Below are 72,089 nucleotides of genomic sequence, written 5' to 3' on the forward strand. Positions count from 1 at the left end.
CTTTGATGTTTGGTTAAACCTAGGTGACATGCAGTACCCTAGGTACAAAGGAGGCAGGATGAAGTGGGACTTTAAAGTCTTCCGTATTATAGGGCAGGAGGGTGTCCTTGCCCCTCAGAATATGGAGCCCGAGACAAGGGCTTGAATGTAAGTATTATATTTTGGGACATGATCCTTAGGAATAGAAATGAATTGCGGGGAGGGAGGGAACTTTAATCAGAAATGATGGCATTAGTTTTATTTATATATTTGTTTATTATTTTGGGGTCATTGGAGGGTCATACCTAGCAGTGCTCAGGGGTTGCTTCTGACTCTCTGCTCAGGCAGACTATATGCAGTATGGGGATAGCCTGCAAGACAAGCATTTTAACCCCAGCACTATCTCTCAGGCCTAATTAATCCAATCAAAACAGATTTTAAATAGAAACTTGGGAGAAGGAGTTTAGTCAAGCCCTGGTGGTGCTCAGGGCTTATACCTGACTCTCTGTTTAGGGATTACTCCTGGTAGAGCTCAGGGGACCAGACGCAATGTTGGGGTATCAAACCAGGGTAGGCTACATGCAAGACCTCAATCCCTGTAACTATCTCTCCAGTCCTAACTACTTTCCATCATTAATGGAAATAAATATTCAGAAGTTCATTAGAGTTCATATATTTAGGGTCCAGAGCAATAGTACAATGGGTAGGAGGTTTGTCTAGCATGAGCCAGCCCATATGGAATACCTGGAATAGCATATGGTCCTCTTAATACTGCCAGAAGTAATCCCTGAGCATTGCTGTGCATGGCCCCCAAACAAACAACAACAACAAACCCCAAAACAAAATCATAGCTGAGGTGAATCTATTTTATTTTTTTGTTTGTTTGTGAAAAGATGGACAATAAATAAAGTTTATTGTGAAAAGATGGACAATAAATAAAATTCATTGTACAATTTCTAGGATTCATTGTAAACATCACATCTGCCACAGTTGGAGAGAAGCATTGCACTTAAGTGTTCATCCTGTTTCCAGGAAGCATGAAAACAGACTGGGCTCTGACTGCTGTCTTGGGGGGCTTGTGTGTCAACACTGGGTGCCTATGAGATTCTCCATGTGCTCCACCAAGATCAAGAATAATGCTTAGGGGCTGGAGTGACAGTACAGTCACTTGCAGGCAACTTGCCTTGCATGCAGTAGGCCTAGATTTGATCTTTAGTGCCATATATGATGCCCTGAGCCTCACCTGAAATGACCCTTGAGTACAAAGCCAGGAGTAAGGCTTGAACGTGGCTGGATGTGACCTCTAAACCAAAAAACCCCAAAACCTCAAAAAAAAAAAAAACCCAACCCAAACAAACCAAACAAAGAAGAGTATTCTTTGGACAGATTTGGGATAGGAAGGTGATGGGTTCCTTTTGCATCTGATGCGCTCCTGGGCCTGTGGTGGTGTATATGAGATGGAGATATTCAGGAATGTGGACCTGGAGCCTGGGTGAGGATGTGGTAGGGAGAAGGATTTAAGCATCTTTAAGCCTAAAGGGGAAAAGAGAGGGGGGAAAAAACTTTCCAAGGAGACGGAAAAGCCCGCACCATCCTGCCAGATCCAACTGATGGTTCATCCTCTCTGCTCCCCATAGCAGCTCTCAGACACCCCTTCTCTCCCCTAGTATCGCCAATTCTGCCCCTTGGACTTGAGGGGTGTCTTGTCTTTAGCTCCTCCCGATTACTCTATATCCCTGAAGACAAGCTACCACATCTCTTTATTTACTCATCTATTTGCCTGAGAAATAAATTTTACTCCTGGTTGCTGTCTAATAAAAGGGAAATAAATAACATGCACAAATCTATACCACTTAGAGAATCTTGAAATCAATGTTCCTCTCCCTTGCTGGTACTTGGAAGTTCCTTGGATCCCAGCTCTCTGCATTCATGCCTGAGGGAATCCGTTTGAGTAGGGGAAGGATAAGACTCCACAAAAACCTGCTTTCAGGTTCAGGCCAATGAATACAATCTGGGAAAACAAAAACAAAAACAAACAAACAAAAAAACCAACCAAACAAACAAACAAAAAACCCAAAACAAAAACAAAACAAGAAACCCTGTTTCCTTGTGGGTGATCTGCTGGCTCAAGAACCTCCAAATTCAGTGCCACCCTTGTTATCTGGCCTACTGTCCTGTGTAGAAATAGGAGGCTTTACAATGGTGTCTCCCAAGCCAAGCATCAGAGGACTTCAAGAATGTGCTAGTTGTCAATGGTGTCAGATGCCGACTGGAGATTATAAAGATGAGTGCTGAGAAAAGGCTGTCACAACTGGCAGTCATGAAGGAACTGGTGGTCCCTGCTGACTGATTGCTATTGATTCATCATGCAGTTTACATTTAGGCAAGTTCACAGCAATAACCTAAATCATTCAAGAGCTGCCTCTGCCCAAGATTCAGTTGATAGTAAACCTCTAGTAAGGAAAGATCTGTTTCTATGAGCATATTTAATGTCTACAGGGGAAAATGTGTGCTTGGAGGGTTGAAAAGATAGTACTGGGGTTAAGATATATACCTGGTGTGTAGCCCATCACAGTTTGTTCCCTGGTACCATTCAATCTCCTGAGCATTGTAAACACTGCCTGAAGGCACTCAAGCACAGTAGGGGTGGCTGGGGGTGATCCTGGGCACTGCAGGCGGTTCTGGCTCAGACCTTGAACTCCCTGCCTGGTAGGCCAAGAATTGCTGGGAGGGGTACTTCAGTCTTTTAAACAATGGCTTGGGAGAATCCCTCATCCTTCACTCCAAATATGCACATTGAAATGATAATGATCCTTATGCAGGCATATCTAGATACTTAAAGTGCCTTTCCCCTTCTTTTACTTGTACCTGGTGAAGCTTCTCTTTGTTCTCCTAAATTTCAGTTTTGAAAGGTTCAGCTCCATTGTACTTGCTGCCTGCTCAAAGAATCACAGAAGCTACTATACTAACTTGACCTAAATCCATTTCCCAAATCTCAGATAAGTGGCATTGGCGTTTTCCGTGCCTTCCTGAGTGGACATTGGTACACTTTAAAAAGAAAATTTCCGATATATTCAAATATTATGAAAATGTTTGAAGTTTGAAAAAAAAGTAATGCTTCTTTACAAAATTGTTTTAAGGCAGTTGAAGATTTATTGGTCTGTTTAAGGAGAAATTCTAACAAATTTGGGACTGGAGAGATAGTTCAGTGGGTAAGGTGTTTGCTTTGCACTCGGCTGACCTGGGTTCAATAACTGGCATCCCATATGGTCCTTTAAGCACCACCAGGAGTGATTCCTGATTGCAGGAGTAACCCCTGAGCACCACTGCGCCCCGAAACAAAAACAAACAAAAAATTTCAATATGGCATCATTGTATTATCAAAGGTCAGAAGATGGCCTGTGAGGTGCCCCAAGACGTAGCTGCAGTCCAGAGAACTGAAGTTCCTGGGACACTTCACCCTCACTAGCTTTCATGTTTTATGTTTGTCCAGTTAGTTATATTTTTCCCTATGAAGATGCAAAAAGCCAAGAACTCACAATCAAAATCGGAAGCTTCAGAGGCCAATACAACTTGAAGGAATTCAGCATGGTGCCTCAAAGGGAAAGTTAGACTAGGAATGTATTTAGGGTAAAGGAAAAAGCATTGATGAGAGCAACACCAGGAGAATTACTCCATAACTTAGAGGCCAGCCGGGTATTCTAGGGGAAAGGACAATTCAGATAGAAAGGGGAACACCAAGTGGAGGGTGTTTGGAGGATCCTCCCAGGAGGGGAGATGCAGGTTGAAAGTAGACTGGACTAAACATGTTAGCCACTCAATGCCTCTTTTGCTGATCACAACACTCAAAAGGAGAGAGAGAACAAAAGGGAATGCCCTGCCACAGTGGCAGGGGGGGATGGGGGGATGGGGGGATGGGGGCAGGGAGGGATATTATCCTGGTGGTGGAAAATGGGCACTGGTGGAGGGATGGGTATTTGATCGTGGTATGACCGAGATCCAAGCACAAAAATTTGTAAATCTACAACTGTACCTCATGGTGTTTCACTAATAAAAAAAAAAAAGGAAAAAGCATTGAAAGCATCGGTTACACATGACTAATTTTTGGATTTCACATAGCTTGGAGGCCCCACCCCTCAGAGCATACTGACACAGACACAAGATTCAGAGTCTTTGACACTTTCAGTGGCAGTTCATAACTAGTCATTAAGAGAACAAGTTATGAGACTGATGATTGACTTTGATTTCTGCCTCTCCTCTCTCCCTCCTTCTCTTGCTTCCTTTCCCTCTTTGTATCAGATGCTTATGAACACTTTTTAGATGTCAGGACTTTGAGACCCTGAAAGTACAGACAGGCATGTTTTAGGTTCACAGTTACTCTCCAAAGCATGGTAGTTCCCCCAAAGAGAGAAGACAGATGGCCATAGTGCCTCATGGTGAGCTCCCTGACTCTTGAAATCACCTGGTGCAGGGACTGACTCAATCTGGGGGTCTGAGTTCTAAGTGGTTGCAGGTTTGACGAAGAGAACATGCTATTTAGAAGGTAGAAGTACGTGAAGGATTAGAAAGGCCTCAAATACCTCCCAGGTTCTTGGTTTATACATCTGATTGGATGGTGAGTACAACAGAAGGAATAGTGTTTGGGGCAAAAAGTTGGTATCAGGAATATTGAATTTAAGGTATAGTAAGACATTTTAGTCCTTATATGTTACCTAATTTATATTCTTTTTGAATAAGTCTAGTGGAGGTGAAAGATATAAATGTCTCCTATTACTTACACCTTGATTGATGATGATTGATGATGATGATGATGATGATTTGGTAGAATAAAGCTCTCTATCCCCTTAACCCTATTTGTGCCTTCCAACTGTCATTCCAGATGCAGGGATAATCTTGTAGCACGAAAACCCATCAAACACAAGGTCTGCACCTGTGGAGGGATTGGAGGAAGTACTACCTAGAAGAGAGCCAGCAGTGATCTAGAGAAATATCCTGTGTATCAAAGAACTATGTCAAAGGCTGATGCTATTTGCACTGAGCAGAGAGTGAAGAGAAAAAGAATACATTACTCATCTTTGGGACTTAGAAATTAGCAAGTAGTGAGACTTCATCTTTGAGTTTAATGCAAGATAATAATAATAATAGGGAGACAGAAAGAAAGCAAGAGTGAGAGAGAGAAGGGGAAAGGGACAGTGAGAGAGAGAGAGAAGGGGAGGGGGAGAGGGAGAGAGAGAAAGAGAAAGAGGAGAGAGAAAGAGAGAGAGAGAGAGAGAGAGAGAGAGAGAGAGAGAGAGAGAGAGAGAGAGAGAGAGCTTTAAATGTCAAACCTCTAGGCTATGAGTTTCTGGGAGCCCAGGGAGTAGAGTCCATATTCTGTCCACATGATGCACGGGTACCTTTCTGCTTCACCCTTCTGTATCCTTCAAAGAGCCTCCTTTGGTACTTGAATTGGAAACAGGACATGTACTTTCTACCACTGCTTAAGATTTATGTAATGATTTTATGATGAAAATTTCTTCTCATGCCTCTGTTTTCTTTTAATCAAGAAAAAAAAACCTGTTCTCAACATTTAGAAGTGGTTTTATTTTAATATTTAAAAAATTTTTATTAGTTAAACACCATGAAGTACAGTTGTAGACTTACAAATTTTTGTGCTTGGTTTTCAGTTATACAATGATCGAGTACCCATCCCTCCACCAGTGCCCATTCTCCACCACCACTAATCCCAGTATCCCTCCTACCCCCTATTCCCCCAAAAGTGGTTTTATTTTTTTAAATCAAATGTGTGACAATTATAGCCTTTATGCCCACAGTTCATATCTGTGGAGTTTGGATGCAGTTTCCTTTTCCTTGCTCCTACTATGCTTCTTGGCAATTTCTGTTTTAACTTCTGAGACTTCTATTTTAAGGTTACACGTTTCTTTGTAAGTTTCCATAATGTATCATTTATCATAATTCATTACCGTAATTTTCCTTTCCCTTCAATGATTGACATTCTTTGAGCATCTGAGCAGATGAAGTAGCCATTTCATTGTTGTTAAGAGTGAGATGAGATTAAACCTAATGGACTTGCTTACTTGAGTGCTTTATGTCATTACCCATTCCATAACCAGTTTTACTGAACATTGTACATTGTGAATACAAGAAAGTATTTGAATTATTTCCTCTGGGGTTGTGTGATTTATAGTAGGTTCCTGACCTTTATTTATCTTTTCTTAGAGTGTGAATCAGCCATTAATATTTAAAAGTTCTGCAAGGAGAGAGAGAGAGAGAGAGAGAGAGAGAGAGAGAGAGAGAGAGAGAGAGAGAGAGAGATAATGCCTGCCATAGAGGCAGGCAGGAGGCGGTGTGTGGCAGGACGGAAACTGGGCACATTGGTGGTGGGAAATGTACACTGGTGAAGGGATGGGTGTAGGGACATTGTATGACTGAAACCCAATTGTGAACAACTTTGTAACTGTGTTATCTCATGGTGATTAAAAAAAGTTCTGCAAAGTTCTAGCACTTGAAAATCTTTTAAGTTGTCCCTCTTGTATTATCTAATCAATGCTTGACAAATAATTATAGAACAAACCTCCACACTTAGAAAACATATTAGGTGCCAAGGAATCTAGTCTTTGAGGCTGGAACAATAGCACAGAGGGTAGGGTGTTTGCCTTGCACGTGGCAGACCCGGGTTCAATTCCCAGCATCCCATATGGTCCCCTGAGCACTGCCAGGGGTAATTCCTGAGGGCAGAGCCAGGAGTAACCCCTGTGCACTGCTGGCTGTGTCCCAAAAAGAAAAAAAAAAAAGGAAACTCGTTTTTGAGACAAATAAGAAAAGGTTCTTGACCAGGAGCTGCTAAAAATTTGTTGAGGAAGGCAAATGCAGCTTAACTACTGTATTAGTGCTAATTCCATTGAAGGTGTTTTCCCAGGCTTCATTATAGACTGGTATTTTAGTATGTCAATTATGATCAGATGCCTAGGACTTCTTGAGCAATATAGAGAATTGCATTTTTAGTATTGGTAAGATGTGTTCATTCTATAAAACAAAACCTTGTACTGTTTCCCAATTGATTTCTTAAAATGTAAACATTTGATTGGTAGAGTCAGATTGAAACATGTGACAGCTTATTATATTATCTGTATATGCAGAGTATATTAAAACTCCATTCTCTGATTACTGTTGGGCTTCAGCCCTTGGGTCCTGGGGTCACCTGTATTTTGCCCTGGAGCTCTGAGTACTGTTGATGGAAATAATACTGTAGATGATCAAGTTAGCAGGCAGAAATTTTCCCTGACTCTGACCACATAGATTACTTTAAAAACAACTGCTGGGTTAAATTAGCAGCCCAAATCCTACCATAGAGAATTAAGTTTGAGGAGAATGGGAAAGTGTTAATTTTATTGCATATAATTGAAACTTCATTAAAACTAATTTGAAAATGACTGTGTGAGAGCCTGATTGGACTGTCTTCTGCCACGAAAAGGGCAAAGTAGAAAAATCTGGTTTGCAGAGGGTAGAGGATGAATAAAAAGCTGAAGCAGGAGGGGGGCTGGGGCGGGGGAAGAGCTTTCAAAATCTTCATGAAAGTTCTAAAATTTAGAATTTCCTAAAGCTGCATAAAGCTTACCCCAGGGGTCCAGTTGTATTTCTCCCCTAGGGTTCAAACCTGCTCTGAGTTCACTGAATCCCTTAGAATAAAGTTTCTTCTTTTGGCCTAAGCTATCACAAAGGGTTCCTGTACTGGCAGTGAAGGGGACCCTAATTCACAGGGAGCGGGGCACCTGTGCAGAACATCCGAAACACCCATTTCCCATGAATGTAATCTTCAAGGGCAGAGAATTCCTTGGCACTTTCCCTCAGGAAACGATTTCTGTAAGATGTTTCCGAAGAGAACAGTAGAAAGAACTCAGGCTGGCCTGGGACCCAAGTCTTGGCCTGTCTCTACTGTGCCCTGACTCTGTGGTCTTGTCTCTCCTCTCACACCAAGCTTAGGCTTTTTCAATGCAAGGACAAAATTAAAGGAAATTCATCATCTGTAAATATCTTGTCCAAATGAGAATAATTGCCCTATGAGTGGAACTACTCCCTCTGCTATGGAGTGAGGCCCCAGTCTACCTATCTGGATCTGGGGGCATGCTGCAGAAGTACAGTTTATGAATGTTCAACTGTAATGTTCTAATATTCATCCCCACTTCCCCAGGCATCTTTATATGGAGTCTAAATATAGAAGCCAAGAAGGTAAGCGTGTCTCTAATAGGTTGTCAGAAGGAGCCAGCTTGAAAATCAATGTTTGGAGCAAAGTGTTAACTAGGAGGTTGAGTGAGTGCCCAGCACAGGTGTATCTGCAATTCTGCCCCTACAGAGCATTTGGTGTGCATCTCCTAATAAAGCAGAGGCATATGCTCATGCCTGGCCTCTTCACCCATCCCTTCAACCCTCTCTACCCTTTGTCTACTCTCTAAGTTCCAAGTGCACCTTCCTGGCTGCTCTGGTTCATTGAAGCAGCACCTCCAAGCTGCAGAGCTCTAGTCTGAGTGAGGAAAGAGAAACCATGATGCTGTCTAGAGGGTCGTACAGGTGTGGTCTCTGTCAATCTCAGGTGACCGTGAAGCTGCTGGGCAGATTGGAAGGCATCTTCATGTCTCCCTGGTAGAGATGATCCACTGTCCACTAAAACCTTCTCTTCTGTGACTGAAAAGCAGTTGCCCAGCCAAGGACAACTTTCCTCAGTACCTATTATCTCTCATCAGGTCCTGTAACTGCAGCTGGAGTGAAAGAGGGTTGGTTCACTGTAGGATAACATTGGTTTGTCCTTTCTCCCTTGCCACGAGGAGCTTAGTTTTATCGGGTTACACCCATCACAATCACTCCCATTCCTCTGTTTATCTGTAAACTCTTCTCTGTGCTCTCCTCCCCAGCCAGTTAATCACCTTTTCTCCCTAATCAGATTCTGTTAACTTGTAAGATCAGATCCTTCTAAGAACACTGAACTTGTATTGTAAATTGTATCTTTTGCATAGTTTACCTTAAAGCAATGTCCTTTCTATATGGACACAGGAAGACATCTAATATTATGCTTTGTAACTTGGGAGTTGATTGACTCTGAATAATATTTACTCCTGGGCATCTGCTTTCTTGACTCAGTTGCCCTTAGTTCCTAGCACCCCAAAAGCAGTGTCCCAACGAGGGACTGAATGGACCCAGGGCAAGTTGTGAGCTACACTGGCATTGAAATGGGCCAGGCCAAAGAGTCACGATACTATAAGTTGAGGGTATGGTCATAGACAAATGCTGTCATGATCCAAAGGTAATGAGAGAATAGGACCCTACTGGGGATAGGAAGACTAACGTGGCCTGAGGGCTTCAGAATATATAGTGAGATGGCCTCAGGAAGAACCAAACTGTAGGTTTATATCTCTTACTGTGTTCATACAGAATGTCATTGCTAGAAATACTAGAAGTAGATTTACTACAACTATTTAAGTAGATTACTAGCTGAGGAAAGAACACACCCTTGTTGATCTCCCTTGAGCAGATCTCCTAGTATTCTGGAGTAATCTCTTTAGATGAGATTTTATCCTTGAGTTAATCTCCTGGAGGAGTGGTCTTACCTCTCTTTGTTGATTTGTTAATGTTCAACCCACCTTTGTGTCACCACCCTACGTGATTGCTATATAAACTAAGACTGTAAGGTCTGAGGCTCAGACTGAGTCTCAGGCGTGCAGAGTCAGAGGTGAGAGGGGCTCAGGCTTTAGAGAGAAGCAGAAGGGGAGTGAAGATTGGAATAAACTACAATTGATACTGACCAGCCTGGTCCTGGTTCGTTCCTTTTCCTACCTTGCTGTTGACCTCCGAGGGGGTGTGTGTGGGGGGGGGGAGCGACGTGAGACTACTGAACGCGGGCAGCAGGAGAGATAGAGCGCCGCCAGAATTTTGAAAACACACAGTTTATCTATGCATGGTGCCTGTCACTCGTCCTTTCCCCCCATCCCCCCAGAGGTACTTGCTGGCTCCTGGCTCTGCTCTTTGCACAGAAGACTGGTTCCTGCAGAAATCCCATTTCCCAAGCTTGTTACCCAAGCCCTGGCAGCCAAAGGGCCACTGCCCCAGCTGAGATGGAGAGAGGAAAGAGGGTTTCAGCGCTACTCTTTTTTTTGCTTCAGGTGACATTTCTGTGGCCTCATCACTGACAGGCCCTCTTCCACACCTCAGTGAGGCAGGGAACTGGTTTTCTCTAGTCCTGGGAGAGCAAGTGGCTTCCTGCTCAGGGAAATCTCTAGGTTGTCCAATGTTCTCTGGGAGACTTTTCAGCTCTTAAAGTTTTTCACAGTAAGTTGTCTCTGTTGGATCACCTTAACTGGATCCTGGTTTGTTTTTGTTTCCCCATTGAGACCTTGGACTCTCTTCATGTCAAGGTAGAGAGAAAGATCTGTCCTCTGTGCTCTGTCTCCCAACTGAGACCCTTGAGGATCAGGGAAACACAAGCCTGAGAGTCTGTGTCCCTATGGAGGAGAGCTGCTGCAGGCTGCAAATGCCTCAGGTGAACTGTTACAGGAAAAAAAAAAGATGTTGCTAAGCCTCTAAAATGTTGGGATTTATTTATAATAGACCTAGCTCTTTTAATAACTAAAAACAGGAATGGAGATCTCAGAGTTCTTTCCCCTCAAGCCTCCAATTTGTCCCCTTACATGGCCTCTAGGACATTGCTGTAGGCAATAATAATTAAAAAGGAATCAGTGTGTGTAATGATTAGTTCCCTGGCATCTCTGTGATTGTGCAACTCTGTTCACTTTGGAAAAGCTCTGAATTAGGTGCTGGAGAATTATAAAAAGAGAAATGACTCAATGTTAATTAAAAAATTAGGTACCACTGACATGGGTTGGAGTGATTGCACAGTGGGTAGGTCATTTGCCTTCCATGTGGCTGACAGGGTTTGATTCCTCTGTCCCTCTCGGAGAGCTTGGCAAGCTACTGAGAGTATCCCGCCCTCATGGCAGAGCCTGGCAAGCTCCCCATGGCATATTTGATATGCCCAAAACAGTAAAAACAAGTCTCACGATAGAGACGTTATGCTGCCTGCTCAAATAAATTGATGAACAATGGGAGGACAGTGCTACAGTGGTACAGGTACCATTGACACATCAGTTTCAGGTTATACAATGTAAAAATGATTCAGTCTTTGAATATATTGGGAAAAGAAGACCACAGTAAGTTTAATCAACATTCCTCATCATACATTACTAGAAAAATATTTTTTTCTTGTGATAAAAAATTTAACATCTCTCACATCAGCTTTCAGATGTATGAAATGTATGATACTGTTTTGTGGACCACAGTCTCTGTGTGAGGCATATCCCCATGACTACTTCAGAGTTGGGAGTTTGCACCTTTCAAGCTTCTTCCATTTAGTGGTTCCTGCTCTCTGCTTTTGGTAATGACAATCTGTTTTCTGTATTGGTTTGTTTGTTGATTGGGTTGGTTGGATGGTTTTAGATTCCACACACAAATGAGGTCATGTTGATAGAGGCAGGTAGACAGGAAAGGTCCCACGGCAATGGAATTCCTAGGAAATAATAAAACCAATAGCACCAAGGTTGCAAAAAGCAAACACAGGAACGAAGGCCGGATAAGTCTTCACTTCATGCCAAGAGACCCAGAGTAGGCTGGACCCTGCCTTTGAGAGAAGCTCCGGCAGGAATAAAGACCAGGAAAGGGAGAACGTGTGCTTTTCCAGAGATGGAGAGAGTCCCAGTACACATCTCAAGAGGGAAGATAGGAACGATACATGTGCTCCGTATGCACTCACTTCCTTTATTCAAGGTAGCTTTTATAGGGTTTCTATTTTATAGGAGAACTTTACTATTTCTCCCTTTATTCTCCCTCCTTCCCCTTCCTAAATCCTCCAAATAAAATCTGGTTTTACTTTGCTGCTTGTCTACACCTGAAATTCTGTTCTATGAGATAGGACAAAGTCCTGGAAGCTCTGGGTATAAGGCCCAGGGCTGTCTTTCCTTTCCTGCAAAGAGCAATTCCTTGCTCCAGCATGGGTCCAAGGAAATAGGGTGGTGGGGATTGATGCCCATGCCAAGAAGATGAAGCAGATGTCAGGTGTCGCTTGAAGGTCACCTGGTGGAGCTGGTGGGGCTCTGGCTGTGCCGTACAGGAGCTCATCCACAGACTTTATCAGTCCTTGCCTTCCCAGCTTGTCCCAGGATGTCAGAAATGGATAAAGGAAAAGGGGCATCTCTCTCCTCTCTGTCTCACATAAACCACCTGTGGGGGCCCACCAACTTCATCTTCATATTTATCTTGGATCTATTTCACTTAGCACAATGATTTCAAGGACTATCCATATTGTTATAAATGGCAAGATTTTCTTTTCTTATGGTCTCCTTCCCTTGTGCCTGACTCTCCCCACCATGGCCCCTTGGAGTGGGGCGGGTTGAGTTTCCTTCCTCGCCCCAAGCAGATCCCTGACAGCTGAAGACCTCCAAAACCCAGCCATAGACATGCTTAAGACCTTTCTCCACATGCTCAGATGAGCCTCCAGCATGAAGGAACTGGCAGAGGAACCCAGGTGTGTGGGAGATCTCCAAGCCTGCTTGGTTCAGGACTGGGCCTCCTTCACCCAGATCCCTCATCTTCCAGTAGCTAGGCAGTTACACTCACCAACTGCCCCAGTGCCGTGTAATCCCATCAAAGGCCAAGATCCAGAGACTATAAAACCAAGCTCCCAGAAGTGCGTGGCTGCATTCACAGCCATGTGACCTCTTATTGTCTAGTTCTCACTTTTGGAGAACTCAGCAAGCTACTGAGAGTGTCCTGCCCGCATGGCAGAGTCAGGCAAGCTCTCTGTGGCATATTTGATATGCCAAAACCCAGGAACAATGATGGGTCTCATTCCCCTAACCCTGAAAGAGCCTCTACTGTGGCACTTGCTAAAATCTCAAGGCTAGGGCAAATGGAGACGTTACTGGTGCCTGCTTAAGGAAATCGATGAACAATGGGATGACAGTGATACACAGTAATGGTTTGACAAAATCTCTTGTATAAACACATTTTCTATATCCATTCATCCATTGGTAGATGTGTGGGTTGTTTCCACATCTTCGGTATAATAAATAATGCTGCATAGAACATGAGGTACATGTATCATATTTGAGTGTTTACCTTTCCTTTGGACAAATACTCAGAAGTGGAATAACTAAATCATATTGTAATCTTAACCCTAGTTTTAGTTTTTTTTTTTTGAGGAACCAACATACTATTTTTCATAGGGGAAGCTAAATTGCAATATTATTGAATTAAAAGCTATTTTACCTCTGAAATCATCAATGAACTCTTTAGCGAACCCATTTCTTGGGGCATTTACATTTCTTGGGGCATTTAAAAAGTACCTGTTGTTTGTAAAAACCTTTGCTGGCATGGAGTTTTGCCATGCACAGCTTCTATAAGGCCATCTTAGAGGAGGAGTTTGATGGAGTCTGGGCTTTGGGGAGGAGAGAATGAAAATTAAACATGTAAATAGAAATCACAGATTTCTCAGATACTGACTCTCTGGGACTTTTAAAGCCACATTAGTCAAGTTAATCATTCTGGGACTTAGTGAAGTGCCAAGGAAACAAGGCAGACCATTTCTGGCTTTTTACAAAGTGTAGGGCATTATGTAAGTTTCAACTTTTTGTTGGGAGGAGTAGGAGTCTGCTGAGTTCTCTCTCTCTCTCTCTTTCTCTCTCTCTCTCTCTCTCTCTCTCTCTTCTCTCTCTCTCTCTTTCTGTATGCGCACGCGCGTGCGTATAAAAAAAAGGCTGATGTGATGGACAAAATTAGCTGTGTTTTTCTTTTGCCTTTTCCTCCTTCTGATTTATGTAAATGAATTGTTGCCAATCAGACCCTGAACAAAAGCTCCATGTGGAATCTTTCCAGGTGTCTGTTCTAATTCAGAAGTCTTTCCTGGTGACGGGTGTTCTGGGGTGCATGCTTGACATTGATCATTGGCTGCCCTGCTCTGTTGGCAGGACTGTAGCAGTACAGAAAATGTACAGGGAACACCATCTCTGTCCAGGCCCCGAGAATGGTCCAGAGATGGAGGGGAGCTGCCAGAGGAGCCTGTGAGAATTCTCTGGAATTTGCCCAAGGGGAGTGTGGGTCCCAACACATCTGTCATGTCTGGGAAAAGCACGTCAAACGTCAATTGTCCAGAAACCTCAGGGCCGTGCTGTTCTGGATAATTTCTTCTCCTAGATGGCTAAGCGTTTATTTATCCCGCCCTCACTCCCGCTCCTCCACTCCCTACTCTTGCTGCCCTGTTTCCTGTAACCACAACAAATGAGCTATTTTTTTTTGACATATGGCATAGACAGACCCCCTCTCAGCCCCTTCTCTTCTTAACCCCAACTTGACAGTCTTTGAAAAGACTTCAGAGAGTGTTTAGAAATCTAGTAGAAGAGGTTGGTTCCTCAGGCTTAGACAGTCTACATTTCTATATGATAACCCACAATAGCGATCTCAAGAAGGGTAAATTTGGGCTTTATTTATATTCAACCTTTCATTATGAAAATATGGGGGGAAGGGGGCTCCCAGAAGAGAGGGTGAACCTGGGAGGTGACAGTGAGGAGACAAAGGCTGTGGGGGAAATCATTCTTCATAACTCAAAGCTAGAAATACTCTGAACTCTTTGCTTTGCCAGAGGGACCAATGAATCCATGCTATCATTTATCCTTTTTTTTTTTTTAATCTCTGCTTAGGAATGACCCTGTTGTTTTTTCTAGCATCCCTTTCATTACATTGACCCATTTTAGACAAGTCACCCATTTAAAGAGTATATTTCAATGGGATTTAGTGTGCTCAGAGGACTGAGCAATCATCATGGTAGTCAATGTTAGAATGTTTGTATCACCTGACTGTCTTCCATAAGAAATCCTTCTTTTGAATATTTTAGTTATCACCTCTCAATTCTGTCATCACTCCCTTCAAGCCCTGGGGAACCGCTGGCCTATATCATGTCTCTGTGTTTACTTCAGCTCTTTTCAAGGTTCATCAGAGTTGTAGCATGGATCAAGACTTTATTCCTTTCTATTGCCAAATAATATGCCAAAGTATAATAGATATAACATCTCTAATTTTTTCCACAAATATCCATTACAAAGTTTTATGCAGACAAAAATGTTTTTATTTATGCATTGTTTTCGACAACTCTAAGGAGAAGAATGGCTGGGTCATATGTGAAGGGTCATAAGTGTCTATATTTAACAGAGTGCCAAAGCAAAAGTTTTAGTAAAGATCTTTGGTGTAGAGATACTCATGCTTCAACCTTTCTTGTCTCCCTTTTACTCTTAGAAACTTGAATCAGCGATACCGTGCCTATTGATTTTTGTTGAGTTCTTTACTTGATTTCATTAGTGGTCAAGCACTGGGTCAAGCCAGTGCAGGTAAAAGTTCATTCTGTTGTTGCATGTTAGTCTACATCCCTCTTCCTTTTCCCCCTTAGGGGGAAAGGACTAAGTGTACCTCCTGCTTAGCCTCTCTTTTTGGGACTGTGGTTTGTTTTCATTTTGTGAACTGCATAAACAGCCAAGTACGAAAATGTGATTCCTTAGGATACTAAAGACTGGAAGCGGGGGGGGGGGGGGGGGGGGGGAGTAGCAAAGTGTGAAAGGAGTTGAATTTCTGGAATGCAGGGGATGGGGGGATGGGGGCGGGGGGGGGACTTGCTTCCGCCCACCTCTTGATCCCTGGGCTTCTCTTCCAGGTGCTGTGCTCACGTCCAGTGCTCCCGGTGTCACTGCTCTACGTGCTGCTTTGCACTTGGAAGAAACACCTGCATACATCCATTGCCAAGGGCTGAGAGGTTCTTTGAGAGTCCATATCCTGTCTGGGAATTGTTTCAAATGCAATGAGCAACTCTTCCCCACATTATAAAACATTTTTTTTTTAAAAGGAGAGCAGCCAAGTGTCTCTTCAGAGAGGTCCGTAGGTGGCCCTGACCCCACCCGCGGCAGCCTGCTCTGGGCTGCTGTGGCAAGGAGCTCTGGACAGCCACTGCTTCTCCCTCTTTTGGTTATTTCCATTCTTCCTTCATTTTTTCTAATATCCCTTAAATTTCTTTGAAACTTGTTTTTCTTTTTTGTACTTCAATGCAAAGGCCTGAAGGTGCCATGCTGCCCTGGCCCTGTGGTGCCAAGGACCACCTTGGTGGTACCACAATCGGAGGTGGGGTGGGGGACATGTGTTGTCAGTACAACTCTCAGGTGTATGGCCTGACCTATGAGCTATATCTCCCTTGCTCCTCTTCACTCTTCATTTTCTCGATTCGGGGGAAGTAACTCAGGGGTAGAGTTCTTGCCTCACCTGTGAGACACCCTGGTTTCCATCCCCAGAACTGCAAAAACAACATCAACAACAAATATATATTATATGTATGAACAAAGGAACATTTATCGAGCACTCTTATGTGCCCACACTGTGCCAGTTCCTGGGGCTCAGAGATGGATTTTGTCCTTGAGTTCATAACTTTTTAATTACTCCTTCCTCTCCTTTCATTTCTTCTGATGCTGCACATGTTCCTTCCTTCTGGTCTCTGTCTACAGTTTGAGTCTGGCAAAGGAACATCAGTTTGGTGGTGAATCTCCCAGTGAGTTCTCAAGAGGCCCTGGAGCTCTTCCCAGTGATACTTCACCAATGAAGCTGGCGATTCAAAACTTGGCTGAGGATTCAGTGCTCCTCAGGTTCTGTGCTGCCAGGGCTTACTCGAGTTAGCCCAGAAAGGCTCAGGGCTATACCTGGAAATGCCTGGAAGGCCTCCAGAGCTATTCCCGTTGATGCTTGGGGTATCATGTGGTGCCGTAGATCAAACTTGGATCAGGTGCATGCTAGACATGTGCCCTAACAGCGGTATTATCTCTTGGCCTCAAGGATACCACTTTTTTTTTTTAATGTAGGAATACTGCTATTTATTCAGCCACTGATTAGGCTGATTGAATTGGGCATGAACTCCATGTTACTTTATTTTTTTCATTTTTTATAATTTTATTGATTGAATCTTGTGAGAGCAGTTACAAAGCTTTTGGGTTTAAGGCTTGGTCATACAATGAAACACCCATACCTTCACCAGTCCACAACCAAAAACCCCAGTATACCCCCATCCCACACCCTTCCGCTACCTGTGGGGCAGATGATTTCCGCATTACTCTCTCTTTCTACTTTGATTACATTCAATATTTTGACACCAGATCCGCCATTATTATTTGGGATTTTACCCCAGCACTCAGATCTGCTGAAAAGGCAACAGTAGACAATTTGTTTTCTATTGCTGGTTATGAATATCATATGATGTTGCATGGCTGCAGTAGTGGCCATGTGATTTTGAAACTCTGAAATTTTAACAATTAAATCTGGAGGGATTTCTGCCCAAACCTGCTGGGTTCTAAGATTTGTTCCTGCATCTCTGGGATCATGGCCATTAAGCAGCTTGATGACGAGCCAGAGAGGCCATTTGTGGACAGCGATCTGGGGTCTTGTTGGGACAGGGAGGAAAGGGCCGGCTCCACCTCCATCCCGTGAGGCCTTGCGTATCTCGTCACTGCAGGCCCAGACCTGACTGTAGTCTCTGGAGGATGATGGTCACCGGGTCACCAGGGGGAACAGGCCAAGGCACAAAACCTATTCCCACCTGGGGTGGCCTGGCTCCGGTAACCTACTGCAGGGACCAAATGCATTTCTGCCAAAAGCCATTGGGTTTCAAGATTTGTTTCTGAGTCTCTGGGATCAGGGACATTAAGCAGTCTGATCAGGAACCAGAGAGGCCATGCCTTCAATTATATAACTGAGCTGGAGGTGGTTTGTGGGTGTGTCTCCTACATACCTTTTGGCCGTTTGCTTTCTTGGTAAACTTTGCCCCAAGTATTTGGGGTCTGGTCAAAGGCACAGCAGCAATTTTGGGGTATCTGTAAGTCTGAAGGTGCCATCAGGCTGTTGATGCACTTGCCTCATAGATTGACCAGCTAGGTGGCACCACACCCCCTTCAAGGATACCACTTTGAAAACCATATTTTCGTGGCCTCATTTCAATTTTTTAAAATATTATTTATTATTATTATTATTTTGCTTTTTTTGGGTCACACCTAGAGATGCTCAGGGGTTACTCCTGGCTCTGCAGTCAGGAATTACTCCTGGCGGTGCTTGAGGGACCATATGGGATGCTGAGAATCGAACCCGGATCTGCCACATGCAAAGCAAATGCCCTACCTGCTGTGCTATCTCTATCACTCCAGCCCCTCATTTCAATTTCTTGACCTGTTTTAGATAATTTATCGTCAAGAGAACTCCACCCTCTGTACCTAGTGGCCTCCTCTCTTCCTTGGAGAAGATAATGGCTGATTTTATCCAAGGATACAAGGATATATGGCATTTAAGCTCCCTCCTTGTCTATGCTCTGTGTGTGTGTGTGTGTGTGTGTGTGTGTGTGTGCGGGGTGTGTGTGTGTGTGTGTGTGTGGGTATTGGGGTGTCACCTGGGGCGATGGCACAGGTAGCACTGACTAAGGTATTGGAAGTCCCAGAAGTCTATTTGGACCACTCCATTCTTATCTGGATACAGTCCCAGAATTTGCTCTTGAGAGAAATCCTGTTCCTCTTGAAAGGCTTTGTGGACCCTCCCTGAAGATGTTGGGTTAAGAGGGGGGTAGACTAGGAGTTCATGGCAGAGAGCTGGAGGCCCTGCCATGTCCATCTGACCCAAGGACAGCCCTCCTCACAGGTGGGGACAGCAGGCTGTGCCCTGATACCAGTCATTCCTTTCCCCCAGAGAGGGCACAACTGCATTTCTGGTTTTTAGAATTGAGTCTTTGCCAGCTCAGTGGCCAAGGGTTATGGACCAGACATGGGGGCGATTTATTTATTTATTTTTATGGGGGTGATTTATAACAGTGTTCTTCAACTTATTCGCTGGAGACCCTGTGGGTTTTTCTTTTAATTAGATTGATTTGTGAACAAATTTTCATTGTAAAAATAGAATTAAAAAGGTACTAGAAAAGTGAGTAAAAAGGGTCAGAATATGAATTCTAATTGAAAAATTTAAGTAAGTAAGTAAGTAAAGGCCCTCCCGTTGATCATCGATTTGCTCGAGCGGGCCCAGTAACGTAGAGTTGAAAAATAATAAATAACTCTGAATATTTGTTATAAAAGTTCTAAACACATGCTCTCAGATTCTGCATACTTCTGATTGGAAGCTGTCTTCAGCCCACACTGTGGTCCTCAATGATGCCTTGGCCCCTGTCTGTGGACGTAACCAGTGCCTGGTAGGCAGAAGTTTTGAGATGGTGCTTATTGTGGAGGTTTCTAGACTAGTGTGGAGATGGGAGCATAAGTCTAACACCATCCTGATGTGCATCTTCTCTAAGGCTCACGATCTCTTAGAGCTTTAAAAGCAAAGCTCTTTACTGGGCTGGAGAGATAGTACAATGGGCAGTGTGATTGCCATTTAGCTGACCCAAGTTTGATCTCCAGAACTCCATATGGTCCCCCAAACCCTGGCTGGTGTAGTGCCTGAGCACAGAACCAGGAGTAAGCCCTGAGTAAGAGAGCCAGCAGTATACCTTGAGCATCAGTGGGGATGACCTAACCCTTCCCCTTCCCCCGACCCCAAGTAAGGAGTAGAATAAAATTTGGTTTCAATATAAAATTCAGTGAGTTCACAGAAAAGCTGCAGGGTTGCCCTGGCACTCCCCATAATTTCAGCATCCCAAGTTTATAACTTAAGGCTATCACTTCACCAATAATATGGCTCAGCTAACTGCTCCCCCAGTCTCTCAGTGGCTCATATTGAAAGAGATTTGCTCGAGTTCGAGCGGGCCCAGTAACGTCTCCATTGGAGACTTTGTTGTTACTGTGTCTGGCATATCGAATACGTCACGGGGAGCTTGCCAGGCTCTGCCCTGCGGGCGAGATACTCTCGGTAGCTTGCCGGACTCTCCGAGAGGGGCGGAGGAATCGAACTCGGGTCGGCCGTGTTGGCTGCGTGCAAGGCCAATGCCCTACCGCTGGAGCTGGAGCTGGAGCGATAGCACAGTTGAAAGAGATACTATGAATTAAATATGGACATGTTTTATCTTCAATTGTTGAGTGGTGGGCCAAGAGATGGGGAGGGGGTCCCACAGTCTTTCACCTTCAGAGGGGCATATGGAAACCAACTCCCTGAGAAAGGAGGTAATTAAAAGGAGTACTAGGACCAAGGGTGGCTCATGATGTGAGAGCTACTGCCCAGGAAGGTCTGGAATGATGTACCAGTTCTCAAGCAAGAGAAAGATTTTAATCATTAAATTGCAGGGAGAAATTCCTGGCCCTGCCCTGTGCAATCATCTCTACCCTTGGGGTCTCTAAGTGCCTTGAAACGTTACTTCCTTGCACTGGACCCAACTACTCACTTAGCAAACAGGAGGCTCCATAGACTGCACTGACCTGTGATTTATGTGTCATAAGAGGCCCAGGGTGTTTGATGCCTGTACTTATCTGCTTGAGAAGAAACATTAAATGAGAGCTAATGGACCCTTGGCTCCTAATGCAACTGCTGCTTTCTTAATGTACAGTGCACAAGAGCTCCATTGCAATCTGGCTCCTCGGCGTGGACATGCTGATTTTCATCCTGCAGGTCTCAACGAGGTTCATCCACAGACTTCAATTAGAGGGGTAGAATGGAAAGTCCTAGAGCTGCCATTTTCTCCTTCCCATATCACCACCGTTGAGGGGCTCTTGCCATGAAGAAATTTTCTATACAAATCAGGAGTTAACATCCTGCTATAAAGCAGTCATTTAAAGGGGTGACATAATGTCAGATGATGGTTTAACAATCCACAGTTGCGGTTGGAAGTTCCCAAGGTGGATTTTCTCAACCTTGCACTGAACTAGGGTTCATTTGGATCTAGAATGACATATTATCCTTTGACTAACCAGTGGGTGGTGAATGGGTGGAATTGGTTAGCTCTGGCTTACCTCTACTGGCGGCAGACTCTAGGTGGCACTGTGGTGCCATGTTAGTGTATTGTAGTACTTGGGCTCCTGCAGCTGACTTGAGGAGAGTCAGTGCTCAGAGAAGTCAACGCTTTAAGGACGATGAAGAACCACCACTTAAAAATTGTTGTGGAGCCTTGAGACTATAGACCTTTCTCTCTCAGGAGAAACTAGCTAAATGGTAAGAATGATGAAGACCAGAATAGGAGCCTTGTGGTGATTTTCAATGTCTTGACTCGGGGAAAAATCATGTGGCTAGGAGATAAGCAGGCAGAGAGAGCAAAAGTTAGGAGTGAAGAAAGCAGAATAGGAATGTAAAAATGATTGATTAAAAAATTCCTATGGTGATTTTATTTATTTATTTAAAGCACCACGGGATGCATAATTACAAAGTTGTTCATGATTGGGTTTCATCATAGGTGTTCCAACACCTGACCTTTCATCAGTGTAAATTTCCCATCATCAACATCCTTGTTTTATTTTGAGAGAGAATTTGGTCTAAAGTAAGGAAATACCTTTGGATTTGTATAACAACCTGATCAATGAATGCAATTAATTGTAATATAGTTAGCTATTATAGTATATTAGTTAGAGAACAGTGTGATAAATAACACTGACAAAAGGTATTAATTCATGAGTGATAAAATGAATTAACAAGGAAAAAGTGTAACATGACAAGAGGTGTTTTCAAATAGGCTATGTTCTCTAACAGTTGAGATTAAGTTAATCTCATGGTGTTAGGAGTAATTTAGCCTACCAGATTTTAATAGTTTGGAAGACACACATAAACATATTACCGGATTTACCCCTAATTTGGAAGGATTTGTTCAATCTATTTCTGCTAGTGCTTTATTAGTGTTTCCCATAGAGGGGTATACATTGTTGCTGGAATGATTGGGGGAAGGAGGGCAGGGTATGGTCAGTAACAACCTCAAGCGTTCTTCTCTTCATTTTATGCTTTTTAATTTTAACTTAGTAGGAATCAGACTTATCTACAACTGTAAGCATAATAATTGCTATCTGAATATAGTGTTTCTGCCTAGGAAGAAGAGAGAAAGGGTTGTGCAAATACATTGAATAGAGTAATGAGACACTTTCATCTTAAAGGATGAGAAGATTTAATGAGGTGGAGGAAGGTTTGCAACACTGTTTTTTTCATTATTGCCAAAGAAGAGGACTTGTCATTCCACAGTACTTAGAAAGCAAGTAAGTGGAGAGAGACTATTTGAGTTTTTCTTCCCTTCTGATTTGGTTAACAAAACGGACTTTAGCAAATCACTATTAAGAGGGAAAATCTAGATGGCTTTGAATTTATGCTCCATGCCAGAAGTCAGTAAACTGATATCTACAGAGTTCTGAAGAAAACCATGCCTCAAGAACATCCTCTTGAAATCAAAACAGCAACGAGATGTGTTACATCACACTAGTGAGAATGGCACATAGACAAAATTCTGGAAACAACTAATACTGCTGGAGAGAAAGGAACCCTGATTCACTGTTGGTGGCAATGTAGACTGGGTTAGTCTCAATGGAAACACTAAGGAGGCTTTTCCAAAAATTGTATGTAGAACCACTATGATCTAATGATTTGTCTCTTTGGCGTCTATTAAAAGAGCACAGATGTATTAATTCAAAGAGCACATGAAAACCTGTATTCATTGCAGTACTACTTACAAGATTTGGAAACAATCAGATGCCCAACAACAAATGAGTAGATAAAGAAATTGTGGTATACAGCTTAGAAGCTGGCCTCGCATGCTGGGGAAAAAGGCAGCTCAGATAGAGAAGGAACCACCATCTAAAGGGTGCTAGAAGGGTCCACTTGGGATGGGAGATGCGGGCTGAAAGTAGACTATAGACCAAACATGATGGCCACTTAATACCTCTACTGCAAACCACAACACCCAAAAGGAGAGAGAGAGAGCAAAAGGGAATGCCCTGCCACAGAGGTGGGGTGGGGTTGAGGGGACGGGGTGGGGGTGGTGGGAGGGATGCTGGGACCATTAGTGTTGGAAAATGGGCACTGGTGGAAGGATGGGTACTCGACCACTGTATGACTGAAATGCAAGCACGAAAGTTTGTAAGTCTGTAACTGTACCTCATGGTGATTCACTAATAAAAAAATTAAAAAAAAAAGAAATTGTGGTATAAACACACAATGGAATACTACTCATCCTAAGAAAAGATGAAATCTCGGTGGGGGCGTCAGGGGTTGGTGGGAGGGAATCTGGGGACACTGGTGAAGGGAAGTTGACTGGTGGTGGGACTGTACTGTAGCAGTTTGCCTAAAACTCAACTGTGAATAACTTTGTAAATTGTCATGTCTTAGAAAAAAAATAAGATAAATGTTGGCTTTTGCTACAACATTGATTGAATTAGAGGGTGTCATGCTATATGAAATAATTCCAAAAGGGAAGGACAAATGCTAGATGATTTCTGTCATTTGTGGTATATAAAGAAACAAAGCAAGGGAATAGTCAGTGTACAGTGAAAACAAACCGTTGAACTCTAAATAAACAATAAACCCTAGATAACAAAAGGGGTGAGAGAAATGGGGTGGACTGGAAGGGACTGGGAACAGAGATTTTAACATTTTGCTGGTGGTAGTGATACAGTATACCAAAAAGTGTTAACATCAACACTGATGTAAACCATGCTACCTCATTAATAAATTGTATAGGAAAAGAGAATGCTCAGTCAAGATGTTGGTCAAATGTAGACAATAAGCCAACAATATCACACATATGTAAACTCAAGAAATATAAAATTTATAAGGTTTTTGGGAAAATTACTCAATGACAAGATTGAGTCATGTAAGAGGTAAATACAAATATGGGACTTAGGAGTATGGTTGTCACAGTGAAACACGGTAGTTTACCTTAGGAGATTTGTTTGAAGGTGGGCACTAGAGCCTCATCTATTTTAGAAGAAAATTGATTAAAAATAAAAATTTACTTCAGAGGCTGCAGAGATAGAACAATGTGTAGGGCATTTAGCTTGCAGGCAGCCAACCCATGTTTGATCCCCTGACAACCCATATGGTCCCCCAAGCACTGCCAGTAGTAATTCCTGAGTGTAGACCAGGAGTAATCCCCAAACACTGCCTGGTGTGGCCCCCAAACCAAACCAAACCAAACCAAAAAATCCTTCAGTAACAGTATGTTTTTTTTTTTTTTGTAATTTTTTCCCCTTTAATGTAGTGGACTCTCTTAAGTAGTTCATTGATGGGTCGGAGAGACAGTACAGTGGGTATGGATATTTCTTTGCACACAGCTGACCCAGGGTTTGAACCCCCAAATTCCATATGGTCCCTCGAGCCTGCCAGGAGTTATCCTGAGCATAGAGCCAGGAGTGAGCCCTGAGCATAGCTAGGTGTGCCCCCCCCCAAAAAGGTAGAACTGACAAAAATATTTATTTGGATTAAATTTCACTCCATTTTCCTCATCTTCTGTTTCACCACTAAAGTTTTAAACTTTAAAACTCGAGTTTTAAAGCTTTCTAAAATTAAGAATAGTTAATATAGTATAATCTCATTTTAGTTTTTCCGTCCATCTACCCACTCATTCTTTCACTCATGCACCTATCTGCCACCCACCTTTCATTTCTCCTTCCTTCCTTCCTTCCTTCCTTCCTTCCTTCCTTCCTTCCTTCCTCCCTTCCTCCCTTCCTCCCTTCCTCCCTTCCTCCCTCCTCTCTCCCTCCCTCCCTCCCTCCCTCCCTCCCTCCCTCCCGTTGGATTTACAAATAAGTATTACATATTTGTCCATAATTTTTCATGGGGAATTTCCCCAAGGCTCCCAAATTTCCCAAGTACAGCCAAGGGGCTGTACTTTATTTTTTTTTTTTTTATTTATTTTTTTTATTTATTTATTGAATCACTGTGGGAAAGGTTACAAAGCTTTCAGGTTTATGTCTCAGTCATGCAAATATCAAACACATTTCCCTTTACCAATACTTATTTTTTACCATGAAGAACCCCAATAAAACCCCACCCCCCACCCCTCCCAGTCCCTGTGGGGCAGATGAATTCTAGTTAACACTCTATCTGCTTTGATTAGATTCATTGTTTCAATAAAAGATTCACCACTATTATTTAGAGTTTACCCCCCCCCCCCCCCAAATCAGACATGCTGAAAAAGCATTGTGAAGTGATTTGCTTTCTACGGCTGGGTTCAAGAATTAAATGTTGGTTTTGGATTTCTGCTCTTTTACCTATTGACCCTGGAAGTATTTCTACTGAAAGTCAGATAGTTAAGAAATTGGTTTCTGTGTTCTGGAGTCCAGGCCGTGCTGGAGAGCCGCTCGCGGGGGGCAACCGGTGGCCTCGGTAGGGCGTGAAGGGCGGAGCGAAACGCCCCCCTTCCCATGAGGTTTTAGTCGCCCCCACACTCCCGGCTCATACCTGCTGTCCACAAGGCTCCCATGTGGCCGCCATCTTTCTTTCCAGAGAGGAGAGGGCGAATGGGGCAACACCCTTTCCCCTCCGGCAGACTTGATGGCCTGGATCAATGCATAGTCCGTTCACTTTTCTGCTCCAAGCTGCTGGGTTCTGCATTAAGTCCTTGTGCTTCTGGGGCCGTGGCCGTGCTGGAGAGCCGCTCGCGGGGGGCAACTGGTGACCTCGGTAGGGCGTGAAGGACGGACCAGAACGCCCCCCTTCCCATGAGGTTCTAGTCGCCCCCACACCCCCGGCTCATACCTGCTGTCCACAAGGCTCCCATGTGGCCGCCATGTTTCTTTCCAGAGGGAGGAGGGCGGAAGGGAGCAACACCCTTTCCCCTCTGGGCAGAAATGATTGCCTGGATTAACGCATAGTCCTTTCACTTTTCTGCTCCAAGCTGCTGGGTTCTGCATTAGGTCATTGTGCTTCTGGGGCTGTGGCCGTGCTGGAGAGCCGCTCGTGGGGGCAACTGGTGGCCTCGGTAGGGCGTGAAGGGCGGACCGAAACGCCCCCCTTCCCATGAGGTTTTAGTCGCCCCCACACTCCCGGCTCATACCTGCTGTCCACAAGGCTCCCATGTGGCCGCCATCTTTCTTTCCAGAGAGGAGAGGGCGAATGGGGCAACACCCTTTCCCCTCCGGCAGACTTGATGGCCTGGATCAATGCATAGTCCGTTCACTTTTCTGCTCCAAGCTGCTGGGTTCTGCATTAAGTCCTTGTGCTTCTGGGACTGTGGCCGTGCTGGGGAGCCGCTCGTGGGGGGCAACTGGTGACCTCGGTAGGGTGTGAAGGACGGACCAGAACGCCCCTCTTCCCATGAGGTTTTAGTCGCAAGGGGCTGTACTTTATCACCAACTGGGCCAACGCAAGGGCTAGAATGAAGTGCAGCTCAGGCCCTGCAGTGCTGGGGATCATCTTGGTGGTGCATGGGTTACTAAGGCCACAGATGGTGGTATTTAGGGACCTCTAGGTGGTACTATTGATCAAATTGGGATCAAGTATGTGCTTTTTTACTATCTCTAAATCCTGTACTCTCTCCTTGGCCCTCAATTTTTTAATCTTCAACTCTGATAAATCTGATTTTTAGAATTATATATCAAGCAGTATACTGGGAAGATTCACTTGGATATCCAGTGAACACTGAAACCTTGATGTGTTCAAAATAAATATTTCTATTGTTCTACCTCAGTATGTTATATCACTATCAATTTAAATCCCTCAGCCAGAAATGTGAAATTCTTTAGGATGTCTCAACTTTATGATATTCATTTTATCCAATCTATCAGAAACATCACTTCCTAAGTATATATTTTTTCCTTTCATTAGCCTGGCTGCCATTGGCCTAGGAAGTATCCCCACCAAGGTATTTGAAAATGACTTCCTCACACGTTTCTGGGCCTTCTTGGCTTTTTCCCATTAACATCCATTGGTTATACTCCTGCCAGAATGATCTTTCTAAATATAAGTTGATCTTGTTCTCTCTCACTATCATCTTTCAGTGGTTCTCTGTTCCTTTTGTGGTAAATATCAGGCTACTGAATGTATACTATCGCACAGCAGTAGGGCATTTGCCTTGCACGTAGCCAGCCCCGCCGAGCTGGGTTCGATTTCTTCGCCCCTCTCGGAGAGCCTCGCAGGCTACCGAGAGTATTCAGTATGCCAAACACAGTAACAAGAAGTCTCAACACAGTAACAAGAAGAGATGTTAGTGGGCCCGCTGGAGCAAATCGATGAACAACAGGAGGACAGTGTTTGTTTGTTCGTTTGTTTAGTTTCTGTACTAATACTTTTATCCCCTACTTGTACTGTCTTAACTGTCTATAATTCCTCTGTGTCCTTTTTGGCATAGATGATGCTTGTTTATTCATTGAAACACAGTTCAGGGGTCACCTCAGTCAGTTCTCCTAGACATTGGATTAAGCTTGTTTTTTCCTTGTTCCATGAACCCTTCACATACCTCCACTATAATACTTAGCATTGAAGAACTATTTATGTGTTGAGTTTTCCTAGTTACCTTTGCAGGTTCCCCCATATTAGAAATTGTGAAAGTGTGTGTGTGTGTGTGTGTGTGTGTATAAAATTATAATGTTATACACCATGGCATGGGCTGGGCTAGAGTGATAGCACAGTGGATAGGCTGTTTGCCTTGCACACGGCCAGTCAGCTGACCCGAGTTCAATTCCTTCACTCCTCTCGGAAAACCCAGCAAGCTACAGAGAGTATCTCGCCTGCCAGCAAAAGCCTGGCAAGCTACCTGTGACATATTCAATATGCCAAACACAGTGACAATAAGACTCACAATGTTTCTGGGCCTGCTTGAGCAAATCAATGAACAATGGGAGGACAGTGCTACAGTACAGTGCTACACCATGGCACATTGTTGGTAGTTGGTGCACGAAAACTGCTAAAGTAAACTAAAGTCTTTCAATGAACAACCACGTACTCTTCCTCCCTGTAAGCAAAATTGGAGGAGAAATACTGACAAATTCAATAGAGCTCCATTTTCTGAATTCAGGGCAGACATCTATGGATACATTTCTTCAAATATGTTAATACTATTGATTATAACCTTTTCTTTTTTAGAACAATCACATTTCAGTTCTGTCTCTCTGGACTGCAACCTAGATTCCTTAATTGAATCTCTTCGTTCCTTCATTAGTTTATTTATTCTCTTTCTGGAAGACTGAGTTTGAAGATATTTAAGAGCTGCCTTCTAAGTTTTCAGTAAAACCTTGCCCTTTTCATTACTGAGTTGCAATGCAGAGCATAAAGTGTGAGTCTAGCAGATGCTTTAGTGGGTGAGATGTGCACCAGGAGGGTGCCGGTGTAAGGAAAGCGGCATCCCCACAATTTCAAACAAGTCCTTCAGGTTCCTGAGTACAGTCCAGTGTGTTGGACCAAAAGCTTTGGCTGTGAATTTTTAGTTAATGGCTCTGTGGATGAGTTCAATAATACCTTGGACTTCTTCAACTAGTAAATGAAGGTCTTAATAGTAGGATTGACCTTCTAAGATTATTTTAGTAACTTATTGAATAGATAATGTTAAAAAGTACAATGACAGGTGCTAAACTTGTAGCAAATAGTAGTCAACTTCATTGTTGGCGTCATTTTCATCTGGTCTTTGTATTCCCCTCCCCTTCCCTTAGATATGTATTGCTGGGAGTGATGGGAGCTAGAAAAAGACCGAGTAGCTCATCTTGCTTTTCTATGCCTCTTAGGAAAGGGCATTTTAGGAACTCTGTACAGGTTTTTTTTCCCCCTTAGCATTCTTCTCTGAAGATGCTGGCATAGCTTCAACCTGTTATTCTAAGGAAAAGGCATTTAACTATGCCTTTCTTTGTTTGTCAGGAACATTTCTGTAGATAAGTATCCTGCACAGTAAATAAACTGCATTGTTATTACATTGCCTAGCAATTTACCTGTAACAGACGGCTGTGCCTTCTATAATGACATGATAGATAATCCATACCCCTGCCTGATTTTATCTTCTGTGGAAAGAGGCCAGCATATTTAAAGGTAGCACCCTCAAGAATCAGCTAGGGGAAATGGGTTCCAGTTTTTGTGAACTTGTTGCCAGAGATAACTGCACTGACATTCCTGTGTCTGGATTTTGAACAAGGTGCTTAATTTTTGGATTAGTTACCTTAAATTTCTCACAAGGAGATTCTACCTAAAGCTTCTGTTTGTTTTTTTTCTTTTGTTTGTTTTGTTTTTGGCCACACTGGTTGGTACTCAAGAAGTATTCCTGGCTCTACAGGCGAACTTTGTGGGATGCCAGGGATCAAACCCAGGTTGACCAAGTGCAAGGCAAGTGCCTTTCCTACTGTACTATCGCTCCAGCCCCAAGCTTCTGTTTGGTTTAATTAAGAAAGTATCAGTTCTCAAGCCTGTAGATTATTTTTATTACTTTCTTAAGAGTTTTGAATATGTCAGTAGCATATTATCCAATTTACCTTAAAAGTAATTAATTTTTACCTTTGAAAATTATAGAAATAAACTGCTTTCTTCTATTTAATTTTCTATATGCTTTTGGATGGTGCTCTCAGAGTCATAATATTAGATTTAAAGGCAAGAACTATTATATAGCACTATTAGCTTGACACTACTTAACATAACATCAAAACTATGTATAGTGTTACTATAATTTTTAATTCTATATACAGACATGGACTTTCAGTTTACCTTGTTTCTTACAGTTTTTCTACCCACACTGAAAGCTTCTGGAAGGAAGGGTTGGGTTTGGACATCTAAGGAGTCTGTACCCACTCCTGGAAATAGCATAAACTAATTTTAACTCACCAGTTCAACAGGATTCAACTCCAGACTTTCACTATAAACAACCCCTTGACATTGGGAGAGTTTGTTACCTCTCTAATCTTTTTTCTGTTGTTGTCCTAAAGCTTGTCTTAACTTGAGTTTTTTTTTTCTTTCAACTATACTATTTATTTTTCCTTTGGGGGAAGGGCCACACCTGGGAATTCTGAGGGCCTACTCCTGATTCTGCACTAAGGAATTGTTCCTGGCAGTGCTCAAGGGATCATGTGGGATGCTTGAGATTAAACTTGGGTTGGCTGTGTACAAGGCAAGAGCTGTATCTGCTATACTGTCTCTCTGGCCCTACAACTATGTTTTTCTAAATGGCCTCAGATACCTCTTATAGTTTAAATATTACTGGAAATGTCTGTAACAAGAACAAGAATTGTTTTAAATCTGAGAAAGTTCTCAGTGATATCAATAGACCAACAGTCATGCCTTGCCCATTCATCGCTTTGTGATCGTCTATGAAAGAAGATGTGTCTCCTAGTGATGAGTTAGGTAGGGTGATCGTTTGCCGATGCACTATTTATCTCTCTAATCTGGCTATTTCTTTCCATTTCTAGCATTACCAATAGCTAACATTTATTGAAGGCTTATAGTGGGCTGGGTGCTCCATAGGTGTGATCTCATTTAATCTCCCCTAGAACCATTATTATTTCCATTTTACAGGTGGGGAATTTGAGGCTTAAGTGGGTGAAGCAAATTTTCCAAGGCCACACAGCTAATTAGTGTTAGATTCAGGTTGAACCTCTGGCCTGGAGGAAGTCTGAAAACTGTCTCCCCAACATCTTGTTTCCTTCAAGTCAACATGTACACCATGTTGTAGGACAAAAACAATTCTAGCGATCACAAAAGAAAACCCAACACTCCTTCCAGCCCTCTCCCCTTTCTCATGTTTTGGTAATGAGCAGTCTGATCCTGTCTCCCTCCTGCCACTTCTTGGTTCCACCCTGCCCTGTTCTCTGACTCCTGTGACCTTCTTCAGTGCTGGGGTTATGCCACTTCTCTTCAGTTCCTGGAGTCTTTGAGGAGGCGGCTCTTTCTGTCTGAAACACCACACCACTTTGCTTTGGTGGTGATCCTTTCCTGATTATGCTTTCTCCTCTCTTCCTCCTCAGCCTTCTCTGAGAGTGTTTCACTTGTCCTTCGGTGGGTATACAGTTACAGCTTCACAGACCCTACTGGTTCTGCAGCTCCAAGATCCATTTGTTCCTGACCTCAGGCTAGATTAGATGCCCCCGAATGTGAACATATAATGGCCCATGCCTTTCCGAATAGCACTTATCAGGATTCGTGGTTCCATATATTCTATCTGTAAAGTGTTTTTTTTTGCTGAGTTTCTGTCTAGTGTCTGCAGACTAGGAAGTTCTCTGAGGACTTCCTGTGTCTCCATTAGGCATTTTATCTCCTCAGGGTCAGAGATAATATCTGGCATGTGGTATTGTCATTCACTATGTGAAATAAATGCTAAGCTTTAGAAAGTGGGAAATGCTAATTGATGTCCTTTCTTATACTTAGAGGACCAAGCAGCATATGCAAACCACATGGCTTCTGGGTCTCTCTTCTGTGTGTGTGTGTGTGTGTGTGTGTGTGTGTGTGTGTGTACATGGGGTGGGGGGGCATGTGCACATTCTTGCGCATATATGTGCCATGCACATACATCTACATTCTTTCTCTCTAGCTCTCTCTCCCCCTCTCCATTACTGACAGCTGAACCAGGAAGGTGAAGAATATTTTTCATGGCGTTATTTTTATGATAATCTATTTCGATGGTTAATTTGGTTTAGGACACTGATTTATCACCAGTTTATAGATCTCTCCCTCTCTCTCTTTTTATTGGCCTATTTGAATTATAAGGATGGCATGTGTGAAATGGAACTTCTTGGCCTATTGTTCTGCTTCTCACGCAACCAGTGTAGTTCAGACAATAAAAAGATCTATAAAATTAATATATACACAGAGTGAGAAAGGAGAAAGAGGGACAGAGACAGAGAAAATGGGTAATGCTTTGGAATTGGATACCACATTTATCTCTCTCTGGTGAAGTTCAGCATCAAAATTTACATGCGGAGGAGGCATAAATGAGGTATGAAGGTGTTATCCTCTCATGTGTAAAGAGGTCTTGATTTCTAGCTTACCTGTGTTATACAGAAAGTGCATTTCCTCTTGTCCTTTTCCTTTTTTTTTAAATAACGTTTTTAAAGAGCTTATACATGCTGGACTAACTTTAAAAATATGTTCTCGAAAGTATGACTTTAAAAGGAATAAATACCAGATCACTTATTAAATATTATTTAGTGTTCCAGCTACATACCATTTATATCACCAGGAGGCATCTAAAATGGATATTTGCTTGTGAATTTGTTTCCACCACTATTTGTCACACAGCTGGCTTAGAGTAGGTATTCCATAAACATTTGTAGGAGAAAGGCATAGCTGAATGCTAAGAAAGTAATGCTAACTCACAGGCTTTAGAGTAACCTGACTTACAGAGGCATCAGAAGAAAGACTCACTTCTTTCCCATTATACCCTCTGACAGTTCAACCACTTGTCATTTTCTGACTAACTCTTTTACTACAGCTCTTGGCTTCCCTCTCAATTTTTTTCTTTTCATATATGAACTTTTAACTGGTTGATTCCCTTTTTTAAAAAAATGAGGTGGGAAAGCTTCTAGTGGGATAGTTAATGCTAATAAAGTACATCTGAGTAGAAAACAAGACACAACCTTCCTATCTGCTGAGGAAATATTTTGAGTGACCAGGTGGTTTTTCCCAGATGTGATTTCACTTGAGGTTCTTGGACTGGCTCTTTATTGCTATGCCTGAAATGATGGTTATTATTGTTACTGATATTATTATGCTGAAGAAGCCAACTTGCAACACAGACAGCTGCATTGTTTACAAACATAAACAATGAGGTGATTTTTAACATCAACAGCTCAGCACCAGACTTTCTAAAGACTTTTTATGACCTGGGCCATGAAGCCATTTGTAACATAACACTACTGTGATGCAGTGGCCTCCAAGAGTCATTTCCTTGGGATGGGCCCTGGTTTATTTAATGAATGACAAAAATAAACCTCTTCTTCTTGGTGGTGAGGAATGGTTTATGTCTAGCAAGTCTAGGTCCACCAAAAGATAAACATAGGAATACTTTTCTAAGAAGTAAAGATGTATTTCTTAGCAGCTAACTTCTGTATTTACACAATCATTACCCACCTAAGGTGGTTGACCTGGGGGACTGGGAAGGAATGGTACATTCTTTTCCTAAACATGGAAATGTTTTGTATGATAGAATGTTTCCTAAGAACTTACTAGTTATCAATACTTAGAAGAATGGCTTGTGCTTCAAATCGGCTTTTGGTATCCCTAAATTTGATTTTTATGCAAGAGCTCAGATCTTTGCTTCATTTAATCATAATTGGGTGAAGGCTTTGAACAAAAGATACTCTCCTCTCTAAATCTGGCTGAGCATGGCCTTTAAAAATAGATTGTAAAGTAAGCCATTCTTCCTTGGTAGGTTTTAGGTTGAGCTCATTTTTTTTGTGTTTATTTTTCTCCTTTGCACAACTGATTTGGAACTTTGAAGTTCTCTTGTGGTAATTAGAAGGGGGCAAAACTCCAATTTGAAAATTTATTTTTGTGAGAGCCCTACTATTATGTTAGAGCTTTATTATTATTATTATTCTTGTGAGAGGCCAACTATCTTCCCAAGAAAATAAATGAAGAATTCTTTCACCTGTATAACAAAATGGGAAATAGTCATCCTACTAGAATCTGCTGTTTTTAAGAGAAATACAGTGAAGAAAGAAAAAGAGGAGAGGAAAGAAAAAGAAGGTCTCAAAAGAATGGCTATACACTTTGCATGCTGGAATCCTGGGTTTGATTCCTGGCATTAAAGGAAATGGTGTCCTTGCCCTGCAGGGTATAACTCCTCTCCACCTAATGAAAGAAAAAGATCAAGAAAATGGATGTCAGTTTCTAATCTGTTCTTTATATTTCAGAGTTTATGTGACTTAGGAATATGCTTATGCTTCCTGCTTTTTCTTTTTCTCCTCCACAAATTCCAAAGGAATTATTTCTGTCTATTCCTTCTTGACCAGAGATTTGCCTAGTTATGGCTGTTCAGTAAAATGCCGGAATAAAAAGAATTAAAGTAAAAAGAAAAAAAAGACTCCTCCAAACAACCAAAGTTAGCTCTCTTGTATTTTTCTTACAATTTTCAGACAAAAACATCTGAAACATAGTTTTATCATTCAAAATCCAAAATCCAAGTATCCTTGTTTATTGCCTTAATCCATTGCTGGCTTGAGAGCGAATCGGTGAAAACTATGCGAATCTCAAGGTTTTATAACTTTAAGTGTTGAATTAGAGTATTTATTTAATACAACTCCAAATTTACCGGGCATTTGGGGATGCAGAGTCCCTACCCTTCAGGGAGTTTAATAACATCTCAGAGGAGACAGGAACAAATAATTAAGATCTGTTTCTAGAAGCGGACTAATATTCTTCTAAAGATTGTTGTTTGTTTGATATACTTGGCTGCTGGGATTTTTGTTTTACTGATTACAGTAATGAGTAGAGAGGAGAAATGGAAGGTGCCAGAAGGAGCTAAATGGATTTATAAAGTAAAGTAAAGGAAGCTACCAGGAGCATAGTAAAGAATTAATTTAGAAGGTAGGAGGAGGGAGCAAGGAATGGAGGTGAAGTCTGATAGAATAGTCAGAGGAAAAGTTTGGGGGCCAACTGCTATGTTGACTGTAATTTTTGGGAAAAAAGGGGGCCAATGAAAAAAATTTTTATTTGAAAAAATTGAGAGATAACATACCTGAGGGAGATAAATATTAAGTATACAGCTCAATATATTTTTACATATAAATAAACTTTGTAAATATCCTCTTCCCTGGGTACCTCCCCCACTCTCCCTGCATCAAGATGTAGGGCATTTCTCTGCTTTTCTCTAGAAGGTTCCCTCCCCCCGCCAGACAGTAGTCCAAGGGTTATCTTTATTCTTAGTTCTGTCCCCATAGAGTAGTTTCACTGCATTATATATACTCTACTTCATAGAGCAGTCCGAAACTTCATATATGTAGAAAATATAGTATGTAATTTCTGTTTCTACTTTCTTTCACTCAGCGTTATGTCTGTGTGTACTCATAGTTTAGATGGTTTCATTCTTGTTGGCTATTCCATTGCATGACTATAACAAAATTAATTTGCATATTCTATTCATAATGGACAGTATTTCTGTTGCTTCCAATCTGGGGACTAAATTGAGTCCTGCTACTATGAGTTATTAGTCACACTCTTTCTGGTGAGCATGTATCCAGGAATGCAACTATTTAGCACAAGATACATGCATATGTTAGCTTTGGTTGATGCCACCAATTACTTTTTCAAATAGATTACACCAATTGGTATCCCCCAATTGCTTTGCATCTTTGGTAGTGTTTAATGAGAAGATGAAGAAAGTCTTGTAGGACTTTTCCTCCTTTGCTGACCTTTATGAAACTTCAGGAAGGAGCTGGCATCTGTATTCAGATTTGTGTTGGGTTTCTCACATTACTTGTTAGCAAGCCCAGCTTTCCCTGGGTTTGAATCCTGACTTTTGTATTAACGGAGTGTGTATACTTAGGCATGGTGTGTGTGTGTGTGTGTGTGTGTGTGTGTGTGTGTGTGTATGTATTGTGTCTTCTGAAGAATGAAAATCATAGACTCATTGTGTAGGATTTTTCTAAAGATTGAATGAGATATTATATAAAAAGACTCTGCATAGGAACAGTATACAATTATCACTCAAAAATGGTAGCTTGTATTACTAATGATAGAAATGAGAACATTCCAAGGGAAAGAGTTAAATATAGTTGGGAGACATGGACCAGATCCCCATACTTATTTGCCATTTCTCCTTTCATAGCTATCTTACAGCTTAGTAGATTTGATTAGAAGAGGCAATAATTTCTTATTGCCAGTTTCCTGCCCCATTTTTCTGCATCTAGGTAGGTAATAATGACTTTTCGGTCATGGTAATTTTAGACTGAGCTTGTACTATGACACTTGTATGCTAAAGTCTGTCTGTGTTGCATGATATCATCAACCACCACCACTGAATAATTTTAGAAACAAGATTTGTAATAATTAGAAATTGCTCTTCAAAGAAATGAGGAATATGCATGGTAAAGTAAGACTAAGGAGGAATTTAAAAGAGAATAAGGATGGAAAAGAAGACTATTTAATTTTATAGTTGATGCAACTTATTACATGTGTGTCCTGCCAGAATAAATCGGATCATCTGATTTTCAAATTGCCAGGTCTATTGTTTCAGAAATAGAGGATGTAAATAATTTCAGTGCAATCTCCTGGATCTGGACCTCTCTCATCCAGAACTGTTATCAGCATTAGCATAATTTATGGTGCTATCTAATAATGAAATCACTGAACACTGATTGTACAGCTTCTTAAAGCTATAATTATTGTTCATTAGGAATGAATTTCATATTGTTTGCTCCTGGCACATAATAAGTCATTGAAAAGAAAAAGTTGTCAGTAGATGGGAGAGACCAGGGAAGACACTTTTTAGGTTCCTGCATATTCTCTCCGATGAATCTGTCTGAGATTTTGTTTTTTCACTATACTGAAGAAAAATTAGCTGCTCTAGATGGCACTGATTGTTTAATTTCCTTTTAAAAGGAAGTCTTTTTAATTTCCTTCATTCTTTCTCCCAGAAGTGTAGTGTAAGCCCTAAGCAAAGGATTGTGTGAGGAAAGGAGAGTCTGAGTACAAAAATCCATGTGGTAGCAAGTCCCATGTGAGCTTTGTCCAGCCTCTACAAAATAGTAACAAAAGAAGAGCCCCTAAGTTCATCCAACAGGCTTCAGTTGAAAGTTTTTCAGAGATGTTCATCAGCAGTGCCATAGCATATTTATTGTTAAAGGTCTGAAAATGTGTTTTAAAAGAATTCTAGAAAGAATGGATGTATAAATTTATAATTTTTACTGTAAAATATTCAAACAATACATACAGGCGCTGAAATAAATATGGGAGCTCCATTCTGATTAATCTCATTGTGGTAGTGGGCATCACCAGTACTTGGGTTCTTTAAATCTTGGTGACTCTGGGGAGTGAGAGAAGCAGAGGGAAAGAGGAAGGAGGGGGTCAGAGAGTTGGAGAAGAGGACAGAGAGAGAGAGAGAGAGAGAGAGACAGAGAGAGAGAGACAGACAGGAAGAGAGGGAGAGAAGAAGAGAGGAAGAGAGAGAGATTGGTTTTATTGTTTAGCATTATGCTGGGGGGAAGTTTTAGTTTTAACTCTGAAGCTAGAGGTTTAGTTAGTAATTTCTGTTGGTTAAATATATTGGCAGAGACCGAGGTAAAAATGTTCCTGAGGAATGAGGAAATAAGGCTTATTAATGAAACTCTAAGTTCATTCTGAGCAGTACTTTATGTAGTTAGACCTTGTGATAAGTCTATTTTATTTGACCTTCATAGTTTGAATGATTTCTTCTTTTTCAAAAAATATTTAAACTGTTTTATTAAGACACTGATTTATGAATTTATTCACAGTTGAGTTTTAGGCATACTATGTTCCAGCATCAGCCCAATCATCACTGTCAACATCCCTTCATCAGTGTCCCCAGGTTCCCTCCCACTTCCACCGCCCTTGCCCTCCTCACCTCCCCCAGGCTGCCTCCTCAACAGGCACATTTTTAAGATGGAATGATCTCTATGTTTGGCTATTAAACATGTCTGTTGATTTATCTGGGGCCAAACTAGGTTTTGTAGCTTGACTTTTTCACACAAAGTTCTTCGCTTCTTTAGTTCTTTGGCATGGAAACTGAAAGGGCTAAACAAAACAAAACAAAACAAAAAACAAATCAAATGAGTATTCTTTAATAGATTATTTTTCCTTAGTTGTTGATAACTATGCTCTCTTTTCCTTAAATATTCTCTTATCTAGGGTTTCTAGTCCCCGAGAGTACAGGGAAAATGTCAGATAATTCAGAAATAAAGAAAACCTTATTCTTTCACTGGAAAATTTCAAACTTTAGTAAAACTGTAGAAATGCTTAAATTGCCTTCCCATTTCTGAAAGAAATTGGTTTCCTTTAACGCTTAACGAGATAAACTGCAATTCGATTCAAGTCATTTTTCTGCCTTTCCTTGTTGACAATCTGAGCTCCATTTTTTTGGGTTTCCTCTTGCTTTCTGATTGACTTCAAGATTGCATCTAATCTTTTTATTCTATCTTGCATGAATTCAGCCTGCAATGTGTTGTGACAAGGAGCCAGATCTCCTATTAGCATATATTTATACCTTGCCACATGCAAAGTGGTGCTCAGGGATTATTAAGCCAGGCTGGAGCTCTGAAGAGACATAAAAGGCATCAGATTCACCACCACCTCCAATCCTCAACCTTCTTCCCCTCCCAAAAAAAAATCCCTCTATCCTGACTGCCTCCCCATGTGGAGATCTAATTGTTTGGAGAAAGGAACACATGAAGGAACAACATAGTGCTTTTATGGAGGAGGAAGTTAATATTTTGAGGGAATTATCAGGTAGTCAGAGGCCTGGGGAGACATAAGATAATCATTGTCACCAAGGGTCTGGAGACCCTAGCTTGGACAAAGTTTTAGGATCTTCTGTGAATAAGTTGATTACAGGATTTAGTTTGCTTGCTGAGGAGGGAAATGTCCTTTGGAAGGTGTGGATAGAGACCAGGAATAGTTGCCTGAGAAGTTTTTATGATTTGTAATGTATAGAATAGGAATTCTATATAGAATATAGAATAGGGCTGGAGTGATAGCATAGTGGTGGGGCATTCGCCTTACAAGCGGCCAACATGGCCGACCCGAGTTCGATTCCTCCGCCCCTCTCGAAGAGCCTGGCAAGCTACCGAGAGTATTCGATATGCCAAACACAGTAACAACAAAGTCTCCAATGGAGACGTTACTGGGCCTGCTCAAATCGATGATCAACGGGAGGGCCTTTACCTTTACCTTAGAATAGGAATTCAGAGGACCCACACCAGCAGACAAAGACAGGGACTGGAATTTGAACATGAGCTCCTTTTGAGGTGACTTGAGGAAAGATGGAAGGAAATACTTATTTAGGTTCTCTTTGATTTTCTGTCAATAGAAAGAAAATGGTCTGAACAATATTATGACATGTGTCTCCACAGTCTTAGGTGTTTCAGTTTTGTGTGAGCAGGATCCTTGAGGACCTCAAGAATCCTAGGGTTTATGAATACTAACTTCTGTCTGTCGTCAGAATTGGCATTGATCTGATGTTAGTCTTCCACACAGTGGTTCTATTTAATTTTGTCTCATCCCACACTACTTCTATTTTAAGCCTGTTTTCTCTAATTTCAGAAAGATAGGCTTTGTTCTGTTTCCAATGAAAATTTGAGCATTAGTGAAAAATGAAAGAGAAATCTGAGGGAAGGAAAGTCATTCTAGTGATTTATATGCTAGGAATTTTATTCAGAAGTGAAAGTATTTCTCCCCCCCCCCCCCCCCACACACACACACAGAGTCTAATAGTCTCCTACCCTAAGTTGGGTGCCAGAAGTAATTTCTTAGGAATTGCAAATTTTGAGAATATTTTTATTATGATGTACAGTGCATAGGTTTGGATATAACCCACTGATCATTGGGAACTCTAACTCAGGTATTAAATCACCAAACCTAGTCATTATTGTTGATAGCAATTCAGTACTTTTAACTGTCTTTCAGATAGGAAAGTTATAGAAGGTTACATTCTGGACTGTATGTAACCCAGAATGTATGTTGTATGCCTGGAGAGTGTATTGAGTGGGATTAGTCTCACCACAATTTTGGGTGTTGAGCTGACTTTTATCTGTGGCTCAAAGTCTAGGGAAGTTGCCTTCCATCCCATGCATAGACAGACTTTGGTTATTGTCCACCTTTCTCTGTATCTGTGAGTTGGCATGAGTAACTTTCTTGGCTCTTTCCTTCGTTTCTGTGGTAAGATTCAGGGCATAGACTGGGCATAGGGAATTGTCAAAGGAGGGCAAATACACTAATTTTGGCATGGCCTAATTACTTCTGAAAAGGCAATTTGCACAGAGTTGAGAAATAATTACTTTGTTTTCTTTGTATACATCTCTCTTGGGGAGAAGGGCCCAGGGGTTAGAGAGGTAGGAAGGTTGAAGTAGAATTTAGGGAAACTAAATATTTGTTTTGACTATATAAAATATACAATTATTTATTTTTAAATGCAACATGAATTTATTACTTAAAAATTATTTTTTAAATTGAATCTCCATGAGACACACAGTTACAAATCTGCTCATGGTTGGGTTTCAGTCTTACAATGTTCCAACACCAATCCCTCCACCAGTGAAAATGTACATGTATAATGAACATATTTCCAGGCATTAAGTAGATGACTATATATGCATGGTTTTGTTCGAGGTTTTATTTTGTGGAAAATAAAAAATTTAAATGTATACAATAGTGATTTTTAAGTAACTAGACAGACCTCTTTTGTAAGTCATGTGTGAATGTTAAACTGATTAGACATTTGGGGAGTGGTGTAGAAGAGAGGGATGAGGAAAAGACACAGATGTTTTTGTTTGGGGAGGATATGGATATTTAGGAAATATGAGAGAATGAGCAATAGCATGGATTTTAATGAAGTATAGAAATTACTATAACAATAACTGTGGGATGATAACATTTAATCCAACTAAATAAAATCAGGAAAGAAGAAAAGATAACTGGGGCTGGAGCAGGTAGAGCGTTTGCCTTGCACGCAGCTGACCCAGGTTGGATTCCCAGCATCCCATATGGTCCCCCGAGCACCGCCAGGAGTAATTCCTGAGTGCATGAGCCAGGAGTAACCCCTGAGCATCGCCAGGTGTGACCCCCCCCCAAAAAAAAGAAGAAGAAAAGATAACTAAAATAGCATGGAAATAACTCCAAATACAGTAGCTAACTGAGTATAAATATACCAATAAGCACAATAAGTGTGACTTAAAATCAAAAGAGAGTAAGTCAGAAACAAAATGAGATTTAGATATGGTGGTTATAAGATATAGGTTAAGGTCATAAGGATACAGAATAATGACAGCAAAGGAATGGGAAAGATAGCTCAGATATATATTAATTAAAGGAATCAAAGATAGCACTTTTAATAAAAAAACAAATGGGATTTTTAGTGAAAAGCTTAAGAGACAAAAGGGAACAGTTTATGTTTGTAAATAAGATATAACACAATAATTGTTTATATCTATTACCAGCAATGTGAACCCAAAATATCAAAAGTAACAGCTACCAACCTAAGAGAAGTAAAAGTAATAAAAATTTATGGTTTGATATTAAAACTTTCTTAAAAATTTACAGAACGAGCAGACAAAATAAATTAGTAAGGATACAACACAAACATATATATCCTGTTCTTTCTAACCCTGAGTAAAAAAGGTAGTCTTATAAATTCTAGGGGTAAACTTCTTCTCGACTCTCTTTTTTGAATGTAATGCAGTTAAACTAGAACTTAACAAGACAGCGAATTGACTGCTGTGAAAATTATATAATTTAATATAAAAATGATATATAAAATTTATCTAAGATTGTACATAATGAGAACAAATTCAAGAGCTTTTTTCCCCTGTTAAGTCTGTGCCTCTTGATCTCTCTTGTCATCTGTTCTTTGGTGAATTTGTTTTCTAGAACAGGTTGTGTGTGGGGGGAATCTCTGTAACACTATAGCACTTTTCTCCCGTTGTTCATCGATTTGCTTGAGCGGGCACCAGTAATGTCTTCATTGTGAGACTTACTGTTTTTGGCATATCGAGTATGCCACGAGGAGCTTACCAGACTCTGCTCTGCGGGCGGGATACTCTCGGTAGCTTGCTGGGCTCTCCGAGAGGGACAGAGGAATCGAACCTGGGTCGGCTGCGTGCAGGGCAGACGCCCTACCCGCTGTGCTAATGAATTAAATTCTAATAAAGAAAGAAGTCCTCTCTCCTGTTTAAACAAAACTTCTGTAGTGACTTGGGAACATTTTGAAAAATGTAAGAAAAAAAAAACGTAAGGCAGCTCCTTAATTGAAGTTGATTTTTTTTAAAGCTTAATATCATAATTAGAAATACAGAGCAAATGAGACTGCATCTTTACTTTGGAGACTATCCTTCAGAAATTTTCTAAAGACCATGATGTTACCATCAGATACTGTAATATTATCAAGAGAAAGAGAATATTATATAGCAACCTGGGATTATCCTAAAGACTCTTTAGAAGAACCTTGAAAACAGGTGTGCCTAGAATTACAGATGTTTTACTATGTGGAGAATCACTGATATCACCTGTATTTCCTAGACTGCTGAGTGTGAATCTGTTACTTAGAAAATAAAAAAAAACCCTTTTCTTTTAACCTAGGAAATCAGGATAATTACTGCCATAACAGGAACAGTGACCTGAGTTTCCTGGAAAGCCAACTCTAAGAGACAAATGAAATTAGTTTGCAACAGTTATATTAGAAGGTGCTTCTGGGATTAACTCTTGGGGAAACAAAAGTGAAGGAAAGAGAGAGAATGGAGAGAATTACACAAGATTTAAAAGCACAGAAGCTGGGTTGTCATGAAACTTTGGCACCAGATATTACAGGAGAATTTTTGAAACTGGGATAAAACTTTAGAGGCTGGGGAAAGTATAGACATATAGAGTTGAGACACAATTATTAGTCTTTTTGTACATCTATGCCTGAAAAAGCATATTTGCTTTGGGCAAAGTGGTTCTTGTCAGTCAAGGCTATTAAAATAATCAGTTTTTAAAATAATTTTTAAAATGTTAAAGTGCTCTTGGACTTAAAAATCTGGGGTGAGTTAGGTATAAATCAAAAGTATGAAGAGATTATAGTGCATTTTTTTTCTAAAAGGTTTATTGCTAATTCCTCCTCCCTGCCCTATCTCCTAACTTCCTCCTCCCTCTATAAATCCAGAGAACTCAAGGGAGGAAAACAGAGAGGGAGACTACAAGCAAGACGACAGTGGTGTCGATTGGAGAAGGGCAGGAGGTGAGGACATTCTTCCAAGTTGTTGGTAAATGTCTTGTTGATATCACATGAACTGTCTCTTGCCACTTTTATCAACACCCTGCGTATAGTTAAAGTGAATGCACTAGTCTGTGGGAACGGCCCCTTGCAGTTAGAACTTTATCTGGTGACTCACCCATCTCCCTTGAGAACAGGTTTGACCTAGGGGTTCTGGGGAAAGATTGTCTAGGCTCAGATACCAGCATCGCCTCTTACTGGCAGTAGGAAAGTATGTCTTGGGAAAGGGGATTCATTTCTCTGGTTCTCAGTTTTCTTGCCTATAAAATAGAATCACTAATAGTGCCTCCTAAATTTTCTGTTGCAAATGAAATGAGTTGACTGTACAATCATTTAGGATTCAGCAAGAACTTGAAAAAATCCCAGGTATTATTTGCCTTGCCCGTTGGGTTTCCTACCTTGGCAGGTAACTTTAGTGCATACATGAGGTTTCAGTGCACCCAGGCCTTCCAAATAGCTCAGGGTCAGAGCTTTGAACCAACACTGCCTGTCTGTCCTCTAAGCATGTGGACAGAGGTGACTGCATATTCTTCCTGCAGCTTTATATTTTAGCATAAATAAGTTCCCACTTAATAATCCTCACACACAATCACCTCATAAAGATTATTTCTAGTCTTGAATCACAGATGGTGTCATTTTAGTCTTATAAATTAAAAGGTGGGATCCTTTTACAAGTACAGATCCCCCCCCCCAATCTCCTTCTGTTAAACTTCTCTTAGTTATTATGAAAGATAAATTAAATTTTTAAAAATTGAGGCACTGTGATTTATAAAGTTATTCATGACTAAGTTTCAGGCATAATATGTTCCAACATCGGTTCCTTCACCAGTGTCCACTTCCCTCCATCAATGTACCCAGTTACCCTCCCAGCCTTTCTCCCACCTGCTTCTTTGGCAGCTATGTTTTTCCTTTTTCCTTTTTAAGGCACTGTGGTCTACAGTATTGTTACTGATAAGGTTTCATGCATATCTCTTTTCGAAAAAAAATATTTTGATGTCAAAAAAAGCCACAACTATTGTACAATTCCAGGGTTAAAATTGATTAGATAAAAAGCTGCAATATTAAAATCTATAGATATAGAAAATGATCCTATGTGAAAATAGTTATGTATTGATGCATAGTTGTTAAGTCCTTGTCTTAGAATTTATTGAGCTGTTTATGTCATGCCCTGCATGGCAAAACCTGGCAAACTCCCCATGACATATTCGATATGCCAAAAGCAGTAACAACAAGTCTCACAATTTGTTGTGAGATGTTACTGGTGCCCCCTCAAGCAAATTAATGAACAACAGGAGGACAGTGCTACCGTGCTACTGTTTATATCATGTATATTTCTTTATCACCTTCTAGGACCCGCCTCCTCCTCCAGAGTGACCACTTCCCTTCACCATTATTGCAGTGTTCCCCTACTCATACTATATATGCCACCCCTCAATTGCCCAACCACGCTTCCTACTGAAGACAGTTCTCAGGTTCTTAGTTTTTGTTGCCTTTGGGCATTTATTACTCCTCTACTAGCTTTCTTTATATCCCACAAAAGAAGGAGATTATTCTTTGTCTGTCCCTATCCTTCTGACTAACTTCTCTCAGCATGATATTCTATAGATCATCCTCATAGCAGCAAGTTGCATGATTTCATCTTTTCTTAAAACTAAATAGTATTCCATATAGTTTCTTTACCCAGTTAATTGTTCTTGGACACTTGGATTGTTTCTAGATTTTGGCAATTGTGAATAATGCTGCAATGAACACAGGGATACAAATGTCATTTCTGAATAGTGTTTTTTGGTCCTTGGGGGTATATCCCAGGAAGGGAAGTTGTTGACTAGTATGGAATACAAATTTCTAGGTTTTTGAGAAGCAACTATATTGTTTTCCAAAATGGGTGGACCAGTGGACATTCTCACTAGCAATGAATGAGGGTCCCTTTTTCCCCAACACCCATGCCACCACTGTTTTGTTGTTGTTCTTTTTATTTGTGCCAGTTTCACTAGTGTGTGGTGACATTTCATTGTTGTTTGGATTTACATTTTACTGATAATCAGTGATGCAGAGCATTTTTTTCATATTCCTTTGACCATTTGTCATTTCTTTAATTTTTTTAATACTTTATTTGAAAGCTATGGTTTACATAGTTGTTCACAATACAGTTGTTATGAACTTTTGATGATCCAACACCAATCCCACCACCAAAGTGAACTTCCTTCCACCATGGTCCTGATTTTCCCAACCACCACCTGAGCATGCCCCTTGTCTTCTTTGAGGACGTTCCTGTTAAACTCATTTATCCCATTTTTGGATGAGATTGAATTCTTTTCTTGTAAAGTTTTTTAATTTTTTTTTTTTTTTAGTGAAACACCATGAGGTACAGTTGTAGATTTACAAATTTTTGTGCTTGGATCTCGGTCATACCACGATCAAATACCCATCCCTCCACCAGTGCCCATTTTCCACCACCAGGATAATATCCCTCCCCCCCCATCCCCCCATCCCCCCCTGCCACTGTGGCAGGGCATTCCCCCTTGTTCTCTCTCTCCTTTTGGGTGTTGTGATCAGCAAAAGAGGCATTGAGTGGTGAACATGTTCAGTCCAGTCTACTTTCAACCTGCATCTCCCCTCCTGGGAGGATCCTCCAAACACCCTCCACTTGGTGTTGCCCTTTCTATCTGAATTGTCCTTTCCCCTAGAATACTCGGCTGGCCTCTAAGTTATGGAGTAATTCTCCTGGTGCTGATCTCAGCTATTCTTGGGTATTAATCTCATATTTTGTTACTTTATATCCCCCAGATGAATGCAATCTTTCTATGTCTATCCCTCTCTTTCTGATTCATTTCGCTTAGCATGATACTTTCCATATTGTACCACTTGTATGTAAAGTTCATGACTTCATCTTTTCTAAGAGCTACGTAGTACTCCATTGTGTAGATGTACCAAAGAGTTTTTAAATTTTTTTTTAATTTTTGGGTCACACCCGGCAATGCCCAGGGGTTACTCCTGGCTCTGTACTCAGGAATTACTCTTGGCGGTGCTCAGGACCATCTGGGATGCTGGGAATTGAACCTGGATCAGCCACGTGCAAGGCAAATGCCCTACCCACTGTGCTATTGCTCCAGCCCCTCTTGTAAAGTTTTACCAGTGTTTTATATAGGAAGATGAGTTTTGAATTAAGGGACAAATTTCATACTAGACCAAAATTTTCCTAGATTCTATCCCTTAAATGTCCCCACAGCCTTCATGACTCTGTTGGTCCTTCCTATGTCATTTTAAGAAGGGAAAAAAGAGCCAAAACAGAGAACAGGCTGGGAGACAACCAAGGAGGAAATCTATTTTCATCCACACTGAAGAAGAATAAGATGAAAGACTTTAAAACACTAACATGGGATCGGCTGATTTTAACCTCATTTGGCCTAGAAGCCCAGGAAAAGTACAAGTACATATTTTAGCTTTTAGTGATAGCTTTATACTTGTATCAACAATTTGTATTATTTAGGAATATAATTCTTTTAATTAGATCATGTTGTTTTTCTCTGCAAAATATGTACTAATTCATTAATCACTAAGTAAATTTTTGTACTATTCTAAGCACTGGGATACAGTTATGAACGGTCAAGAGTAGATACCAAAGAGATCAAAGTTTTTTTTTTGTTTGTTTTTGTTTTTGTTTTGGTGGAGCTGGTGAACACCTGGCTGTACTCTGCACTTCTGCTCTGCAGTCAGGGAACCCTCTAGTGAGTTTGGGAGATTCTAAGGGAGGGGTTCCTGGGATCTAACCCTGGTTGGCTGCATGCAAGGCAAATGTGTTATCCACTGTTCTCTCCCTTAGACCAGAAGGTGAAAGTTTTTTGCTTGTTTGTTTTTGTGCCACACCTTTCAGTGATCAGAATTTATTCCTGTCTCTGTGCTCAGGAATTATTCCTGGCTGTACTTGGGGGATCATATGGGATGCCAGGGATTGAACCTGCATCAGCCTCATGCTAAACAACTACTCTACCTGCTGTACTATCTCACTGGTCCCAGAGGTCAAAATTCCTTATGAAACGTATATACTTGCCGAAAGAGCCAATAAGTAAATGTATATATTTTTGGCTAATGAAAGAAGGAAAAAAAAGATTAAATAAGAAAAAAAAGGAAAACAAAGTAGGACAGGGGGCAGATAGCATCAGTTGTTCATGGGTGTGTTCTATTTTGGGTGCCCTGTTGTAGGCAAGCCTCTAAGAGCTGAGAACAGCAGAAAAGAATAAGGGAGTAATTGACTTAAATCTTTGTGGAGGGTGTGACAAATGTTTGACACTAATTCTTTAAATTCAATGATGCTGACATTGAATTGGGCTAAAAGCAGCATTACTAGTTTGGGAGAGAGTAAAGAAACACAAGGAAATTTTCTTGTCATTGTTGCTAGATGAGATTTGTTTGCTTAGGGGTGTTTAGGCCTTACTCCTGACCCTTACTCAGGGATTATACCTGGCAGTGTTTGGGGGACAATATGCAGTGCTGGGGAATCCAATCTGGGTTGGTTGTGTGAAAGGCAAGCACCCTATCTGTTGTAGTCTAGATGATATTTGATGAAAAACACCTAGTGTTTCCTGGAAAATAAGATTTTCCCAGTACATAACTTCACTTGATCACTTGACATCCCATTTACTCATCGATTTGCTTGAGTGGGCACCAGTAATGTTTCCATTCATTCCTGTCTTGTGCTAGTGTAGCCCAATGGCATCTACTCGCTCCAAGAACACAAAGAGCCTCAAACTGTTTGTTCAGGGTCTTTATGAAGAAGTTTGACCATCTCGTAGGTAGGCGGCCACACATTTTTTTGACGTCATGTGGAATCCAGTCGGTAACGGCTCTAGTCCAAAGGTCATCTTCAAATCATATTACGTGTTCAGCCCATCTGATTTTCGATGTCTTGGCAAATGAGACGGCGTCACTGACTCTTGATTGCTGACGGAGTTCGGAACTCTGAATTCCTTCTCTCACTTGAGTGAAGTGTGATACTCCAAGCATAGCTCTTTTGATTCCTCTTTGGGAGACCCGAATAGCATTCTCATCCTGGTTTCATAGGGCCCAGGTCTCTGAGGCGTATGCTAGTGCAGGAAGAACTGTGGAGTTGAAGAGATGTGCCCAGAGCTGAAGTTTCTTCATTCTCCTAGCTATTTCTTCGATGCTCTTGAATGTGTTCCATGCCGCTCTCTTCCTCCTGAGCAGCTCAAGTGCCAGGTTGTTAGTCATGTTGAGTTCTCGACCTAGGTATGCATAGCTGCTGCATTCGGAGATGTTCGTTCTGTTGAGAGCAAATGGAACATTAGGGATGAGTTCGTTTTTCATAAACATTGTCTTCATGAGAGTCAGCTGCAGCTGAATTATGTAATGGTACATAACTTAGTTATATTTATAGCAAGATCATAACTTTCAACATGTTATTTCTTAGAATATGTTGATAATCATTACAAAGTTACAACATCTCTCATTTTTATATTCATTATTCTTCCCAACCTGTGAGAGAGTAAAACATAGGGTCAAATATGACTCATTATTCTGAATATTCTTAAATGTGGAAAATGGTGGTGAGAATGGACGTGAATGAAGGATTGTTAGAGATGAAGTGTAGTGGGATATGGAGGAACAAAATGTGGTAGAATTGGAGATTGGGAGTGTGGGAGAGATGGTGGTACTGTAGGTAGAAATTGGAGGAGGTAGACTATGACAATGATAGTTGGAAATGATCACTCTGGATAAGAACTGAGTGCTGAAAGTAGGTAAAGAAATATATATGATATCCTTTTTTGTATTGCAAACCAAAATGCCCTAAAGGAGGGAGGGAGGGATGGAGGGGAGGAAGACAGACAGAGAGAGAAAGAGAGAGAGAGAGATGAAAAGAACAGAAGTGGTGGAAGTAGGAGATAAATGAGGTGGTTAAGGTAGAAGAGGAGGCAGAGGAGGTGATAGAGACAGTAGAGATGGTAGAGGAGGTAAAGACATTGATATTGATGGAGATTGACATGGAAATGGGCAGTGAACTTGAGGTGATAGAGAAGGTCTCAGGAGTCATACAGGAGATAGTAAGGTGGTAGAGAGAGATAGTAAGGTCGTAGAGATGGGACTGGAGATATTTGCGCTGCAGCTGAGGCGGAGGAATTGATAGAGCCATCTGGGTTACATACATATTTAATCTTATAACAAGTACATCCAGTGCAATGGGACAATCGGTGCTGATCTGTGATGTTTTTAAAAAGTCCCTTCGAAGGACTTTTAGAAATGCTTCTTAGTAATTGTCTCACTGTCTTTGTGTCTAAAATTCTTAATTTCTTAAAAGACTCAGAAAACAGTTGAACAATATTAATCCCATTTATTTTCACTATCTATGGATATTTGTTTTGTTTTGTTTTGGGGTCACACCCAGCAGTACTCAGGGCTTGTTTACTGCTGACTCTGTACTCAGGGATCACTCAAGGAAGGCCCAGGGGACCATATGGGCTGCTGAACCTGGGTCAGCAACATGCAAAGCAATTGCTCTACCTGCTGCATTTGGTCCCATTACTGGATATCTTTTATGTACTGAACTGAATCAAGTATAAGTAGCTAAGCACAAGAAATATTTAGTTTCTGTTTTCATTGAGGAAGCAGATCTCCAAACAGATAATTGCAATACGGTGGCATTAAATGAAATGGCAAAGACGTCAACAGCCATAAAAGAGTGACAGATAACTAATGTGGTTAGTACTGGAGCCAGAGGAGGTTTTCTGGAACAGGTAACACCTGAAACTGAGAGAATTAGGGATTAGTCATATGAAGGGGAAGATGAGCAACACTGGCAAAAATAAGGAAACGAGAGAATGTTTGGTAAATCTATGAGCCTAGTAGTAGTTATCTCGGTCTGACTTTTCTTTCTATCTGGATATGCTCAGATATTGTTTTATGTTGGTATTTAAAATCAGGTGTGGGGATGGGGAGATGGTAGCACTGCACTGTATCACTGTTTTCCCATTGTTCATCGATTTGCTCAAGAGGACCCAGTAACATCTCCATTGTGAGACTTGTTACTGTGTTTGGCATATCGAATACATCACGAGTAGCTTGCCAGTCTTTGCTGTGGTGGCTAAAGGCACTGTATGTAGCCAACCTCATTCCCATTTCTGATGGTATTGCCAAGTATGGCCCCAAATCAAACCAAACAAAAATAAACCCAAACAATCCCAAAATTGGTTGAATAAGTTTAAAATTCAGAGTTAGTGTTATCAAATTCTTCAACCCCACCTATTCCTTGCAATCAAGAAATATATGGGAAGACAGAATCTAAACACCCTTTCTATCAGAGGAAGGACAAACAGCAGATAATTTGGGGTTGGTGAATTAGGGTGCAGTATCTATGTGGAAGATAAATTACTTACTCAGAGACCAGATATACAAGGAAAATTCAGCCAAAAATATGAGTCACTCATTAGTTTTTTTAAAAAGTAGAACAGGCCAAGGAAGGGAGTGTAAATAGACTCTTTTGGTAACTTTAATTAAGATGTACCTTTAGATATAACACTTCTCTTGAAGTAGAAAATAATTCTCGCTCATCCTCTCTCTCTCTCTCACACACATACACACACTTCCTTAAATCAATTAAAATAAAATAATATAAAAACAGCACACAATACATGGTTTGTTAAGTGACTAAGTAGAAATGCTCAAATATATTTGAATAGAGATTTTTGAAGTTTTTTCAAACAGTGAATTTATTAAAGTCTATGAAGTAGATTTCAGAAAATCAATTTTCTGCTATAAATATGCAAAGGACTAGTCAGAGACCACAAAGCAGAAACTTCCTGATGGATTTCAGGGCCAGAGTTTTTTTTTTTTTTTTTTTTTTTTGCAAAAAGATTCAAAGAGGGGAGATGTTAGTGTATCATTAGCTTCAGGAACAAAAGGATACACAAGGAGGCTGGATTGTGCTATGATGATGATGTTTATGCAGAATTCAGAAAAGGTAGCTACCCTATCCATAAGACTTGGTGTCTTTGCCCGCCTACCCCTGAAAGCAGGTTATGGATTGCACCAGATAAAATATTAGCAGCTGACCTCTGAACCACATATTTAATTTCATTTCTGGGGTATTCTTTCTAAATAGCAATTGAGTTTGACTATTATGATTCAGCCATCTGCTGCCCATGTTTCTAATTGTTCATGTTCTCATTGTCTCTGATATTTTCCCCGTTAATATTATTAAGGGGTGGATATATGATTTCCTGGGTGGTTCAATTCACTCTTCTGGCCTGTCTTGATAAGAAAGTGCCTACCTGCAGCACCAAAGGGCTTTTACTGGCATTTTGAATTTTTGCTTCTGAGGAAATAATATAGGAGCACACAACCTCTCTACTGGTTCCCTTTCAGATATAGAATTCTGTTTAATTTGCAAAAACCATTTATAAATTCTAACTATTAACTCAGCCTTTTTTTTGCCTGCCTTACAAAAGCAGCTCTTAGGAAATAAAGCATTCAGGACCCAGTGGGGAAGATTCTAAGCTCAGACTGCCAAACCTCCCGAGTTATCCTGACTCCCACCTGAGATTTTGGGATTTTCTATTAAGAAGGGGAAAGGAGGGACTGGTCCTGTTTGGAACAGAGATGATAGAGAGTAAATAGACTTGTCTGTTTTTCAAAGATAATTGTGGGTTATGAAACAAAGCTAAGTAGGCAGCAAAATTTTACGCAGATTACAAAAGAGGGTTTGCATCTTTGTATTAGCAAACATAATTTTAGGCCCCCAAGCAATGTCTGGTAGACCAGTTGAACGTGCTTAGGACATTTGTTTAATGAATTCAAAAAGAAGGAGTGGTTAGGATTAGATAATGGAGCATAAATTGCTAGAACTGGAAAGGATTTCAAGATGCTTTTATTGTAGCTCATTTTGTTTTATAGCTTAGGAAACTGAGGTTCAGAGAAATTGGCTATTTCAAGTTATTGCCATAGTGTTTGGAGGTATTAGGTTTCCTACGTCATGTTTTGATCTTGGCGGTCAGTTTGACCTCAAATAAAGATCTGTGGCTGTCGTTGTGTACGGTCCTCAGAACACAAGTCACTGGGTGACAGATCACAAAGCACCTTGTTCTCATTTTTTCCTGGCCACACCTCTTGTTAGGTGGGCAGCATTTCCTGTAAGGATGAACCCACAGAACAGCTCTGCCACTGCAGGGGCCTCAGAGGGGACTTTGAGAGCCAGTTCAAAGGTTAATGTATGCCACCCTAAATTTTTTGTTTTTAGATTATTTTTCAACCTGAAGGATAAAGTAGTCAAGATTAAACTTTTTGCTCCTTGGAAAGATTATTAAATCTTGCACTTGGAAAGACTATTAACACTTGTCCTATTAATCAAACTCCTTGAACCTTCATTTCTGTTTTTGTTGTTGTTATTATTTGTTTTTGTGGCTACATCCAGCAGTGATCAGGTCTTACTTCATGGGCTCTGTGTCCAGCTATCACTCCTGGTGGGCTCAGGAGACCATATGGTGCTGGGGATCAAACCTAGGTTGACTACATGCAAGACAAATGTCCTACCCACTGTGCTAGCACTGCACTGTAGTAGCACTGTCTTCCCATTGTTCATTGATTTGCTCAAGCAGGTACCAGTAATGTCTCACAACAAATTGTGAGACTTGTTGATACTTTTTTTGGTGTATCAAGTACGTCACAGGTAGCTTGCCAGGCTTTGCCATGTGGGCGGATACTCTCGGTAGCTTGCAGGCCTCTCCGAGAGGGGTGGAGGAATCAAACCCAGGTCGGCTGCATGCAAGGCAAATGCCCTACCCACTGTGCTATCGCTCCAGCCCATTTGTTATCTATAAAATAAAAATAATCATTCTCAGGGCACGAAGGAGGCATTTATAAACATTTGTCTCTCTCTTGTTCTTTACAGTAAGATTTCTGAATATGCTGGTTCTTATTAGCTTTAGAAAGATTCTTTGTCTTCTTTTATCAAGATACTATATATATTCATTGTAGAAAGTCAGTGTTGAAAATTATTAAGTACTATGACTGCCTGTTGTTACTCAGAAAATCTCTTCTGCAGTTTTTTTTACCACATTCTTCCAGTCAACTCTCTAAACACATGCCTATATTTGTACTTTTAATTTTACAAATAAAATCATAATATAAACACACTTTTCAACTCTTTTCAATCACTTAACAAGCACTCAGTTCAAGTTTAGTGTGAATACATACTTTCTGCTTGACCTGGGAGCACTCAAATGTAGAATTCAACAGTGACAGGATTTCATCTTATGAACTAAGGTAAAGGTAAAGGTAAAGGCCCTCCCGTTGATCGTCGATTTGCTCGAGCGGGCCCAGTAACGTCTCCATTGGAGACTTTGTTGTTACTGTGTCTGGCATATCCAATACTTTCGGTAGCTTGCCGGGCTCTCCGAGAGGGGCGGAGGAATCGAACTCGGGTCGGCCATGTTGGCCGCTTGTAAGGCGAACACTCTACCCGCTGTGCTATCGCTCCAGCCTTATGAACTAAATCTTTGCTAAAACCTGATTAGCATTGTTTGTCTAGCAGTCCTTTGCTTCTATTCTCTTCAGTAGAAGGAATGTGCCACTAGGCTTTTGTGATGTAATTTGTAAAATTTGGATAATGTTTCCCAAATATACAAATCTTTAGTTTTTATTCACCTAAAAAGGGCCAAGGTAAATACCAGATCTACTTTGTACCCCTCATGCAGTCCCTTGTCTCCCTTCAGTAGGATCCTGTTGAATTAGTTGATTTTCTGTTGGTTGTTGATTGTTGATTTTCTGTTGAATTAGTAACGCACTGGGGATGCATAGATTGTTTGGTACTTTAGCCCATTGGGAATGGTTGATCTCTAACTATGTGCAATCACAATCTTTGTTTATATGAATTCGTTGGTAGCCCAGTGGCTTGTCCTTGTCAGAAGATATACTTATGTTAGTCTTGGTCTGTCCTTCATAACTTTTTTGCGTTTTCCCCTTCTGCTTGGATCTACAATAGGGTGATTTGTGGTAAGGTGCTTAGGAAGGTACCAGAATAGGTTTGTTAAGAGTTTGCCAAATACTGCTATTAGCCCATTTTATGTACATTTTCATTCATAGAAAAGAGAGTTGATTGAAAGTCTTTGGGTATTGGAAGACTTGGAGCATAATGAATGATCAGGTGAAACACTTTTGTATTCTAACGTTCCGTATACAATAATCTACCCCAAGGGAAGAGTCTCACTGATGAAAGGATTTAATGTTCACTTAGTCCCAGCTGCCCACTTTAACATAAAGGTGACCTTTCTTATGCTTTGCAGTCCTGTGATTCAAGCAAGCAAATTGCATATTGTATTTTTCAGTGGTTCTCTATTTTATTATCCTTGGACCAAACTCTGTCCTAGAGCCCATGAATTTGGAGCTTCAATCAGAAGAAGTTCTGATTCATCCCTGCCAGATGAATTAGTAGGTTGTATTAGGCAGTTCTTTTACCAGGAAGAGGTGGGCAGGGTGCACCTACTCGTTTCCCACCAGTTCCTGAAGGAGAAGCTTTAGCTATGACTCAGTGACACAGGGCTTCTTCCAGTGCCCTGAGATGAACGATACTTCACCAGCCATATCTGTTCATCAAAGTCCAGACAGCAGTGGTGAGGTGAGCTAGACTCAACAACACCCTGCCCAAGGGCTGCTGCATGAGGCGAACAGGAAGTCATTTTGGAGCCACAGGGGTGGTTCTGGAACTTCTGATCTTCTTCTGCTAAATTTATGTCATAATTTAAGATCATTTAGATATAGTGTTATGAAAGATATTGGTAAATTCGAAGGAAATATTATATTACTATTGTTATTCTTGGTGGTGGTGCTGAAAACTGGACCTAGCATATCTCATCCATGTGAGGCAAAATGCCTTACCACTGGCTCCCAAAACAAAAAAATCTTAAGTTACAATTTTACTTTTCTGAGCTTCTCTCCAAGAGAATTCCTTTAATTTTTTTTAATATTAAAAAAGAAACTTTGAGCCACACCCATCAGTACTGGCTTTTCAGGAACTGTTCATTCCCTGCAGTGCTCAGGCAGACCATGTGGTACTGGGGATCAAACCGGGATTGGCTGCATACTAAGCAAGTGCTGTAATCTCTGTATTATTTCTTTGGTCCTCAAGAGAAAGCCTTTAAGTTACGTGGTATCTCCTTTCCAAGAAAGGTGTGTGTGTGTGTGTGTGTGTGTGTGTCTGTGTGTCTGTGTGTGTTTGTGCACACACGCACATGCAGAGTTTCTTATTCTTGAGTAATTTAAGCCCCTATCAACTTCCACATAGAGTAATAATTGCTGTATAAAGTACTCTGGTGGAGCTGGACTGGAAGGGAAGTAGAGGCGTAGAGCCTTACTTTGGAAATTATGCAGGAAAATAAAAACTTCTATCTCTGAGACATTTTACCCTGCATTTATATCCATATGTTCTCAGACTGAACAACCTAGAACTTCCAACCATAAATTCTAATAAAATAGCATATCTAATCTATGACTAAAACAGAGATGCTATTTTGTGATTAAATGTGCTAATCTTTTTTCCCTTTTTAAAAAAAATCTTATTTTTTATAAAGTTGTTCACAATAGTTCATTACAGATAATATTCAAACACCAATCCCACCACCGTGCACCTTCCCACCACCATAAGAGGAAAGTGTGTGGAGATTGTTGTGTTTCATCATGGAGCCATTTAAGCCCTTGTATAAGAGATTACAAGCATGTGTGTTAAAACCAAACAAATGTGTGATACTTTTGGTACATTGGTAGGCTAGAGTGTTGCTCTCTTCCAGGAGTTTTATTTCATAGTCTCTGGATCTTGGCCGTTGATGAGATTATGTGGTGCTGGGGGCAGTTTGTGGGTGTGACTGCCAAGCTACTGGAAAACTGAGGAGCTGAGGGGAGGAAGTCCAGTCCTGTTCTGAGTGAGCTTGGAGATCTCAGTCACGGGCCCCACATACCTGGGTTTTTCAGCAGATTCCCTTATAGGTGAAACTTGTCTGAGCCTGTGAAGAGTGGCCTTGAATATGGCTGTATGGTTGGGTTCTGGAGGTTTTCGGCTGGGGTGGGGAGGGAAACTCAACCCGTCCCCCTTCATGTTGCCCTGGTGAAGACAACCTGGTGCGGGGTCAGGATGTTCTGTAATGTGCGAATCTTTGGGAAGATTGAATTTGTCTGGGACAAGGTGGAATTTCAGTTATACTCCCTCCATTCATGGTTAGCAGTGGAGGTAAGAAGAGGTTCTTGTGGGTCAGGAGGAGAGAACTAGCATTTCCTTAGAATTGTGAACTGAAGTCAATTTTTGTGCTAGATATTTTCTATATACTTCTCCAAATCTACTTTCTATTGTTTTCCAGCCATTGTCATCATCTGTTGCTTTCTTGTCCCTTTTGATAATAAAATAATATCTGTGGTCTACTAGTAGGCATGAAAATAGTAAAGTCACTATATATATGTATATAGATATATCATGGTTTTATATATATATATATTTTTTTTGTTTTCAGTCCTTTTCCTTTTAGGTTGCCCTGATTTGACTATGTCCAACTTCTTATGACCATAGATCTCAAACTGAAGGCCTCTTTTCTCTCTAGATTAATTTGGAAACTTTCTCCTGAAGTTCTTTCAGGCACTGATTGGCAATAATTCTCTGATACCCAAGATATTTCAACAGCTTTGTTGGTTTACTTACACTAGTCTTTCTTTGTAAAGATTCCCTTTTTAAAACTTTCCTCTGTTACCATGTTTGATGTTCTGACTTTCCTTCTCCCTTCCTTATCCTATTGCGCTTGATGAATATTTTATCATTTGATGAACAAGAGCACAGGCTCCCACATTCCAGATCAAGTACAAAAGGAATTTGCTGACGGGTCACAGGGCAGGTGAAGGACATACACCAAGTCATCTGGAAAGTCAGTAACCAATACCATGTTTTCAGTCCCTGGTGGCATAATGTCTTCTCTTAGATCTGTTCTTTCTGTACCCTTTTTCTCTTTTGCTGCTGTCTGCATACTGGTGTTCTGTATTACGAATTTTCTAACTTTTTTGTGGTCATGGTAACAAAATCTAGCTTTGACCCATTTCATCTTTCAGTTTAAGAAATAAACGACCATTTGATTGGTGTTGGAATATTGAATGTAATACATTATTGTGAACAACCTTATAAAAATAAAATTAAATTAAAAAACAAAGAAATATCCACCATTTAAATATGGGTTTTTTTTTTTTTTGCCACAGAGGTGCTTGGGGCTACTCCTAGTTCTGTGCTTGAGAGTCATTCCCAGTGATTCAGGGAATTGAATCAGAGCTCATACTCTCATCCCTTTGAGTTAGCCCTTCATCCTCTCTTCCCCCATCCCCATCTCCCTCTGCACACACAGATTTAACTATGTATCTCAGTGCCCTCTGTTAAGTTTCCTGAGAGAAATAATCTGGATGACTTGGTTTGAGTTGGGACTATTTATAATCTGTTGAGTTGAGAGGGAAAAGAGTGGTACCTAGGACTTTCTGTTTAGTATGTGAACTTTCTTTCATCCAAGAAAGTAGATGGTTGGAGACAATTGATGAAGTCCTTACAGTGTAGTGCTTCAGACTTGTGAATAATATCTAATTCCAAAATGAGAGTGGACACTGGCCTTATACACTCATTTGGAGAGGGCGTTGAGCTAATTTAATCTTTGATGTTTCAGTGGAAAGAACTTTAATAGTTTCAGAAACTATGAAAGAGAGCAACTCTGATACATTTCCCTCCTATATATAGCCAGCTGTGGGTTTTGCCCATTTATTTCTTATTCCCCAAACTTTAAGAGTGATTAATTTACTGTTTGACATGACACTCATAGAATCCTTAGTGGTGACTATTGTTGAAGGTGATTAATTGATCACGGTCACAGTCCTCCCATTGTTCATTGATTTGCTCAAGCGGGCCCAGTAACGTCTCCATCATGACGCTTGTTATTACTGTGTTTGGCATATCGAATACGTCACGGGGAGCTTGCCAGGCTCTGCTGTACAGGCGAGATACTCTCGGTAGCTTGCCGGGCTCTCCGAGAGGGGCGGAGGAATCGAACTCGGGTTGGCCATGTTGGCCGCTTGTAAGGCAAACGCCCTACCGCTAATAAAATGCAGAAATAGTCCTGATCATTCTTTGGGATAAATATGCTACCATATTAGGAGGGGAACCTGCATTGTAATCAGCTTTTCAGCCCCCACTTAGATATGAGCAGATAACCAAAGATTATAAAACATATGAGGGGAGTGGCATGGGACATAGTTCAAAGGACTGGAGTGTTTTGTATGTGGGTACCCTGGTTTGATGTCTTTGCCACATAGTCCCCCAAGCACTGCTGTAGGAAGCATACCCCGAACATGGCTGGTTGTGGCTCCTCAACTTAAAACAAACATACAAAACAAAACAAAGCAAAAATGTTAACCCAAGGGCTGGGATGACTCAAAGGGCTGGAGTGCTTGTGGGAGCCCCAATTCAATCCCTTGCACTTTGTATAGTGGTGGTATTGTGATATTGCTCTAGAAATGGCGCCTGATCACTGTAGGGTGTGGCCTCTACACCCCCTGACCCAAATAGGAGTTTAAGAGTCACTGTATCACTGTCATCCCATTGTTCATCGATTTACTCAAGTGGGTGCCAGTAACGTCTCCATTTGTCCCAGCCCTGATATTTTAGCAGCCTCTCCTTACTCATCTTTCCCAATGCTGCTGTATTGGAGCAGGGGAATGAGAGCTGTTATTGTTACTGTTTCTGTCATATCTAATATGCCATGAGTAGCTTGCTAGGCTCTGCTGTGGAGTTTAAGAATAAAATAGTAAAAGTGAAAAACTCAATGATTTAATATTTACACAGGAAAATAAACACCAAGTGTAAGATTGTGGATATCTCCCTAAAATAAAGCAAAAAGAAAAAATAGAAAGTCACAGATGAGGTATTTTTAAAATAAAAAATAAGGATGTATTTACTGTAGTTACTTTATCATTGGTTACTAATAGTTCCAGTGTTTTCCACCAACAAAAAGACTCCTGGATCCATTTCCTTTTATCCCCTCCTTTCCAGTTACCACATAGTTTTCACTAAGAGTAGGAGCTAGTTTCATTGTTGCTGTTGTCCTCGTTGTTTGCCAGAATTTTGCTTTAGTTATTCATATTTCACACATGAATGGAACCACCTGGCAATTATCTTTCACTTCCTGACTTATTTTATTTAGCATAATCATTTCAAGGTCTATCCATTATCCTAAAAATATACAACTTCATCTTTTTTAATTGTACAAGTAGATTTCTATTGAGTATATATACCACAGGTTCATTCAGTCATTTGTTGATGTATTTAGGTTGATTTCGTGTTTTGGCTATTATGAAAAGTCTGCTTAGAACATAGGGGTATAGGAGTCCTCTGGCTGCTGATCAAGCTGATTATCAGCCATGATCCCAGAGACTCAGAAACAAATCCCGGAACCCAGTGGCTTTTGGCAGAAACGTGTCCCAACTTCACGTTAAGTTTCCAGCACTGGGCCACCCCAAGTGGGAATAGGTTTCATGCCTTGGCCTGTTCCTCCTAGTGACTCGGTTGCCTCCATCTTCCGGAGGCCTATGGACAACCAGGTAGGGGCCTGCAGTGAGGAGAAACACTGGGTGGGTCTCATGGGATGGGGGTGGAGCCGGCCCTTTCTCCCCTGCCTTTAGAGACCCTGAATTGCTGCCCACGAATGAGCCCTCTGGCTGCTGATCAAGCTGCATATTGGCCATGATCCCAGAGACTCAGAAACAAATCTCGGAACCCAGTGGCTTTTGGCAGAAATCCCTCTAGGTTTAATTATTAAAACTTCAGAATTCCAAAATTGTGTGACTATTATCCTGGCCATGCGACATCATATGCAACTCATAATCAGCAATAGAAAACAAATTGTCTAATGTTGCCTTTTCAGCGTATTTGAATGTTGGGGTAAAATCCCAAATAATAATGGTGGGTCTGGTGTCGGAATATTGAATGCAATCAAAGTAGAGAGAGAGTAACATGAAAATCGTCTGCCACACAGGTAGAGGGAGGGGGAGGGACGGGGGGTATTCTGTGGTTTTTGGTGGTGGAAAATGTGCACTGGTGAAGGGTCAGGAGTTTCATCATTGTACGACCGAGACTTAAACCGAAAACTTTGTAACTGCTCTCACGGTGATTCAATAATAATAATAATAATAAAAAGATAAAAAACATAGGGGTTAAATATCTTTTCAAATGAGTGTTTTCCTGTGCTTTAGACAGATGCCTAGCAGTAACATTGTTGGATCATATCATATTTCTACTTTTAAGAGGAATCTTTATATTGTTTTCTATAGAGGCAAATCCAATTTATGCTTCCATGAGCAGTGTACTAGAAGTTCTTTTTTCTTTGCAACAAGTCAACACTTGTTTCCAGTAATAAAAATGATTTTAAGGACCATTTGAGAGATTTGATGTAAAAATGATCAAAATTCCTGAAGAAGAAAACAGAAAACAGGAGAAGAAAATCATCAAATTATTCAAGAATCTGCTAATACCCAAGAATAGCTGAGATCAGCACCAGGAGGATTACTCCATAGCTTAGTGGCCAGTTGGGCATTCTAGAGGAAAGGGCAGCTCAGATAGAGAAGGGAACACCAAATAAAGGGTGTTTGGAGGATCCTCCCAGGAGGGGAGATGCATGTCGAAAGTGGACTATGGACTGAACATGTTTGCCACTCAATACCTCTTTTGCAGACCACAACACCCAAAAGGAGAGAGAGAACACAGGGGATTGCCCTGCCACAGAGGCAGGGGGGGATGGGGGATGGGGGTGGGGGGATATTATCCATGGTGGTGGAAAATGGGCACTGGTGGAGGGATGGGTATCTGATCATTGTATAATCAAACCCAAGCACAAAAAATTGTAAATCTACAACTGTACCTCATGGTGTTTCACTAATAAAAAAAATAAAAAAAAAGAATCTGCTAAAAAAAGTCATAAATTTCTGGATTAATAAGATACTTCTGATATTTTTAAAATTCATGTGAATATACCCACTACAATAACTTCTTAATATAAAATTTCAGAATATTGAGGACCACGATTAGAACCTATAAATATTTAGAAATAGAATAAGTAGACTATATAAAAGTATAGGTTCAGAATGGCTTTGAACTTTTTTTTATTTTTTAAAAATTTTTATTAGTGAAACACCATGAGGTACAGTTGTAGACTTACAAATTTTTGTGCTTGGGTTTCAGTTATACAATGATCAAGTACCCATCCCTCCACCAGTGCCCATTTTCCACCACCATGGGTCCCAGTATCCCTTCCATCCCCATCCCTCCATCCCCCCTTGACTCTGTGGCAGGAAATTCCTCTCTGTTCTCTCTCTCCTTTTGGGTGTTGTGGTTTGCAAAAGAGACATTAAATGCAATCATGTTTGGTCTATAGTCTACTTTCAGCATGCTTCTCCCATTTTGGGAGGATCCTACCAACACCCTTTATTTGTGCTCCCTTCTCTATCTGAGCTCCCCTTTCCCCTAGCATGTGTGGCTGTCCTCTAAGCCATGGAGCAAAATTCCTGGTACTAATCTCGGCGACTCTTGGGTGTTAGTCTCCTACTTTGTTACTTTATGTTCCTTAGATGAATGCAATCTTTCTAAGTCTATCCCTCTCTTTCTGACTCATTTCGCTTAACATGATACTTTCCATGTAGTACCACTTGTATATAAATTTCATGACTTCATCTTTTCTAACCGCTACATAGTACTCCATTGTGTAAATGTACCAAAGTTTCTTTAACCATTCATCTATTTTTGGGCAATCAGGTTTTTCCCAGATTCTGGCTATCGTAAAGAGTGCTGCAATGAACAAACAAGTGCAGATATCACTTCAACTATACTTTTTTTGCCTTTCTGGGATACATTCCCAGGAGTGGTATTGCTGGGTCAAATGGGAGCTCAATTTCTAATTTTTTGAGAATCGTCCATACTGTTTTCCAAAAGGGCTGAACCAGTCGGCATTCCCACCAGCAGTGAAAGAGGGTTCCTTTCTCGCCACATTCACGCCAGCACCAGTTGTTTTTGTTCTTTTGGTTATGGATCAGTCTCTGTGGTGTGAGATGATATCTCATTGTTGTTTTGATCTGCATCTCCCTGATGATTAATGATGTATAGCATTTTCTCATTTCCCTTTTAGCCATTCGGATTTCTTCTTTGAGAAAGTTTCCGTTCATTTCGTCACCCCATTTTTTGATGGGGTTGGATGTTTTCTTCTTGTGGAGTTCAACCAGTACCTTGTATATCTTTGATATCAACCCTTTGTCGGATGTGTATTGGCTTTGAACTTCTTAAAAGAAAAATTAAAATCCAGAATACAATCAAGCAACGTGTCTTCAAATTGGAAAGGGAAGTAAAAATATAAAATTTAATATTGATATTATTAATTGAATATGAGATAAGAATAAACAATCTTCAAACAAATATTTGTTTTACAGAGTAAAAACAATTTACTTTCCCACATACACTCTCTTAGGAACTTACTCATAAATATGTTCCAAGAGAGCAAGGGTAAAAACCAAGAAAGAGGTAAATAATACAAGATATAGAAAACTGGGAGCAAAAGGAATTCCCAAAATGAATGATGAAAAGAGGCACCAGTGGACAATGAGTGTACCAGGCACAGAGATATTGGGGCAGGCTAAAAAAATCCAGACATGTTTCTTTAGGAAGATGAAATTAATGGGCTAACCTATGTGTTGAATTTCTTCTTTAAAAAATATTTATTTATTTTATAAAGTTGTTCATGATTGATCACATTCAATATTTGAACACCAATCCCACCACCGTGTACCTTCCCACCACCATTATTTCAAAAATTCTCAACCACTTGTGTTGAATTTCTTGAGCAGAGATTTAGACTGGTGACTTACAGTCTTTCTAAACTGGTCCATAGATCTGCAGCTGAAAACCACTTATTCAGACAACAGTTAAATATAAGCATTAAATTAGTGGTAAATACATTAAAAAAACTCGTCCAAACAATAAGATCATTGTTAATTCCAGAGAAATAAAAAGCTGTTATGTAAAAGGAAAAGTAATTATAATTGTAACATTACTCACCTGTGAATACTGTTAACACAGGAAAATATTGTAAAGTCCAAATATTGTTCTTCCTAAGATTATAAAATTGCAATTATGTTTGGAAAGTCAAAAATAAAAAAACCAAAAACAAATTGGAAAGTTGCATGAGCACACTATAGGTGACAGAAAAGGAACAAAGATTTAAATTTTTTATTGGGAGGTCAATAATGCCTAAGACTAGAAGGGAAAATACAACCACGTATTAGAATGCAAAAATGTTATTTAGAGACCTAGAGACCAATTTCACTTAATTGGCGAAAAGATGTGAGAATAATCACCTTGTGAAAGAAAGAAGTGGGGCTGAGGGGGATAAGAAACTACCATCTTTTTGTAATAAATCTTGTAGAATTATTTGGCTATTGGCTTTAAGCATGCATGTATATCTGATTAAAAAATGAAAAGAGCCAATAAAAAGATAATTAATTAAATAGTTAAAAATATGCATGCACCCATGACGGCTGTTGCAAAGTATTTGTAATTGAAGTTACTACGTGAAAACTATGAAGATAGGAAAATTCTTCTCATGAGAATCATTAGAGCATTGCTTTTTTTTTTTTTTTTAAAATTGGTTTATGGAGTTTAACTCGTTATTAATTGCTGCTTGTCCCAGAAAGATATTGGGAGCATAAATCTGAGCTTTGTTTGATATTTTTATTATAGGTAGGTGATAGGACAGGTGAAAATAGAGGGGACTGTCATTCCACTAAGTAGGAACAGTCTTCAAGTCTATAGAAGTGTGGGTCATACAGGCCCAGGATGATCAATTAAGGTGAATACTGGAGATCTGGGCTTCTGGAATACAAAGGGTAAATGGGCAGAGATGGGAAAGGGGCACTGGAGGGCAGACCTCAGTCTTTAGGAAAGGGGATCTGAGCCTCATGGATTTTACAGGCACTGGTATCTGGAGCTGAAAGGGTATAGAGACCCAGAGAAACCCTTGCCCTCTGTACTTTATCTCCTCAATCATCAAAACAGATTCCTTTGGTCCAGAGAGATAGTACAGGAATTAAAGTGCTTATCTTGCACATGGTTGACTTGAGTTTGATCCTCAGCATTTCATGTGGTCCCCCAAACACCGTCATGAGTGATCCTTAATCATAGAGACAGAAGTAAGCCCTGAGTACCACCAGGTGTGGCACACAAAACAAAATTAGAAGGCAAGAAACAAAAGAAGGGATTCCTTTACCCTCCTCGGTATTAGCGCCACTCCAGAACTTGGTGTAATCCTACATCAACAGTTCCCTAACTTGACATCATCATTCTTTCTGGTCTCCTTCTGATATTAACGACACAACTGATCTCTGTCTTATGCCTCAGTTTTCCAGTAACGGGGTATCTTACACTGACCCCCAGGGCTTCCCGGCTATTCTTATGCTAGATGATGTGGATGTCAATTGTGCAGTAAATATCGACAGCAGCTAGGACGCCTTGTCCTGCTTTGGACAATCTGTACCTTAGACCTTCCTTTCACCATTGCCCAACATTATTCATCTCTCTTTTTTCCTGCCATTCAGTCTCACGTCAGGTCCCTGGATTTAAGTGTTAGCTTGGCAGCCTGTTGAAGCCTAAACAGAGGCCTTATTCTCATGCTAGGAAAATTGTGAAGGTTTATAGCCAACCTCCAACTTGACTTTCTTCAGCTTGGACTCCTCTGAACACTGTACTTGACCTGGTTTACAGATTTGCCTCTACTCCCTGATGATGGTTACCAACACCAATTTATAGAGGAACTGGAGAGTCTTAATCAAATGTTCTGTGGACATTTGTAATGTGACTGGCACCTAGGCAGTCAGCTCTGAGAAAGGCCAGCAGGGACTGACTCAGAGAAAGGCACTCAGTTGTCAGTAGGTATTCTTTGTTCATTGTCCATCAACATGAACATTGTCCATCCTCCGTTACAGTCTAGGGTCTGGGTAGGAACTCAAACAAAGTCTTCTGGTTTCATCCCTAAGCTGTGATCACAAGATTTGTTTTCCTCCCAAATATTTGTTAAACTTGATTACCAGGCCTGCCTTTCTCTGCCACACATAATCTCTCTTTGTAATTTGTTGAATTGTAGATTACACGATTGCAGTAGTGAGAATTTTTGTGGTTTCATTGGATAAAATTACTGCACCAAAGTGTTCAAGACCCTCCACGATTGTCCTCAATGCCACTTGTAGTCCAGCTCCTCCTCCCCTTAGCTCACTGTTAGGTAATTTTAGTTTTGTGTTCCAAAGTCAAGGGCTTGCTATCATTCAATATTATTCATTCTCTTGTTTTTCTACATACCACAGATAAATGAGATCATCTGGTATTTGTCCTCTCTCTTATTTCATGCAATCATGCCCTTCAGTTCCATCCAAGTTTCAGCAAATTGCCATATTTCATCTTATAGATGAAATTTTTATCATCTATACATATTATAAATTATTTATACATTTATCTGTCATTGGACATTTGGCTTGTTTCCATATCCTGGCTATCATACTTGGTGCTGCTGTGAACATAGATTTGCATTAATATTTTTGAAATAATGTTTTTGTTTTTTTGAGTAGATGCCAAGAAGTGGAATCCTGGGTTATAAGGACACTTGTCATTTTGGACCAATCTCCTTACTGTTTTCCATAGAGACTGAATCAGATGACAATCCCATGAGCAGTGAGTATGGGTTCCTTTTCCACTGTATCCCCAACATTGGTTGTTTCTAGTCTTTTTGTTTATGCCATTCTCATTGGTCTGGATGTATTTTGCTGTCATTTTGATTTGCATTTCCATGATAATAAATGACTATGAGCATTTTTTTCATATGCCTGCTAGTTGTATGTATGTTCTCTTGGAGGAAGTGTCTGTTTATCTCCTCTCCCCATTTTCTTGATGACATTCTGAGATTCATATTGTGGAGACTTCTATTCTCCTGGCACAATGTGATCTTGCCTCCAAACCCTATATATGGTAGCAGATGAAACCTATGTCTGAGGAGGGAGCTTCTGTCTTCACAGAGTTATTTCCCTGAAGTTTCCAAGTGATTCTGTCTGTCCACATAGTGGCCTAATGCTCAGGGAATTGAGTCTCAAATGGTTGTCTCCAATATCAGTGTCACCTAGATAGAACAGGTTGGAAATGCATTATTTTCAGACCTGACTTGAGACCAAAAATCAGAAACTCTAAGGTGGGGCCCAGAAACTTGAGTTTCAACAAGTCCTCAGGTGATTCTTTTAATTTGGGGTGGGGGAGGGACAATCTTCCAAGCACTGCTCAGGAGACCCAGAGACCATTCCTGGTGATACTTGGCTTTTGCTGGATAATTCATTGCTGGGCCAGTGATGCATGATGTTGAGCTGAGGACTGTACGGACTAAAAGTGATGCTCCAGGGATAAAACTAGGGTTACTAGAATGAGGGGAAATGTAGTGAGAGAGTTTGAACTCAGGTCTCAGTGTATTCCAGGCCTCTGATCTCTGAGCTAGCACCAGGCCTCACCAGGTGATTTCTGTTTTGTTTTGGGGTCACAGTGATGGTGCTCAGGGCTTACTCCCAGCTCTGCACCCAGGGATCACTCCTGGCAGAGCTAGAAGGAGCATATGAGATGCTGGGGATCAAACTTCTGTTAGCCACATGAAGGCAAGACCTTACCCACTGGACTAGCTGTCCCGTCCCATCCAGCTGATTTTTAAAAGATATTTTACTTTATTTAGCATGATCATATTGTTACATTTATAAATCAACTACATGGGTGCAAAAAAATCTGTATTAAAGCCCTTTCTTGGAATGCTTGACAGTTTCCACAGAACAGGCATTCAAATAACCTGCTACACAACATCTCACAAGTACAGTCCTTGAGTCCATGTGTGTGGGCAAGGGCTCAAGGACTGTACCTGGGAATGAGTCCCATTGTTCAAAATGGCTTCTCAGACTTTCACGGGTCTCCTCAAAGCTCAGCCCTCCAATGAAGGGATGCCATAGCTGTCTCTTTGGGGGGCACTGACTTAGACATGAGGGTTATAGAAAAGAAATCTCCACGAGGTTTACTCTGCAGCACCCAAGAAGAGAAAGGAGTAACTTAATTAACAGGTACCTCTTCCCATTTTTTGATAGGGCCATTGTTCATTGCTGAGATTTGTGAGAGCTTTATATGTCCTGTGTCTTAGTCTTTTGTCTGATTTATTGTGTGCAATTTTCTTTCCCCATTCAGTAGTATATCTTTTTTATTTCAGTTCAAGTTTCTTTTTCTAGATAAAACCCTTTAAATTTCATTTGTTTCTATTATCTTTGCCAACAGAATTCTATCACTGAAGATACCTTTGAGGTGTGGATCTACTGATTTGCCTATGTTTTCCTCAGTGTATGTTTCGGGTTTTGGTCTAATCTTGAGATCTTTTGATGCACTTTGAATTAAACTTTGTGTATATAGATCCAGTATTTGTGAGATATAGATCCAGTCTCTTTTTATCTCTTCTTCTTCTTCTTCTTCTTCTTCTTCTTCTTCTTCTTCTTCTTCTTCTTCTTCTTCTTCTTCTTCTTCTTCTTCTTCTTCTTCTTCGTCTCCTTCTCCTCCTCCTCCTCCTCCTCCTCCTTCTCCTTCTCCTTCTCCTTCTCCTTCTTCTCCTTCTCCTTCTCCTTCTCCTCCTTCTCCTTCTCCTTCTCCTTCTCCTTCTCCTTCTCCTTCTCCTCCTTCTCCTTCTCCTTCTCCTTCTCCTCCTCCTCCTCCTCCTCCTCCTCCTCCTCCTCCTCCTCTTCTCCTCCTCTTCTCCTCCTCTTCTTTCTCCTCCTCTTCTTTGAATGCAGGTTTCCATTACTTTGTTTCATGTCATGATTTTTTTTTGTCAACTTTCTATGAAAGGACAATGAAAGAAACATTATTCAAAGACCTGCTTGCAATGGGAAGATTCTGTTCTGTTCCAGCTGCTGGCCTTCTCCTGCGGTGATGCATTTATTCTCCACCCATCCAGCTGATTTTTTCCCCCCTTTATTTTATTTTATTTTTTTTAAAGTTGTAGATTTACAATTTTTTGTGCTTTGGTTTCAATTATACAATGATCAGATACCCATCCCTCCACCAGTGCCCATTTTCCACCACCATGGATAATATCCCTCCCACCCCCATCCCCCCATCCCCCCTGTCTCTGTGGCAGGGCAATCCCCTGTGTTCTCTCTCTCCTTTTGGGTGTTGTGGTCTGCAAAAGAGGCATTGAGTGGCAAACATGTTCAGTCCATAGTCTACTTTCGACATGCATCTCCCCTCCTGGGAGGATCCTCCAAACATCCTTTATTTGGTGCTCCCTTCTCTATCTGAATAGCCCTTTCCTCTAGGATACCCGGCTGGCCTCTAAGTTATGGAGTAATCCTCCTGGTGCTGATCTCAGCTATTCTTGGGTATTAATCTCATACTTTGTTACTTTATATCCCCCAGATGAATGCAATCTTTCTATGTCTATCCCTCTCTTTCTGACTCATTTCGCTTAGCATGATACTTTCCATATTGTACCACTTGTATGTAAATTTCATGACTTCATCTTTTCTAAGAGCTACATAGTACTCCATTGTGTAGATGTACCAAAGTTTCTTTAACCAGTCATCTGTTCTTGGGCATTCAGGTTTCTTCCAGTTTCTGGCTATTGTAAAGAGTGCTGCAATGAACAAACAAGTGCAGATGTCACTTCGACTATACATTTTTGCCTCTCTGGGATATATTCCCAGGAGTGGTATTGCTGGGTCAAATGGGAGCTCAATTTCTAATTTTTTGAGAATCGTCCATACTGTTTTCCAGAAGGGCTGAACCAGTGGACATTCCCACCAACAGTGAAGGAGTGTCCCTTTCTCGCCACATCCACGCCAGCATCGGTTGCTTTTGTTCTTTTGAATGTGGGCCAGTCTCTGAGGTGTGAGATGGTATCTCATTGTGGTTTTGATCTGCATCTCCCTGATGATTAATGATGTAGAGCATTTTCTCATGTGCTTTTTTGCCATTCGGATTTCTTCTTTGAGAAAGTTTCTGTTCATTTCATTGCCCCATTTTTGGATGGGGTTGGATGTTTTCTTCTTGTGGAGTTTAACCAGTATTTTGTATATCCTGGATATCAACCCCTTGTCAGATGTGTATTCGGTGAATATCCTTTCCCATTCTGTAGACTGTCTTTGTATTTTGGTCACTGTTTCTTTGGAGGTGCAGAAGCTTCTTAGTTTAAGATAGTCCCATTTATCTATCTCTGTTTTCACTTGCTCGGCCAGTGGCGTGGCATCTTTGAAGATACCATTAGCTTCAATGTCATGGAGGGTTTTGCCAACTTTATCTTCAATGTACCTTATGGTTTCTGGTCTGATGTTGAGGTCTTTAATCCATTTTGATCTTACTTTTGTACATGGTGTTAGGCAGAGTTCTGAGCCTATTTTTTTGCATGTAGCCGTCCAGTGATGCCAACACAATTTATTAAAGAGGCTTTCCTTACTCCACTTCACATTACTTGCACCTTTATCAAAGATTAGATGAGCATATGATTGAGGAGAGATGTCAGTGTATTCAACCCTGTTCCATTGGTCTGCAGTTCTGCCTTTGTTCCAGTACCATGCTGTTTTAATTATTACTGCTTTGTAGTACAGTTTGAAGTTCGGGAGGTTGATTCCTCCCATTTTCTTTTTCCCAAGAATTGCTTTAGCTATTCGTGGGGGCTTATTGTTCCATATAAATTTCAAGAGTGTTTGCTCCATTTCTTTGAAGAATGTCATGGGTATCCTTATAGGGATTGCATTGAATTTATACAATGCTTTCGATAGTATTGCCATTTTGACAATGTTAAGTCTCCCGACCCATGAGCAGGGGATATCTTTCCATTTCCTCATGTCCTCTTTTATTTCCTGAAGTAGCGTTTTGTAGTTTTCTTTGTACAGGTCCTTTACTTCCTTAGTTAAGCTGATTCCTAGGTACTTGATTTTCTGGGGCACAATTGCGAATGGGATTGTTTTTTTCATGTTGCTTTCTTCTCTCTCACTGTTTGCGTATAGGAAAGCCATGGACTTTTGGGTATTGATTTTATAACCTGCAACTTTACTATACGAGTCTATTGTTTCTAGGAGTTTTTTGGTGGAAGTTATTGGGTTCTCTAAGTAGAGTATCATATCATCTGCGAATAGTGAGAGCTTGATTTCTTCCTTTCCTACCTGAATGCCCTTAATATCTTTTTCCTGCCTAATCGCTATTGCAAGTACTTCCAGTACTATATTGAACAGCAGTGGAGAGAGTGGGCATCCCTGTCTCGTCCCTGATCTTAGAGGGAAGGCTCTCAGTTTTTCCCCATTGAGGATGATGCTTGCTGTAGGCTTGTGGTAGATGGCTTTAATTATGTTGAGGAAGGTCCCCTCTATACCCATTTTGGCTAGGGTTTTCATCATAAAGGGGTGCTGCCATCCAGCTGATTTTTATGTGCTCTAAATATACTGGTGTCAGAGGGAGTCCGTTATGGTCAAAGCTTTTGCTTGGTTATTGAATGTAATTAAGACAAATGTTGTCAGAAAAAAGAGGCAAGAAAATTTGTTCATATCCTGGAATGCTATACCAGAAGGGGGTTCCTTCACTCTTTCTGTCTTATTGGAAGCAAATTACGGGGAGACACCTGTGAGAAACCTCTATCATTTGAAGCCAGACCTTAGAATTGTGGAGAAACTATTATTTGAGCACCTGTGATGAAGAGACTAAGAACAATGATGTTATAGAGAGAAGCTGCAGGGTCACAAAGGTGGGAGAGATCAGCATCCACACTCTGGAAAGTCCTGTATGGTGGAAGACACAGTCTGATATTTTGGTGTTCAGTGCCTCAGGTCCCTTTTTTTTTTTTACTTTTGTTAGTATGTTTTATTTATTTATTTATTTAAATTTATTTATTGAATCACTGTGGGAAAAGTTACAAAGTTTTCAGGTTTAAGTCTCCGTCATGCAATCATCAAACACATTTCCCTTCACCAGTACTTATTTTTCACCACCAAGAACCCCAATATACACCCCCTAACAACGCTCCCAATACCTGTGAGGCAGATGAATTCTAGTTAACACTCTATCTACTTTGATTAGATTCATTGTTTCGACAAAAGATGCACCATTATTATTTAGAGTTTACACCCCAAAATCAGACCTGCTGAAAAGGCATTGTGAAATAATTTGTTTTCTACAGCTGGTTACAAGAACCAAATGATGTCGCGGCCACATGATTTTGGATTCCTGATATTTTACTTATTAAGCCTGGAAGTATTTCTGCTGAGAGTCAGATATTTATAAGATTGGTTTCTGTGGCTCTAGAGCCATGGCCATGCCAGAGAGCGGCTTGTGGGGGGCAACTCGTGACCTTGATAGGGCGTGAAGGATGAGCCGGAACGGCCCCCTTCCCATGAGGATTCAGTCGCCCGGTCATGACCGGCTCATACCTGGCTTTCCAAAAAGCTCCGAGGCGGCTGCCATCTTGCTGTCCAGAGGGAAAAAGGTGGAGGGGAGCAACACCCTTTCCCTTCCTGGCAGGCATGGTGGCATGGATTAACGCATAGTCCATTCACTTTTCTGCTGCAAGCTGCTGGTCTCTGCATTAAGTCCTTGTGCTTCTGGAGCCATGGCCATGCTGGGAGCCGCTTGTGGGGAGCAACTCGTGACTCAGGTCCCATTTTATTAACTCATAAAATGAAACCACATCTGCTTGCCCTGCGTTTATGGTAAAACCGCAGCCATCAGCACTTTTCAGGATGTATGTGTGGCAAGGGTCAGGTGCTACTCCTAGTGATCAGTACTGGACCCTGTGGTATATGCTGGTGGTTTGGTGCTGGGAACTACTTGTGTCACAATCTACAGTGCTTGGGGAGCCATGTACTGCTAGGGATCAAACTCAGAGCCTCTCATAAGCAAGGTATGTGCTACAACTCTTGCAACCACATCCCTGCCCTCTCCTTATAATAATTGGAGGTATTTGAGAAATTTAATATTTTAAAATTTTTTATGTTGTTCAATGAGCTGTAGATGAAATAAAAAGCCCTACATATTTACTGATATTTTTGGCATTTTAACCTTCTTAAGCACCTACTGTTTACTAGTTTATATCTTGTCAATGTGTTTTAGGGTGTCTGGCACTGGTGCCACACTGGAGACAACATACCTGCAGTGGAAATCCTCACCACAGTGGAACGCCAGGGCTCTGCC

Source organism: Sorex fumeus, unplaced genomic scaffold (assembly GCF_029834395.1).
Source record: "Sorex fumeus unplaced genomic scaffold, SorFum_2.1 ptg000098l, whole genome shotgun sequence".
NCBI classification, from domain to species: Eukaryota; Metazoa; Chordata; class Mammalia; order Eulipotyphla; family Soricidae; genus Sorex; species Sorex fumeus.